The sequence below is a fragment of the Oncorhynchus gorbuscha genome, unplaced genomic scaffold, assembly GCF_021184085.1.
Source record: "Oncorhynchus gorbuscha isolate QuinsamMale2020 ecotype Even-year unplaced genomic scaffold, OgorEven_v1.0 Un_scaffold_2091, whole genome shotgun sequence".
Classification (NCBI taxonomy): Eukaryota; Metazoa; Chordata; class Actinopteri; order Salmoniformes; family Salmonidae; genus Oncorhynchus; species Oncorhynchus gorbuscha.
The window spans coordinates 29,555-93,109 of record NW_025746684.1 but is presented as its reverse complement, the minus strand read 5'-3'; the positions used below and the strand labels follow the sequence as shown (position 1 = coordinate 93,109).

Here is a 63,555-nt window from a genome sequence, read left to right as displayed (position 1 = left end):
CTGTTCCTATGTCCCTATTTCTCCCCTTGTTTTCCGTTTCTGCCCTGTCGGATCCTTGTCTATTGTTCACCGTGCTGTCTGTGTATCGCCCTGTCGTGTCGTGTTTCCCTCAGATGCTGCGTGGTGAGCAGGTGTCTGAGTCTGCTACGTTCAAGTGCCTTCCCGAGGCAACCTGCAGTTCATGATCGAGTCTCCAGTCTGTTCTCGTCATTACGAGTGGAATTGTGCTTTATGATTGTATATTTACTTTACTGGATTAAAGACTCTGTTTTCGCCAAGTCGCTTTTGGGTCCTCATTCACCTGCATAACAGAAGGATCCGACCAAAGGAATGGACCCAGCGACTACAGACGCTCGTAACACTGCCGTCGAGATCCAAGGAGCCATGCTCGGCAGACACGAGCAGGAATTGTCTGCTGCTCGCCATGCCGTGGAGAACCTGGCCGCTCAGGTTTCCGACCTCTCTGGACAGTTCCAGAGTCTTCGTCTCGTGCCACCTGTTACTTCCTGGCCTGCCGAGCCTCCGGAACCTAGGGTTAATAACCCACCTTGCTACTCCGGGCAGCCCACGGAGTGCCGCTCCTTTCTCACCAAGTGTGATATTGTGTTCTCTCTCCAACCCAACACATACTCTAGAGAGAGAGCTCGGGTTGCTTACGTCATTTCACTCCTTACTGGCCGGGCTCGAGAGTGGGGCACAGCTATCTGGGAGGCAAGGGCTGATTGCTCTAACAATTACCAGAACTTTAAAGAGGAGATGATTCGGGTTTTTGACCGTTCAGTTTTTGGTAGGGAGGCTTCTAGGGCCCTGGCTTCCCTATGCCAAGGTGATCGATCCATAACGGATTACTCTATTGAGTTTCGCACTCTTGCTGCCTCTAGTGAGTGGAACGAGCCGGCGCTGCTCGCTCGTTTTCTGGAGGGACTCCACGCAGTGGTTAAAGATGAGATTCTCTCCCGGGAGGTTCCTTCAAGTGTGGACTCTTTGATTGCTCTCGCCATCCGCATAGAACGACGGGTAGATCTTCGTCACCAGGCTCGTGGTAGAGAGCTCGCGTCAACGGTGTTTCCCTGCTCCGCATCGCAACCATCTCCCTCCTTTGGCTCAGAGACTGAGCCCATGCAGCTGGGAGGTATTCGCATCTCGACTAAGGAGAGGGAACGGAGGATCACCAACCGCCTGTGCCTCTATTGCAGATTTGATGGACATTTTGTCAATTCATGTCCAGTAAAAGCCAGAGCTCATCAGTAAGCGGAGGGCTACTGGTGAGCGCTACTACTCAGGTCTCTCCATCTAGATCCTGTACTACTTTGTCGGTCCATCTACGCTGGACCGGTTCGGTGCTACATGCAGTGCCTTGATAGACTCTGGGGCTGAGGGTTGTTTCATGGACGAAGCATGGGCTCGGAAACATGACATTCCTTTCAGAGAGTTAGACAAGCCTACGCCCATGTTCGCCTTAGATGGTAGTCATCTTCCCAGTATCAGATTTGAGACACTACCTTTAACCCTCACAGTATCTGGTAACCACAGTGAGACTATTTCTTTTTTGATTTTTCGTTCACCTTTTACACCTGTTGTTTTGGGTCATCCCTGGCTAGTATGTCATAATCCTTCTATTAATTGGTCTAGTAATTCTATCCTATCCTGGAACGTTTCTTGTCATGTGAAGTGTTTAATGTCTGCCATCCCTCCCGTTTCTTCTGTCCCCACTTCTCAGGAGGAACCTGGCGATTTGACAGGAGTGCCGGAGGAATATCATGATCTGCGCACGGTCTTCAGTCGGTCCCGAGCCAACTCCCTTCCTCCTCACCGGTCGTATGATTGTAGTATTGATCTCCTTCCGGGGACCACTCCTCCTCGGGGTAGACTATACTCTCTGTCGGCTCCCGAACGTAAGGCTCTCGAGGATTATTTGTCTGTGTCTCTTGACGCCGGTACCATAGTGCCTTCTTCCTCTCCGGCCGGGGCGGGTTTTTTTTTTTGTTAAGAAGAAGGACGGTACTCTGCGCCCCTGCGTGGATTATCGAGGGCTGAATGACATAACGGTTAAGAATCGTTATCCGCTTCCCCTTATGTCATCAGCCTTCGAGATTCTGCAGGGAGCCAGGTGCTTTACTAAGTTGGACCTTCGTAACGCTTACCATCTCGTGCGCATCAGAGAGGGGGACGAGTGGAAAACGGCGTTTAACACTCCGTTAGGGCATTTTGAGTACCGGGTTCTGCCGTTTGGTCTCGCCAATGCGCCAGCTGTTTTTCAGGCATTAGTTAATGATGTTCTGAGAGACATGCTGAACATCTTTGTTTTTGTCTATCTTGACGATATCCTGATTTTTTCACCGCCACTCGAGATTCATGTTCAGCACGTCCGACGTGTTCTACAGCGCCTTTTAGAGAATTGTCTCTACGTGAAGGCTGAGAAGTGCTCTTTTCATGTCTCCTCCGTTACTTTTCTCGGTTCCGTTATTTCCGCTGAAGGCATTCAGATGGATTCCGCTAAGGTCCAAGCTGTCAGTGATTGGCCCGTTCCAAGGTCACGTGTCGAGTTGCAGCGCTTTCTAGGTTTCGCTAATTTCTATCGGCGTTTCATTCGTAATTTCGGTCAAGTTGCTGCCCCTCTCACAGCTCTTACTTCTGTCAAGACGTGTTTTAAGTGGTCCGGTTCCGCCCAGGGAGCTTTTGATCTTCTAAAAGAACGTTTTACGTCCGCCCCTATCCTCGTTACTCCTGACGTCACTAGACAATTCATTGTCGAGGTTGACGCTTCAGAGGTAGGCGTGGGAGCCATTCTATCCCAGCGCTTCCAGTCTGACGATAAGGTTCATCCTTGCGCTTATTTTTCTCATCGCCTGTCGCCATCTGAACGCAACTATGATGTGGGTAACCGCGAACTGCTCACCATCCGCTTAGCCCTAGGCGAATGGCGACAGTGGTTGGAGGGGCGACCGTTCCTTTTGTCGTTTGGACAGACCATAAGAACCTTGAGTACATCCGTTCTGCCAAACGACTTAATGCTCGTCAAGCTCGTTGGGCGTTGTTTTTCGCTCGTTTCGAGTTTGTGATTTCTTACCGTCCGGGTAGCAAGAACACCAAGCCTGATGCCTTATCCCGTCTTTTTAGTTCTTCTGTGGCTTCTACTGATCCCGAGGGGATTCTTCCTTATGGGCGTGTTGTCGGGTTGACAGTCTGGGGAATTGAAAGACAGGTTAAGCAAGCACTCACGCACACTGCGTCGCCGCGCGCTTGTCCTAGTAACCTTCTTTTCATTCCTGTTTCCACTCGTTTGGCTGTTCTTCAGTGGGCTCACTCTGCCAAGTTAGCTGGTCATCCCGGTGTTCGAGGCACTCTTGCGTCTATTCGCCAGCGCTTTTGGTGGCCGACTCAGGAGCGTGACACGCGCCGTTTCGTGGCTGCTTGTTCGGACTGCGCGCAGACTAAGTCAGGTAACTCTCCTCCTGCCGGTCGTCTCAGACCGCTCCCCATTCCTTCTCGACCATGGTCTCACATCGCCCTAGACTTCATTACCGGTCTGCCTTTGTCTGCGGGGAAGACTGTGATTCTTACGGTTGTCGATAGGTTCTCTAAGGCGGCACATTTCATTCCCCTCGCTAAACTTCCTTCCGCTAAGGAGACGGCACAAATCATCATCGAGAATTTGTTCAGAATTCATGGCCTCCCGTTAGACGCCGTTTCAGACAGAGGCCCGCAATTCACGTCACAGTTTTGGAGGGAGTTCTGTCGTTTGATTGGTGCGTCCGTCAGTCTCTCTTCCGGGTTTCATCCCCAGTCTAACGGTCAAGCAGAGAGGGCCAATCAGACGATTGGTCGCATACTACGCAGCCTTTCTTTCAGAAACCCTGCGTCTTGGGCAGAACAGCTCCCCTGGGCAGAATACGCTCACAACTCGCTTCCTTCGTCTGCTACCGGGTTATCTCCGTTTCAGAGTAGTCTGGGTTACCAGCCTCCTCTGTTCTCATCCCAGCTTGCCGAGTCCAGCGTTCCCTCCGCTCAAGCGTTTGTCCAATGTTGTGAGCGCACCTGGAGGAGGGTGAGGTCTGCACTTTGCCGTTACAGGGCACAGACTGTGAGAGCCGCCAATAAACGTAGGATTAAGAGTCCAAGGTATTGTTGCGGCCAGAGAGTGTGGCTTTCCACTCGCAACCTTCCTCTTACGACAGCTTCTCGTAAGTTGACTCCGCGGTTCATTGGTCCGTTCCGTGTCTCCCAGGTCGTCAATCCTGTCGCTGTGCGACTGCTTCTTCCGCGACATCTTCGTCGCGTCCATCCTGTCTTCCATGTCTCCTGTGTCAAGCCCTTTCTTCGCACCCCCGTTCGTCTTCCCTCCCCCCCTCCCGTCCTTGTCGAGAGCGCACCTATTTACAAGGTACGTAGGATCATGGACATGCGTTCTCGGGGATGGGGTCACCAATACTTAGTGGATTGGGAGGGTTGCGGTCCTGAGGAGAGGAGTTGGGTTCCGTCTCGGGACGTGCTGGACCGTTCACTTATTGATGATTTCCTCCGTTGCCGCCAGGATTCCTCCTCGAGTGCGCCAGGAGGCGCTCGGTGAGTGGGGGGGTACTGTCATGTTTTGTCTTATATTGTCTTGTCATTTTGCTTTTCCCTCTGTTCGTTTTCCCCCTGCTGGTCTTTTTAGGTTCGTTCCCCTTTTTCTCTCTCCCTTCTCTCTCTTCTCTCTATCGTTCCGTTCCTGCTCCCAGCTGTTCCTATTCCCCTAATCAATCATTTAGTCTTCCCACACCTGTTCCCTATCTTTTTCCCTGATTAGAGTCCCTATTTCTCCCCTTGTTTTCCGTTTCTGCCCTGTCGGATCCTTGTCTATTGTTCACCGTGCTGTGTCTGTGTATCGCCCTGTCGTGTCGTGTTTCCCTCAGATGCTGCGTGGTGAGCAGGTGTCTGAGTCTGCTACGTTCAAGTGCCTTCCCGAGGCAACCTGCAGTTCATGATCGAGTCTCCAGTCTGTTCTCGTCATTACGAGTGGAATTGTGCTTTATGATTGTATATTTACTTTACTGGATTAAAGACTCTGTTTTCGCCAAGTCGCTTTTGGGTCCTCATTCACCTGCATAACAGCTGTTCCACAGTGTCAGCAGCAGAGACCAAGACTGCGTCTCGAGTACTGCCAGAAGGAATTACAACCTCTCCAAGCACATCTATAGTTGTCACTGCAATAACTTGCGACACACTTTCCATATCACTCTCTTCCCCTCTCTCCATAGCCATCACTCACCTTCTTACATTTACATCTGCCCTTAGGTCTGTCACACCTTCTACACATATCACCAATGTTTGAACATTCCCTGGCATAATGCCCTTGTTCACCACATTTATGACATATAAATTCTGGACATTCTTTAAGTATGTGTCCCGGTTGAATACAAAGTCTACATACCTTAACTTGGTTATCGTGGATCACTCGGAAATATTCAAATCCCTCTACTGTATTGAACTTTGTTGAGTAAGGCAATGATTGCACACTGTCCGTAAACTTCACTTTACAAAATCTCGTCCCATCCACAATGTCCGTTCCTGGCCACATCCTCCTCTTGATTGCTGTTGTCGCATTCACTTTCCATCCATCTAATTTCTCATATATTTCCTCGTCCGTAATATATGCCGGCAAGTTCAAAAAGGACACCACAAGTTCATCGTTCCCCAGTTCTTTCGCCATGACTTGACAGCTCTTTATTTTTAGCCCGTCTATTAGTTTTTCTTTACCCCTCTCATGTGACATGGTTATTTCGTACTTATTTCTGTCTTTCGTTCTACATCCCAAAATCGTTCCGCATACTTCTTTGATTCCTCTCAGCAATTCCATCGTTGTTATTTTTTCTTCACCAATAACTTCCACGTTCACCGTCAGTACTTTCTCATATTTTCTTCTCCTCAACTCTTCATTCGACGCTCTTTTTCTCCGTTGTCCATTCTCGTTGTTGTTGTTATTCTTGATGTCGAAGCCATTGAATCCATCCGGTTATTTTACGTAGAATCCCCCAAACAGCTCACGCCGTTGGGGGATTAAAACGGGCGTACTCAGGCCGGTGTGGTCGTAAGCGAGAAACTATCTCTTGGTGCACTATATAAAGTCAAAGTGAGTGTGATTAACAGCTGTTGCATTTTCACCATGTTGATAAGCATCTTTGTGTCACTCAAAAAGTGGAAGAACTTGCATATAATGTAGCCATAATTTGTAGCACAGATTGTTGGATGAAATACAAACTAACCTTGCTTACTTATTTCAAAGCGACGGCACATATTTCAGCCTTGTGGGAAGAAACGGACAAAGGGTTGACAAAAAGCTTACAGCACCTGGTATTCCCAGGCGGTCTCCCATCCAAGTACTAACCAGGCCCGAACCTGCTTAGCTTCCGAGATCAGACGAGATCAGGCGTACTCAGGCCGGTGTGGTCGTAAGTGAGAAACTATCTCTTGGTGCACTATATAAAGTCAAAGTGGGTGTGATTAACAGCTGTTGCATTTTCACCATGTCGATAAGCATCTTTGTGTCACTCAAAAAGTGGAAGAACTTGCATATAATGTAGCCATAATTTGTAGCACAGATTGTTGGATGAAATACAAACTAACCTTGCTTACTTATTTCAAAGCGACGGCACATATTTCAGCCTTGTGGGAAGAAACGGACAAAGGGTTGACAAAAAGCTTACAGCACCTGGTATTCCCAGGCGGTCTCCCATCCAAGTACTAACCAGGCCCGAACCTGCTTAGCTTCCGAGATCAGACGAGATCAGGCGTACTTTTTTTTTTTTTTTTTATCTTTTATTATGAAAAAAACACATAATATTTCCAACATTCAATCAATTATAAAAAGGATGAACAATTCATCCTTTTACAAAATCAAAAAAGAAAAGAAAAGAAAACCTATTAAAACCCCAATAATCCACCAAAACCAATTAATAATTAAAACCAAGTTTTCCATTCGACTCAATTTCAATAAAAGTGCTCCCCCACACGAACAATTTTTCAAAATTACATCCACCATATTTATATATTACTTCTATATCTTTCTCTAGAATACTTCTAAATAAAACCTCCACACTCACAATTTTCCCTTCATAATGTCCCAAATTCCTTCTTAGTCTTATAGCGTATCTGGCATGACTAAGAACAAAATTCATCAAATGAAAATTAAAAACTTTGCTTTTCCCAGTTAAACCAAAAAGAAACAACCTCCTCCACTCAACCCCAGCAACAATCTCTTCTCCCCAATGTTGTACTAAAATCCCCTTTAAAAACTTATGAAACTCTTCTAATCTACTACATTCAACAAAAAAGTGCATAAAATTTTCCACCCCCGTACCACAAATATCACATTCTCTTTTAACATCTCTATTTATTTGATGTAAAACCACGTTCGTAAAAATCCTATTATGTTTCAATTTAAAATCATTGTCTTCACATTCTATAGAATTATATTTTACATTTACATTCTTCCATATTGATTTCACATCTATATTTACAAACACCCTAGACCACACTTTTTCTGAAGCAGGAGTTTTTATCTCTCTTAAAATACATTTTTCATAAACCTTTTTAACTTTCAAACCTGACAAATCATACTTCTTCCCATTACTTTCATAATATAAAACCGGTAAACCCTTAGCTCTTGTAGCCACCTCTTTATTTATTAAAACACACCACTCCCCAGGAAGACATCCTAATATTCTCTTATACATGTTCTCCACAGTAGTTCTACCTATTTCATCATTTTCTTCATCCACATTATCAAATATTGCCTGACATGGAAGGAACCCCGGAATGACCTCATATAAAATGTCCCCAATCTGTCTCATCCCAGCCCTCATAAAATATTTACAATACAACATTTTATTATTATACTGTATCTTGGGATTTAAAAAAATTGGCTGATTTAAATATTGTCTAAAATGGTACACTCATAATAAATATTTGGTAAAAACTCCCCCCAAGCCTCAAACACTTCTCTATAAAACAAAGGTATATTACTTAACATTTCCTTTTTCATACACATCAATAAGCCATTGTCTCCCATCCTCCCAACCTCCTGCAAATACTCCTTAAAAAATCTTTTCCATCCATAATCTAATTCACCATATAAATATTTACGTACCATTTTGACTCTAATTGCTTTTTTCCTCACATTTAAATCCACCAACTTCAAACCTCCCTCCTCATAACCTGCAATCAAAGTTTTAAAAGAAATTTTCGCACCTTTCCCATCCCATAAAAAATCTACTAAAATCTTATTTATTTCCGATAAAACCCATTCTGGTACGTCTAAAACATTCATGACATGAATAAAAATTGACATCAGCAAGGAATTTACAACTATTACTTTCCCTTTTAATTTTAAAGACCTCCCCCTCCACATATTTACCACCTTTCTAACTTTATTTATCACACCACTCCATGTCAGATCCCTAGCTTCCTGTTCCTTCACCCCTAAAAACACACCTAACACCTTAAAATAATCATTTACCATTTTAAAAGGAAAAGTCCCCTCATTAATCTTCCCAACATTCATTATTACTGACTTCTCCATATTCACTTTTGCTCCTGAGGCTTGCTCATATACTTTAAAACACTCCATCACCCTTATAACACTTCCCTCATCTCTAACTATTACTGTGGTATCGTCTGCATATTGATGAATTAAACTAAAACCTCCTTGCGGAGTCTCTACACAATTTATAAAATTATCTTTTTTAAGGTATGCCGCTAAGGGTTCTACCGATAAAACATACAATAATGCTGATAAAGGGCACCCCTGCCTCACCGATCTCTCAAGAATAAAAGAATCTGTTAAAACCCCATTACATTTTACCCTACTTTTTGCCTTTCTATATAATAACTTTATCCATCCTATTATTCTGTTTCCAAACCCATATTTCTCCAGTACCCTAAACATAAAATCATGTTCCACCCTGTCAAAAGCTTTATTAAAATCTATACTTAAAACAATTCCCCCTCTCTTATCACTATTCATTTTATTTATCACATCTCTAAGTGTAATAATAGTATCAGCTATATCTCTTCCAGGCACACTATAATTTTGTGTAGGTGCTATAATATCATTTAAAACCATCTTCATCCTATTTGCCAATATCTTAGCTAAAATCTTATAATCTGAGTTTAATAAACTAATTGGCCTATAATTCTCCAATTTTAATTTGCTCCCCTTATTTTTATATAAAATCGATATCAGCCCTGTCACCATGGAGTCTGAAACAGTATTATTATCTTCCATATATTGATACACTTCCATTAAAATCGGTGCTAAAAAACTTTCATACATTTTATAAAACTCTGCAATTAGTCCATCTACTCCAGGACTTTTATTTATTTGTAAACCCTTAATTGCATCTTTCACTTCATCCACTGTTATCTTCCTATCACATCTTTGCTTATCCTCAACACCAATTTGTACATCCACACTACCTAAAATCTCCTTTACACACCCCTCATCCACCTCCCCTTTCTTAAATAAATCCTTGTAAAAATTCTGTACGGTTTCTAATATCTCAACATAATCATTTACAACTTCACCCTTTACATTTTCTATCTCACTAATATATGATTTCGTCTGTTTAGTTTTCTCTAAACCAAGAAAAAAGACGTGCATTTCTCCCCTTCCAACACATACTTTGCCCTACTTCTAATAGATGCCCCCTTACACTTATCTATTTCACATTTGCTCAATTGTGCCTTTAAATCTAAAAACCTTTCAATATTATAAATAGGATTAATATCACATTTCCTCATTTCTTCATTCAATTTTTCTCTTAACAAATGTTCTTCTCTTGTCATCCTACTCCTCTTCTTCCTTGCATATCTAATACTAAAACCTTTAATTTTTTTCTTTACATTTTCCCACCACTGGCACTTATCATTCCCTTTTTGCTTATCCTCCATTTCATGTTCTATCAAAGATTTAAGCTGTATTCCATATTCTTCATCACCTAGATACCCTGCATTCATGCACCATATTCCCCCCCCCCTTTCCTTTCTTTATCTAACCCCACCGAAAATGTTAACCCAGCATGATCACTAAAAGTTGTAAAAATATAATTAATATCCTTCATAAAATTCCTTAACCCTTCATTTACTAAAACCAGATCTATCCGTGTCTGTTTCAACTCCCCTAAAACCACCTGCCTTCTAGAAAATCCTCTCTTATTCGGGTTCTCATCTCTCCATATATCAATCAGACTGTTTTCACACATAATCTTCCTTAAAACCCCCCCTCGATACGTCACTTCTAAAAATAGCTCCCCTTGACATATCTAATCTATTCATTTTAACATTAAAATCCCCAACTAAAATACAGTTACCCTTGCACCATTTCCCTAATTCTAAAAATAAATTCCTTCGCTCTATCTCATTATTCGGCGCATAAATATTTATAATCCTAAAAACCCTATTCATATATTCAAAATCCAAAATTAAAATCCTCCCATTATTATCATTATATATCTTCTTCACATTTTCTACTACATCCTTCCTTAATAAAATTGCAACCCCACTTGAATTCCCTCTGCCATTGTTTACATAAATAAAATCCCTCCATATTTTTTTTACTTCTAAAACACAAACATTATCCCAGTGTGTTTCTTGAATACATAAAATATCTGAATTCTTCATTTGGACTATTCTATTTAATTTTCCCATTGTTCTCAAACCATTTGCATTTATTGACATTATATTGACCATTCTAATAAATAATAAAATAATAAAATATAATTTCATTATCCTCTACCTGTTATCCAGTTTCTTTCTTCTTCCACCCTTTCTCTCCCCCTCTTCCCACCGCTTTCCTCTTCCTGTATCCTTCCCTCGTTCTTTCCATCTTTGCCCCATCATCCGTGTCCGATATCTCCTCCAAGTCCATGTTATCCAGCCAACTTCCACTCTTGGCATCCACCTCCGTTGTGCTCCCCGTATTCATCTCCACTTCTGGTATAGTCGTTGTGCTCCCCGTGCTCATCGCCGTCTCTGGTATTGTCATCAACTCCATAACCCCCTCCATTTCTTCACCCCCCCGAGCTACTTGTTAGTGCTGTGCTTTCCCCCAAAACCTGTGAGTCCCCCGTGCTTCCCCCCAGTCCACTCCCCCCCCCTCCTCCTGAAAGCTCCCTCTTCTTATTTCTGAGTCCATACTCCTCCCAATTTCATTTATCTTCTGGTCCTTCTTCCTTCTTCCTTCCTCCGTCTCTCCACCTTCCACCACGTCCTCTCCTCCATCTTCTTCTCCTTCTTGCGACAATACCACTGCTTCCTCGAATATTGTTTGACTCCCCTCTTCAGCCCTATCCTCTCCACAGTTGCACTCCGCCACTCTCTTTCTGCATCCACCACAAAAATTCCTTTCCTTCTCTCCATCACATTCTCTCGCATAGTGTCCATGATTGCCACACTTAAAACACCTAAATTCCGGGCAGTCTTTAACTATGTGCCCGGGTTGAATACACATACGACACACTCTGACCTGTTTGTCATGAATGACCCTGAAATATTCTGCTCCCTCCAACGTCTCAATTCTTGTAGAATAAGGTAATGATGTCACTTTTTCTGTGAACTTGACCTTGCAGAAACGTGTCCCGTCAACCACCTCCGTTCCTGGCCAAACTCTCCTCCTTATCTCCGAGACGGCCTCCACTCCCCAGCTTCTCAGCTTGCCCACTATCACACCATCTTCTACGTATACTGGGAGATTCATAAAAGACACCACCAACTCCTTCACATTAATATCTCTCGCCAGAATCCTTGTGTCCTTTATTCGCAATCCATCCATTAACCGTTCTTTTCCTCTTTCATTTCTCATCGTAATTTCGTACTTCTTTTCTCCTTTCATTCTGCATCCCACCACCTCTCCACACACCTCCTTAATTGCTCTTAGTAGTTCCATTGTCGTCACTTTGTCTTCTCCTTCCAACACAATTGCCACCGTGTATTCTTTTCCATATTTCACTCCTTCGTTATCTTCATTTTTCTTCCGTTGCGCCTTTTCGTTGTCTTTGTCCATTCCGTTTGTCTTTTCCTTGTTGTCCGTCATAGTAAAAAATGAATCCAAAAAAACCTCTCCCCCAAGCAGAAAAACTGCAAGGGGGAAGACTAACCAAACTTTAAACTATTCAACTGAAGAAAATAATAAATTATATTGCAAAAACCAATTAATTAACAAAAATAGCTCTCGAGCAAACACTCTCCAGCAAACACTCACTCACAGCTCAAACACTCACACCTGTCGTCACTTCTCCAATCAGGAATTGCGTACTCAGGCCGGTGTGGTCGTAAGCGAGAAACTATCTCTTGGTGCACTATATAAAGTCAAAGTGGGTGTGATTAACAGCTGTTGCATTTTCACCATGTCGATAAGCATCTTTGTGTCACTCAAAAAGTGCAAGAACTTGCATATAATGTAGCCATAATTTGTAGCACAGATTGTTGGATGAAATACAAACTAACCTTATTATTTCAAAGCGACGGCACATATTTCAGCCTTGTGGGAAGAAACGGACAAAGGGTTGACAAAAAGCTTACAGCACCTGGTATTCCCAGGCGGTCTCCCATCCAAGTACTAACCAGGCCCGAACCTGCTTAGCTTCCGAGATCAGACGAGATCAGGCGTACTCAGGCCGGTGTGGTCGTAAGCGAGAAACTATCTCTTGGTGCACTATATAAAGTCAAAGTGGGTGTGATTAACAGCTGTTGCATTTTCACCATGTCGATAAGCATCTTTGTGTCACTCAAAAAGTGCAAGAACTTGCATATAATGTAGCCATAATTTGTAGCACAGATTGTTGGATGAAATACAAACTAACCTTGCTTACTTATTTCAAAGCGACGGCACATATTTCAGCCTTGTGGGAAGAAACGGACAAAGGGTTGACAAAATCTTACAGCACCTGGTATTCCCAGGCGGTCTCCCATCCAAGTACTAACCAGGCCTTAACCTGCTTAGCTTCCGAGATCAGATGAGATCAGGCGTAACATCCTTCCTTACCAAACCATCAAACACCTTCCACACTGTCACCCTCTTTCCCTCAAACCTTGCCAAGTTCCTCCTTATATATACTGCAAAGCTTGCATGTGACAGCAAAAAATTCAATACAATATTCACCCCCTTCACATGCTGACCCACTCCAAACAATACCAAACACCTCCAATCAACCCCGCCTATTAATCCTTCTCCCCAGTACGTTTCTAACATATCCCTCAACCTCACATAGAACCCAGCTACATCAGCAACTCTCGCTTCAAGAGAGCGAGAGTTACACCCCTTCTGAAAAAACCTACACTCGATCCCTCCGATGTCAACAATTACAGACCAGTATCCCTTCTTTCTTTTCTCTCCAAAACTCTTGAACGTGCCGTCCTTGGCCAGCTCTCCCGCTATCTCTCTCTGAATGACCTTCTTGATCCAAATCAGTCAGGTTTCAAGACTAGTCATTCAACTGAGACTGCTCTCCTCTGTATCACGGAGGCGCTCCGCACTGCTAAAGCTAACTCTCTCTCCTCTGCTCTCATCCTTCTAGATCTATCGGCTGCCTTCGATACTGTGAACCATCAGATCCTCCTCTCCACCCTCTCCGAGTTGGGCATCTCCGGCGCGGCCCACGCTTGGATTGCGTCCTACCTGACAGGTCGCTCCTACCAGGTGGCGTGGCGAGAATCTGTCTCCTCACCACACGCTCTCACCACTGGTGTCCCCCAGGGCCCTGTTCTTGGCCCTCTCCTATTCTCGCTATACACCAAGTCACTTGGCTCTGTCATAACCTCACATGGTCTCTCTTATCATTGCTATGCAGACGACACACAATTAATCTTCTCCTTTCCCCCTTCTGATGACCAGGTGGCGAATCGCATCTCTGCATGTCTGGCAGACATATCAGTGTGGATGACGGATCACCACCTCAAGCTGAACCTCGGCAAGACGGAGCTGCTCTTCCTCCCGGGGAAGGACTGCCCGTTCCATGATCTCGCCATCACGGTTGACAACTCCATTGTGTCCTCCTCCCAGAGCGCCAAGAACCTTGGCGTGATCCTGGACAACACCCTGTCGTTCTCAACCAACATCAAGGCGGTGGCCCGTTCCTGTAGGTTCATGCTCTACAACATCCGCAGAGTACGACCCTGCCTCACACAGGAAGCGGCGCAGGTCCTAATCCAGGCACTTGTCATCTCCCGTCTGGATTACTGCAACTCGCTGTTGGCTGGGCTCCCTGCCTGTGCCATTAAACCCCTTCAACTCATCCAGAACGCCGCAGCCCGTCTGGTGTTCAACCTTCCCAAGTTCTCTCACGTCACCCCGCTCCTCCGTTCTCTCCACTGGCTTCCAGTTGAAGCTCGCATCCGCTACAAGACCATGGTGCTTGCCTACGGAGCTTTGAGGGGAACGGCACCTCAGTACCTCCAGGCTCTGATTAGGCCCTACACCCAAACAAGGGCACTGCGTTCATCCACCTCTGGCCTGCTCGCCTCCCTACCACTGAGGAAGTACAGCTCCCGCTCAGCCCAGTCAAAACTGTTCGCTGCCCTGGCCCCCAATGGTGGAACAAACTCCCTCACGACGCCAGGACAGCGGAGTCAATCACCACCTTCCGGAGACACCTGAAACCCCACCTCTTTAAGGAATACCTAGGATAGGATAAGTAATCCCTCTCACCCCCCTTAAGTTTTAGATGCACTATTGTTAAGTGACTGTCCCACTGGATGTCATAAGGTGAATGCACCAATTTGTAAGTCGCTCTGGATAAGAGCGTCTGCTAAATGACTTAAATGTAAATGTAACACAGTCAAACATCATGTGCATCAGATTTTCATCTTTATCTGTGCATACATCACACACACGAGACACTGACCTGTCTACCTGATGTAACACCACCTTGGTAAAAACACGGTTGTGCCTCAACATAAAATCTAAATGGGTACATTCAATACTATTGAGCCTCACTACCATGTTTTCCCACAACCTCTCAACTTCCATCCCTGGAAAAACTTGCCTCCACACTTTCTCCGATGCAGGCGCCCTGACCTTCCTGGTAATAAGCGCCCAGTATAAGGCCCTCACCTGGGTAGAGGATAATGCTTGCATATTCTCCCCACATTTCACCTGCATCTCAGGCAAGGTCTCTAAGACTCCATTACTCAGATGATTGTCCAACAGCCTCACCCACTCCCCTGGAACACACTCCTTTATCCTATCATACATTCTCAACACCATCCCTTTCCTGACATCCTCATCTACACCCCAGACAGTATCTAAGATCGCCTGCTCAGGCAGGAACCCTGGCACCACCTCATACCTAAAGTCCCTCAGTCTTATCATACCCGCCTTCATTATTACCTTACTCTCCAGCATATTTCCCTCTGATTTCAGCATTGGGTTCAGAAAAACTGGTATATTCAAAATCACCCCAATAGAGTCACACTCATAACTTACCTGCGGTAGGAACTCCGCCCATGCCCTGAACACCTCCTGATAAAACTCAGGCACCTCTGCATACATGCTGGGCTTGAAACACATTAACAACCCATAATCTCCACAACCTCCACTATTATGCAACCAATGACTGAAAAACTCCTTCCACCCCTGACCCTCCTCCCCATATAAAAACCGTTGTACTCTCTTCACCCTCATGGCTTTTAACTTCACCTCCAGATCTAGTAATCTCAAACCAACCCTATCATAATCTGCTATCATTACATCATGAGCAATCTTCACCCCCTTCCCACCCCACAGGAAATCAGACACTAAATTATTAATTCCCTTCAGAACCCATACAGGCATGTCCATAACCCCTAAGGTATACACACATTTTGAGATTAACAATGCATTCACCACAACCACTTTCCCCCTCAATTTTAATTTCCTTTGTTTCCAGTAATTCAGTCGTCTTTATTTTATTAATCACCCCTGTCCAAGTTAAGTCCCTCGCCTCCCGCTCATCTACCCCAATATTCACACCCAAAATTCTCACGTGCCCCTTAACAGTCTTAAAAGGAATGTTACATGTAGACATAACAGTATCATCAGTACATAACATTTGAGACTTTTCAACATTCACCTTAGCCCCAGAAGCTCTTCCATACACATCAAAACACTTCATCAGACAATTCACACTCTCCATCCCGCAAAGTACAGGTGGTGTCGTCAGCATAATGATGCAGTACACTGACGCCTCCCCCCGGGAGGTCCACTCCATTCACTCCTCCATTCCGCTTTACAAACGCCGCTAAAGGCTCTACTGAGATGCTGTATAGCAGTGCAGACAATGGACAACCCTGCCTAACAGACCTGCCCAGGGGAAAAGGATCAGTTAGCACACCATTACATTTCACGACACTGCATGCTGACCCATACAATAGCTTCACCCATCCTTTAAGACGAGGCCCGAACCCAAATCTTGCCAAGGCCTCTAACAGGAACCGATGCTCCACCCGATCAAAGGCTTTATTCAGATCTAGGCAGAGCACCGCCCCACCCACCTCCCCCATCTGCTTCACCACATCCCGGATAGTGCAGAGGGTGTCCACTACATCCCGCCCCGGAACTCCATAGGCCTGAGTAGGTGCTATGATGCTTCCCATCACCTTATTCAACCTATTAGCCATTATCTTAGCAAGCAACTTATTGTCGGCGTTCAAAAGGGTTATTGGTCTGTAGTTCTCTAATTTCAGTCTGCTCCCCTTCCCTTTGTATAACACAGTCAACACACCCATAGCTAAAGATTCAGGGACTACCCTCTTCTCCTCCATACACACATACACACGCAGCATTAGTGGGGCCAGTATGTCACTAAACTCACGGTAAAACTCTGCAGTAAGACCATCTGAACCCGGGCTCTTATTCAAGTTCAGTCCCAATATGGCTGCTTTAACCTCTGCCAATGTAAAATCAGCCTCACACATCTCTACATCCTCAGTCGACACCCTAGCCTCCACTGCTTCTAGCACTCTTCTCATACACACTTCATCTACCCCACCCGACGTAAATAATCCCTTATAAAAAGAATGCACTGTATTCAAAATTCCTTCCAGATCTGTCACCCTCTCCTCCCTCTCATTTAACAGCTCAGTTAGAAAATTATTTTCCTGCTTCCTCCTTTCTAACCCCAGGAAAAAAGCAGTATTTCTCTCCCCCTCCACCACATACTGTGCTCTACTCCTCACCACTGCCCCCATACACCTGTGCCTCTCTACGACCCTCAACTCCTCCCTCACCCTCAGGTACTCTGTCACATCATAGCCTGGGCAGTTTTCTACCTTTTCTAACTCCAATAACAGGCGAGATTTAAGAATCCCCTCCTCCCTCCTCCTTATCACATTTGCCCGTCTTGCACTAGATATTGCCAGCCGCTTAAACTCCCCTTTTAATCCTTCCCACCACACACTCACATCAGACTCAAATAGAGGATCTGACACGGCGTCATTCACACACCCTTTCACTGCAGCCCTAAACCCCTCATCCTTCAACATACTGGCATAAAGACACCACAAACCACCCCCCCTCCCCTCCCCTGATGCACCCAGCCTGAAAAGCAGAGCATCATGGTCACTAAAAAATGTTTGTGAATACAACCAAGTGCTCAATCTCTCTATTAGCGAGACACAAATCTATACGTGACTGCTTTAGCTCACCCCTCACCACTTGTCTTCGAGAGAACACCCGCTTATCTGGATTCCTCTCCCTCCATATATCCACCCAATCCTCATCCTGCATTAGCCTTAATAGCGCTCCCCGAGATGAGTCAGAGCTAAAATGTGCGCTACTTGAGGCATCTAGCCTATCCATCCATACATTAAAATCCCCAACAAGCAAACAGTTCTTCCCACATAATCCTCCCATAGACAAAAACATAACCCTCCTCTCAATTTCATTATTAGGAGCATAGACATTGTACAACGAGTACTCCACATCTTGATAAGTGAAACCCACTCCCACCATTCGACCCACAGTGTCAGCACATAACAAATTTAAATTAGACACAACATCATGTTTTACCAAAATAGCTACCCCACATGCCCGCACAGCACCATTACTCACGTACATTAGTCCATTCCATCTCTGCCTTACATTCTCCATATACGGCTCAGTCCAATGGGTCTCCTGAAGACATAATATATCCGCAGAGAAGGCTTCCAACACCAGCTCTAGCTTTTCTTTGCTACGAAGTCCATTGGTGTTAATAGATACAACTCTCAACATTATGACTATAAAGAGGGGATGAATCGAATCCATCAGGATTGATCTTTTATCTTCTTTTTCCTCCTGGTTATCATGTTCTTTTTACTATCCCTCCGCAGAGATTGTATGTTCTCCCTCTCTTCCTCCATCAGCTCTTCTTCAGACTCTTTACGTTTGCGAGCGTCATCTCTTGCAGTATCCACCTCCCTAGAGGAGCCCCCCTCTCCACGAGGATCTTCAATAGGCTTAACATTCTGAATAGTCCCGTCAGGTTGTACTTCCTCCATTATAGGCTCTGTGCATGGGTCCTGTCATGTTTTGTCTTATATTGTCTAGTCATTTTGCTTTTCCTTCTGTTCGTTTTCCCCCTGCTGGTCTTTTTAGGTTCGTTCCCCTTTTTCTCTCTCCCTCCCTCTCTCTCTTCTCTCTGTCGTTCCGTTCCTGCTCCCAGCTGTTCCTATTCCCCTAATCAATCATTTAGTCTTCCCACACCTGTTCCCTATCTTTTCCCCTGATTAGAGTCCCTATTTCTCCCCTTGTTTTCCGTTTCTGCCCTGTCGGATCCTTGTATATTGTTCACCGTGCTGTGTCTTTGTATCGCCCTGTCGTGTCGTGTTTCCCTCAGATGCTGCGTGGTGAGCAGGTGTCTGAGTCTGCTACGGTCAAGTGCCTTCCCGAGGCAACCTGCAGTTTATTATCGAGTCTCCAGTCAGTTCTCGTGATTACGAGTGAAATTGTTTTTATGCTTTATTTACCGCTCCGATTTGTCTAGGAGTATTGCTATTTCCTTAAACTGGATTAAAGACTCTGTTTTCGCCAAGTCGCTTTTGGGTCCTCATTCACCTGCATAACAGGTCCTTGCCACACTCAGCTTTCTGTAAATCCATCTGAGCTCTTCCACACCTCGCATCTTCTCCCACCACACCCTCTGATGAATTTAACCATTCTACCGCACTGTCCATACTTGATCCCAGCTCCGTCACCCCCATCTCTGCAGACTTGCTACGATTTCTCACCCCTTCATCTATCCCACTGATCCCCTCCATATCATTCTCCTCTCCCAGCTCACTTTCCTCCACACTCTCTTCCTCATCTACTGAGCTTCTCTCATTCATTATCTCAAACTCTTCACCCACCCTTTCACCACATATACAGTTAAATGATTCACATTCCTCACATCTCCTTCTTCTCTCAGGACACTCCCGTGCATAATGCCCCTGCTCCATACATTTGTAACACCTAAATTCAGGGCAATCACGTACTACATGACCAGGCTGAATACAAAGCCTACACACTTTCACCTGCCTGTCATGTATAACCCTGAAATATTCAGCCCCCTCCAGAGTCTCAAACGTCGTCGAATATGGCAACGATTGGACATTGTTTGTAAATCGTACCTTACAGAAACGCGTACCGTCTGCAATTTCCGTTCCAGGCCACATTCTCCTCTTGATTGTAGACACTGCTGTGACTCCCCATCCAGCCAATTTATTTATTATATCCTCATCTGAGATATATGTCGGTAAATTCAGAAAGGACACCACCAGTTCATCATGTGACAAATCCTTCGCCATTACACATGAGTCTTTAATTTTAAATCCATCCATAAGTCTCTCCTTCCCTTTGGCATGACTCATTGTTATCTCATATTTATTCTTCGTTTTAAAACGACACCCCACCACCAAACCGCGTACCTCCTTGATCCCCCGTAGAAGCTCCATCATCGTTATCTTGTCCTCCCCAATGATCTCCACCGCCACTGTTAACCTTCTTTCAAACACCCGGGGAACAGCCCGCTCCCCAGCCATCTTTTCTCCTGCAGCACCTCTGTCAGTCTTCATTTCCCCTTTCGAATTCTTCCCAGTAGTCAAAGCCATATCGTCCACTCTTCGGTCCGAATCAGAAACCACCTCCACTGTTAAACTTCTTTCAAACACCCGGGGAACAGCCCGTTGCTCAGCCATCTTTTCTCCTGCAGCACCTCTGTCAGTCTTCATTTCCCCTTTTGAATTCTTCCCAGTAGTCGAAGCCATATCGTCCACTTTTCGGTCCAAATCAGAAACCAATCTCCTACTCACATTCATGCTTCTTTACAAGTCGGTTTGGTCTTTCAAACTTCCTTTAAGGAAATGAAAAAAACCTTTCCCCTAACAGCGCAAGCTGCTAGGGGAAAATTCTTCAATAAGAATTGTTTAACAAAAATCACCAACCAAAAAATAAAAGATTTACTTCAAAACAGCAAACAATGTATTTCTCCAACTCAACAACCAACTCCCTCCAAACACTTCCTCAATCCCAAAAAATGGGCGTGGTCAGGCCGGTGTGGTCGTAAGCGAGAAACTATCGCTTGGTGCACTATATAAAGTCAAAGTGCAGCCTTGTCTTACGACAACCTACTGTCATGTAACAATGACAAGAAACTCTCATGTAACACTGATGTCACAATGTCAGATGAAAAAGAAAGACATTACTTACTTTCAGAGAGCAGCGTATCACACACTCTAACCAACTGAGCTAACCGGCCGCTGGCTACAGAGCACAATTGTTGAGATGCACCGAGCCTCTGCAAGTGCTGGAGCGCAAACTAACGAGTCCACCAACAGCATAGCCTGACAAGACTGGACACTCTTGGTTGCTCCTTTTGGCAATTCCAAACAGCTGGGGAATTTGATCAATTGGTATTGTGTTTGCTTAGCATGCTATAGGTAGTGGGATCGATGCCCGCATTCCCCAAAAACACATTTTTTTTGTAGATCCAAGAAAGCTGCAGTTCACACTTCATGCAGCCTTGTCTTACGACAACCTACTGTCATGTAGCAATGACAAGCAACTTTAATGTAACACTGATGTCAAAATGTCAGATGAAAAAGCAAGACATTACTTACTTTCAGAGGAGCAGCGTAGCACACACCATTGAGGCCCACAAACAAAGCTGTGGAACATTTCTATGAAGCCAGATCATAAAGAAAGAACAAATACAGATGCCGAAACCCAGGATCAAACAAGGACCTTTAGATCTTTCGTCTAACGCTCTCCCAACTGAGCTATTCCGGCAATTCAATCAACATAATTCTGTGGCACCCTTGAAAATTCACATGCATGTGACTCATAATTTTGACACTGAAAATGTACATAATAGCCAGTATGGGGATCAAACAGATGACCTTGGGGTTATTAGCACCACACTCTAACCAACTGAGCTAACCGGCCATTTGCTATTTTGCTCAATTGTTGAAATGCACCAAGCCTCTGCAAGTGCTGGCACATCAACACACAAGTCCACCAACAGCATATCCTGACCAGAATGGACCCTCTTGGTTGCTTCTTGCGGAAATTCCAAACGGCTGGGGAATTAGCTCAAATGCTTTGCACGCGTGAGGTAGTGGGATCGATGCCCACATTCTCCAAAAGCACATTGTTTTATGGATCCAAGAAAACTCCAGTTCACACTTCATGCAGCCTTGTCTTACGACAACCTACTGTCATGTAAACAATGACAAGAAACTGTCATGTAACAATGACAAGAAACTCTCATGTAACACTGATATCACAATGTCAGAGGAAAAAGAAAGACATTACTTACTTTCAGAGAGCAGCGTATCACACACTCTAACCAACTGAGCTAACCGGCCGCTGGCTACAGAGCACAATTGTTGAGATGCACCGAGCCTCTGCAAGTGCTGGAGCGCAAACTAACAAGTCCACCAACAGCATAGAATGACAAGACTGGACACTCTTGGTTGCTCCTTGTGGCAATTCCAAACAGCTGGGGAATTTGATCAATTGGTATTGTGTTTGCTTAGCATGCTATAGGTAGTGGGATCGATGCCCGCATTCCCCAAAAACACATTTTTTTTGTGGATCCAAGAAAGCTGCAGTTCACACTTCATGCAGCCTTGTCTTACGACAACCTACTGTCATGTAGCAATGACAAGCAACTTTAATGTAACACTGATGTCAAAATTTCAGATGAAAAAGCAAGACATTACTTACTTTCAGAGGAGCAGCGTAGCACACACCATTGAGGCCCACAAACAAAGCTGTGGAACATTTCTATGAAGCCAGATCATAAAGAAAGAACAAATACAGATGCCGAAACCCAGGATCAAACAAGGACCTTTAGATCTTTCGTCTAACGCTCTCCCAACTGAGCTATTCCGGCAATTCAATCAACATAATTCTGTGGCACCCTTGAAAATTCACATGCATGTGACTCATAATTTTGACACTGAAAATGTACATAATAGCCAGTATGGGGATCAAACAGATGACCTTGGGGTTATTAGCACCACACTCTAACCAACTGAGCTAACCGGCCATTTGCTATTTTGCTCAATTGTTGAAATGCACCAAGCCTCTGCAAGTGCTGGCACATCAACACACAAGTCCACCAACAGCATATCCTGACCAGAATGGACCCTCTTGGTTGCTTCTTGCGGAAATTCCAAACGGCTGGGGAATTAGCTCAAATGCTTTGCACGCGTGAGGTAGTGGGATCGATGCCCACATTCTCCAAAAGCACATTGTTTTATGGATCCAAGAAAACTCCAGTTCACACTTCATGCAGCCTTGTCTTACGACAACCTACTGTCATGTAAACAATGACAAGAAACTGTCATGTAACAATGACAAGAAACTCTCATGTAACACTGATGTCACAATGTCAGATGAAAAAGAAAGACATTACTTACTTTCAGAGAGCAGCGTATCACACACTCTAACCAACTGAGCTAACCGGCCGCTGGCTACAGAGCACAATTGTTGAGATGCACCGAGCCTCTGCAAGTGCTGGAGCGCAAACTAACAAGTCCACCAACAGCATAGAATGACAAGACTGGACACTCTTGGTTGCTCCTTGTGGCAATTCCAAACAGCTGGGGAATTTGATCAATTGGTATTGTGTTTGCTTAGCATGCTATAGGTAGTGGGATCGATGCCCGCATTCCCCAAAAACACATTTTTTTGTGGATCCAAGAAAGCTGCAGTTCACACTTCATGCAGCCTTGTCTTACGACAACCTACTGTCATGTAGCAATGACAAGCAACTTTAATGTAACACTGATGTCAAAATTTCAGATGAAAAAGCAAGACATTACTTACTTTCAGAGGAGCAGCGTAGCACACACCATTGAGGCCCACAAACAAAGCTGTGGAAAGTTTCCTTGAAGCCAGAGCATAAAGATGTCATGCAGGTGAAAGAGGACCCAAACGCGACTTAACAGAAACAGAGTTTATTAATGTTCAAAACGGAATAACAGAAATCCTCTAGATTGTAGAGGGGAAAAACAACTGGAGAAGCGGCCACAGACTGCAGGTCGCTTCGGGTAGGCGCAGGCCGTAGTCGACTGAGACACCTGCTCACACGCAGCGTCTGATGAAGGCACAAAACACGACAGGACAGGGTGATACACAATCACGGCAAAAACACGACAGGACAGGGCGAAACGCAATCACAGCATGGTGAATACAATACGAGGAACCGACGGCACAGGAACGGATCACAAAGGAATAAATAGGGACTCTAATCAGGGGAAAGGATCGGGAACAGGTGTGGGAAGACTAAATGATGATTAGGGGAATAGGAACAGCTGGGAGCAGGAACGGAACGATAGAGAGAAGAGAGAGCGAGAGAGTGAGAGAGGGAGGGGGAGAGAGAGGGATAGGAGGGAAAGAACCAAATAAGACCAGCAGAGGGAAACGAATAGCATGGGGAGCACAGGGACAAGACATGATAATAAATGACAAACATGACAAAAGAAAGAACAAATACAGATGCCGAAACCCGAGATCGAGCCAGGGATCTTTATATCTTCAGTCTAACACTCTCCCAACTGAGGTATTCCGGCAATGCACTCAACCTAATTCCGTGGCACCTTTGACTGTCATGTTTTGTCTTAGATTGTCTTGTCATTTTGCTTTTCCCTCTGTTCGTTTTCCCCCTGCTGGTCTTTTTAGGTTCGTTCCCCTTTTTCTCTCTCTCTTCCTCTCTCTCTTCTTTCTATCGTTCCGTTCCTGCTCCCAGCTGTTCCTATTCCCCTAATCAATCATTTAGTCTTCCCACACCTGTTCCCTATCTTTCCCCCTGATTAGAGTCCCTATTTCTCCCCTTGTTTTCCGTTTCTGCCCTGTCGGATCCTTGTCTATTGTTCACCGTGCTGTGTCTGTGTATCGCCCTGTCGTGTCGTGTTTCCCTCGGATGCTGCGTGGTGAGCAGGTGTCTGAGTCTGCTACGTTCAAGTGCCTTCCCGAGGCAACCTGCAGTTCTTGATCGAGTCTCCAGTCTGTTCTCGTCATTACGAGTGGAATTATGTTTTATGATTGTAGATTTACTTTACTGGATTAAAGACTCTGTTTTCGCCAAGTCGCTTTTGGGTCCTCATTCACCTGCATGACAGAAGGATCCGACCAAAGAATGGACCCAGCGACTACAGACGCTCGTAACACTGCCGTCGAGATCCAAGGAGCCATGCTCGGCAGACACGAGCAGGAATTGTCTGCTGCTCGCCATGCCGTGGAGAACCTGGCCGCTCAGGTTTCCGACCTCTCTGGACAGTTCCAGAGTCTTCGTCTCGTGCCACCTGTTACTTCCTGGCCTGCCGAGCCTCCGGAACCTAGGGTTAATAACCCACCTTGCTACTCCGGGCAGCCCACGGAGTGCCGCTCCTTTCTCACCCAGTGTGATATTGTGTTCTCTCTCCAACCCAACACATACTCTAGAGAGAGAGCTCGGGTTGCTTACGTCATTTCACTCCTTACTGGCCGGGCTCGAGAGTGGGGCACAGCTATCTGGGAGGCAAGATCTGATTGTTCAAACAATTACCAGAACTTTAAAGAGGAGATGATTCGGGTTTTTGACCGTTCAGTTTTTGGTAGGGAGGCTTCTAGGGCCCTGGCTTCCCTATGCCAAGGTGATCGATCCATAACGGATTACTCTATAGAGTTTCGCACTCTTGCTGCCTCTAGTGACTGGAACGAGCCGGCGCTGCTCGCTCGTTTTCTGGAGGGACTCCACGCAGTGGTCAAAGATGAGATTCTCTCTCGGGAGGTTCCTTCCAGTGTGGACTCTTTGATTGCTCTCGCCATCCGCATAGAACGACGGGTAGATCTTCGTCACCAAGCTCGTGGAAGAGAGCTCGCGTCAACGGTGTTTCCCTGCTCCGCATCGCAACCATCTCCCTCCTCTGGCTCAGAGACTGAGCCCATGCAGCTGGGAGGTATTCGCATCTCGACTAAGGAGAGGGAACGGAGGATCACCAACCGCCTGTGCCTCTATTGCGGATTTGATGGACATTTTGTCAATTCATGTCCAGTAAAGGCCAGAGCTCATCAGTAAGCGGAGGGCTACTGGTGAGCGCTACTACTCAGGTCTCTTCATCTAGATCCTGTACTACTATGTCGGTCCATCTACGCTGTACCGGTTCGGGTGCTACATGCAGTGCCTTGATTGACTCTGGGGCTGAGGGTTGTTTCATGGACGAAGCATGGGCTCGGAAACATGACATTCCTTTCAGACAGTTAGACAAGCCTACGCCCATGTTTGCCTTAGATGGTAGTCATCTTCCCAGTATCAGATTTGAGACACTACCTTTAACTCTCACAGTATCTGGTAACCACAGTGAGACTATTTCTTTTTTGATTTTTCGTTCACCTTTTACACCTGTTGTTTTGGGTCATCCCTGGCTAGTATGTCATAATCCTTCTATTAATTGGTCTAGTAATTCTATCCTATCCTGGAACGTTTCTTGTCATGTGAAGTGTTTAATGTCTGCCATCCCTCCCATTTCTTCTGTCCCCACTTCTCAGGAGGAACCTGGCGATTTGACAGGAGTGCCGGAGGAATATCATGATCTGCGCACGGTCTTCAGTCGGTCCCGAGCCAACTCCCTTCCTCCTCACCGGTCGTATGATTGTAGTATTGATCTCCTTCCGGGGACCACTCCTCCTCGGGGTAGACTATACTCTCTGTCGGCTCCCGAACGTAAGGCTCTCGAGGATTATTTATCTGTGTCTCTTGACGCCGGTACCATAGTGCCTTCTTCCTCTCCGGCCGGGGCGGGGTTCTTTTTGTTAAGAAAAAGGACGGTACTCTGCGCCCCTGCGTGGATTATCGAGGGCTGAATGACATAACGGTTAAGAATCGTTATCCGCTTCCCCTTATGTCATCAGCCTTCGAGATTCTGCAGGGAGCCAGGTGCTTTACTAAGTTGGACCTTCGTAACGCTTACCATCTCGTGCGCATCAGAGAGGGGGACGAGTGGAAAACGGCGTTTAACACTCCGTTAGGGCATTTTGAGTACCGGGTTCTGCCGTTTGGTCTCGCCAATGCGCCAGCTGTTTTTCAGGCATTAGTTAATGATGTTCTGAGAGACATGCTGAACATCTTTGTTTTTGTCTATCTTGACGATATCCTGATTTTTTCACCGTCACTCGAGATTCATGTTCAGCACGTTCGACGTGTTCTACAGCGCCTTTTAGAGAATTGTCTCTACGTGAAGGCTGAGAAGTGCTCTTTTCATGTCTCCTCCGTTACTTTTCTCGGTTCCGTTATTTCCGCTGAAGGCATTCAGATGGATTCCGCTAAGGTCCAAGCTGTCAGTGATTGGCCCGTTCCAAGGTCACGTGTCGAGTTGCAGCGCTTTCTAGGTTTCGCTAATTTCTATCGGCGTTTCATTCGTAATTTCGGTCAAGTTGCTGCCCCTCTCACAGCTCTTACTTCTGTCAAGACGTGTTTTAAGTGGTCCGGTTCCGCCCAGGGAGCTTTTGATCTTCTAAAAGAACGTTTTACGTCCGCTCCTATCCTCGTTACTCCTGACGTCACTAGACAATTCATTGTCGAGGTTGACGCTTCAGAGGTAGGCGTGGGAGCCATTCTATCCCAGCGCTTCCAGTCTGACGATAAGGTTCATCCTTGCGCTTATTTTTCTCATCGCCTGTCGCCATCTGAACGCAACTATGATGTGGGTAACCGCGAACTGCTCGCCATCCGCTTAGCCCTAGGCGAATGGCGACAGTGGTTGGAGGGGGCGACCGTTCCTTTTGTCGTTTGGACAGACCATAAGAACCTTGAGTACATCCGTTCTGCCAAACGACTTAATGTCCGTCAAGCTCGTTGGGCGTTGTTTTTCGCTCGTTTCGAGTTTGTGATTTCTTACCGTCCGGGTAGCAAGAACACCAAGCCTGATGCCTTATCCCGTCTGTTTAGTTCTTCTGTGGCTTCTACTGATCCCGAGGGGATTCTTCCTTATGGGCGTGTTGTCGGGTTGACAGTCTGGGGAATTGAAAGACAGGTTAAGCAAGCACTCACGCACACTGCGTCGCCGCGCTTGTCCTAGTAACCTCCTTTTCGTTCCTGTTTCCACTCGTCTGGCTGTTCTTCAGTGGGCTCACTCTGCCAAGTTAGCTGGTCATCCCGGTGTTCGAGGCACTCTTGCGTCTATTCGCCAGCGCTTTTGGTGGCCGACTCAGGAGCGTGACACGCGCCGTTTCGTGGCTGCTTGTTCGGACTGCGCGCAGACTAAGTCGGGTAACTCTCCTCCTGCCGGTCGTCTCAGACCGCTCCCCATTCCTTCTCGACCATGGTCTCACATCGCCCTAGACTTCATTACCGGTCTGCCTTTGTCTGCGGGGAAGACTGTGATTCTTACGGTTGTCGATAGGTTCTCTAAGGCGGCACATTTCATTCCCCTCGCTAAACTTCCTTCCGCTAAGGAGACGGCACAAATCATCATCGAGAATGTGTTCAGAATTCATGGCCTCCCGTTAGACGCCGTTTCAGACAGAGGCCCGCAATTCACGTCACAGTTTTGGAGGGAGTTCTGTCGTTTGATTGGTGCGTCCGTCAGTCTCTCTTCCGGGTTTCATCCCCAGTCTAACGGTCAAGCAGAGAGGGCCAATCAGACGATTGGTCGCATACTACGCAGCCTTTCTTTCAGAAACCCTGCGTCTTGGGCAGAACAGCTCCCCTGGGCAGAATACGCTCACAACTCGCTTCCTTCGTCTGCTACCGGGTTATCTCCGTTTCAGAGTAGTCTGGGTTACCAGCCTCCTCTGTTCTCATCCCAGCTTGCCGAGTCCAGCGTTCCCTCCGCTCAAGCGTTTGTCCAACGTTGTGAGCGCACCTGGAGGAGGGTGAGGTCTGCACTTTGCCGTTACAGGGCACAGACTGTGAGAGCCGCCAATAAACGTAGGATTAAGAGTCCAAGGTATTGTTGCGGCCAGAGAGTGTGGTTTTCCACTCGCAACCTTCCTCTTACGACAGCTTCTCGTAAGTTGACTCCGCGGTTCATTGGTCCGTTCCATGTCTCCCAGGTCGTCAATCCTGTCGCTGTGCGACTGCTTCTTCCGCGACATCTTCGTCGCGTCCATCCTGTCTTCCATGTCTCCTGTGTCAAGCCCTTTCTTCGCACCCCGTTCGTCTTCCCTCCCCCCTCCCGTCCTTGTCGAGAGCACACCTATTTACAAGGTACGTAGGATCATGGACATGCGTTCTCGGGGACGGGGTCACCAATACTTAGTGGATTGGGAGGGTTACGGTCCTGAGGAGAAGAGTTGGGTTCCGTCTCGGGACGTGCTGGACCGTTCACTTATTGATGATTTCCTCCGTTGCCGCCAGGATTCCTCCTCGAGTGCGCCAGGAGGCGCTCGGTGAGTGGGGGGGTACTGTCATGTTTTGTCTTAGATTGTCTTATCATTTTGCTTTTCCCTCTGTTCGTTTTCCCCCTGCTGGTCTTTTTAGGGTCGTTCCCCTTTTTCTCTCTCTCTTCCTCTCTCTCTTCTCTCTATCGTTCCGTTCCTGCTCCCAGCTGTTCCTATTCCCCTAATCAATCATTTAGTCTTCCCACACCTGTTCCCTATCTTTCCCCCTGATTAGAGTCCCTATTTCTCCCCTTGTTTTCCGTTTCTGCCCTGTCGGATCCTTGTCTATTGTTCACCGTGCTGTGTCTGTGTATCGCCCTGTCGTGTCGTGTTTCCCTCAGATGCTGCGTGGTGAGCAGGTGTCTGAGTCTGCTACGTTCAAGTGCCTTCCCGAGGCAACCTGCAGTTCTTGATCGAGTCTCCAGTCTGTTCTCGTCATTACGAGTGGAATTATGTCTTATGATTGTAGATTTACTTTACTGGATTAAAGACTCTGTTTTCGCCAAGTCGCTTTTGGGTCCTCATTCACCTGCATGACATTGACAATTCACATGCATGTGACTCATAATTTTGACACTCAAAATGTACATAATAGCCAGTATGGTGATAGAAACCATGACCTTGGCATTATTAGCACCACACTCTAACCAACTGAGCTAACCGGCCATTTGCTATTTTACTCAATTGTTGGAATGCACCGAGCCTCTGCAAGTGCTGGCACTTCAACAAACAAGTCCAACAACAGCATAGCCTGACAAGACTGGACCCTCTTGGTTGCTTCTTGCGGAAATTCCAAATGGCTGGGGAATTAGCTCAAATGTTTGCACGCGTGAGGTAGTGGGATCGATGCCCACATTCTCCAAAAGCACATTGTTTTATGGATGCAAGAAAACTCCAGTTCACACTTCATGCAGCCTTGTCTTACGACAACCTACTGTCATGTAGCAATTACATTTACATTTAAGTCATTTAGCAGACGCTCTTATCCAGAGCGACTTACAAATTGGTGCATTCACCTTATGACATCCAGTGGAACAGTCACTTTACAATAGTGCATCTAAATCTTAAAGGGGGGGGGGGAAGAGGGAATACTTATCCTATCCTAGGTATTCCTTAAAGAGGTGGGGTTTCAAGTGTCTCCGGAAGGTGGTGATTGACTCCGCTGTCCTGGCGTCGTGAGGGAGTTTGTTCCACCATTGGGGGGCCAGAGCAGCGAACAGTTTTGACTGGGCTGAGCGGGAGCTGTACTTCCTCAGTGGTAGGGAGGCGAGCAGGCCAGAGGTGGATGAACGCAGTGCCCTTGTTTGGGTGTAGGGCCTGATCAGAGCCTGGAGGTACTGAGGTGCCGTTCCCCTCACAGCTCCGTAGGCAAGCACCATGGTCTTGTAGCGGATGCGGGCTTCAACTGGAAGCCAGTGGAGAGAACGGAGGAGCGGGGTGACATGAGAGAACTTGGGAAGGTTGAACACCAGACGGGCTGCGGCGTTCTGGATGAGTTGAAGGGGTTTAATGGCACAGGCAGGGAGCCCAGCCAACAGCGAGTTGCAGTAATCCAGACGGGAGATGACAAGTGCCTGGATTAGGACCTGCGCCGCTTCCTGTGTGAGGCAGGGTCGTACTCTGCGGATGTTGTAGAGCATGAACCTACAGGAACGGGCAAACCGCCTTGATGTTGGTTGAGAACGACAGGGTGTTGTCCAGGATCACACCAAGGTTCTTAGCGCTCTGGGAGGAGGACACAATGGAGTTGTCAACCGTGATGGCGAGATCATGGAACGGGCAGTCCTTCCCCGGGAGGAAGAGCAGCTCCGTCTTGCCGAGGTTCAGCTTGAGGTGGTGATCCGTCATCCACACTGATATGTCTGCCAGACATGCAGAGATGCGATTCGCCACCTGGTCGTCAGAAGGGGGAAAGGAGAAGATTAGTTGTGTGTCGTCTGCATAGCAATGATAGGAGAGACCATGTGAGGTTATGACAGAGCCAAGTGACTTGGTGTATAGCGAGAATAGGAGAGGGCCTAGAACAGAGCCCTGGGGGACACCAGTGGTGAGAGCGCGTGGTGAGGAGACAGATTCTCGCCACGCCACCTGGTAGGAGCGACCTGTCAGGTAGGACGCAATCCAAGCGTGAGCCGCGCCGGAGATGCCCAACTCGGAGAGGGTGGAGAGGAGGATCTGATGGTTCACAGTATCGAAGGCAGCCGATAGATCTAGAAGGATGAGAGCAGAGGAGAGAGAGTTAGCTTTAGCAGTGCGGAGCGCCTCCGTGATACAGAGGAGAGCAGTCTCAGTTGAATGACTAGTCTTGAAACCTGACTGATTTGGATCAAGAAGGTCATTCAGAGAGAGATAGCGGGAGAGCTGGCCAAGGACGGCACGTTCAAGAGTTTTGGAGAGAAAAGAAAGAAGGGATACTGGTCTGTAATTGTTGACATCGGAGGGATCGAGTGTAGGTTTTTTCAGAAGGGGTGCAACTCTCGCTCTCTTGAAGACGGAAGGGACGTAGCCAGCGGTCAGTGATGAGTTGATGAGCGAGGTGAGGTAAGGGAGGAGGTCTCCGGAAATGGTCTGGAGAAGAGGGGAGGGGATAGGGTCAAGCGGGCAGGTTGTTGGGCGGCCGGCTGTCACAAGACGCGAGATTTCATCTGGAGAGAGAGGGGAGAAAGAGGTCAGAGCACAGGGTAGGGCAGTGTGAGCAGAACCAGCGGTGTCGTTTGACTTAGCAAACGAGGATCGGATGTCGTCGACCTTCTTTTCAAAATGCTTGACGAAGTCGTCTGCAGAGAGGGAGGAGGGGGGGGGGGGAGGATTCAGGAGGGAGGAGAAGGTGGCAAAGAGCTTCCTAGGGTTAGAGGCAGATGCTTGGAATTTAGCATGGTAGAAAGTGGCTTTAGCAGCAGAGACAGAGGAGGAAAATGTAGAGAGGAGGGAGTGAAAGGATGCCAGGTCCGCAGGGAGGCGAGTTTTCCTCCATTTCCGCTCGGCTGCCCGGAGCCCTGTTCTGTGAGCTCGCAATGAGTCATCGAGCCACGGAGCGGGAGGGGAGGACCGAGCCGGCCTGGAGGATAGGGGACATAGAGAGTCAAAGGATGCAGAGAGGGAGGAGAGGAGGGTTGAGGAGGCAGAATCAGGAGATAGGTTGGAGAAGGTTTGAGCGGAGGGAAGAGATGATAGGATGGAAGAGGAGAGAGTAGCGGGGGAGAGAGAGCGAAGGTTGGGACGGCGCGATACCATCCGAGTAGGGGCAGTGTGGGAGGTGTTGGATGAGAGCGAGAGGGAAAAGGATACAAGGTAGTGGTCGGAGACTTGGAGGGGAGTTGCAATGAGGTTAGTGGAAGAACAGCATCTAGTAAAGATGAGGTCGAGCGTATTGCCTGCCTTGTGAGTAGGGGTGGAGGGTGAGAGGGTGAGGTCAAAAGAGGAGAGGAGTGGAAAGAAGGAGGCAGAGAGGAATGAGTCAAAGGTAGACGTGGGGAGGTTAAAGTCGCCCAGAACTGTGAGAGGTGAGCCGTCCTCAGGAAAGGAGCTTATCAAGGCATCAAGCTCATTGATGAACTCTCCGAGGGAACCTGGAGGGCGATAAATGATAAGGATGTTAAGCTTGAAAGGGCTGGTAACTGTGACAGCATGGAATTCAAAGGAGGCGATAGACAGATGGGTAAGGGGAGAAAGAGAGAATGACCACTTGGGAGAGATGAGGATCCCGGTGCCACCACCCCGCTGACCAGAAGCTCTCGGGGTGTGCGAGAACACGTGGGCGGTCGAAGAGAGAGCAGTAGGAGTAGCAGTGTTGTCTGTGGTGATCCATGTTTCCGTTAGTGCCAAGAAGTCGAGGGACTGGAGGGAGGCATAGGCTGAGATGAACTCTGCCTTGTTGACCGCAGATCGGCAATTCCAGAGGCTACCGGAGACCTGGAACTCCACGTGGGTCGTGCGCGCTGGGACCACCAGATTAGGGTGGCCGCGGCCACGCGGTGTGGAGCGTTTATATGGTCTGTGCAGAGAGGAGAGAACAGGGATAAACAGACACATAGTTAACAGGCTACAGAAGAGGCTACGCTAATGCAAAGGAGATTGGAATGACAAGTGGACTACACGTCTCGAATGTTCAGAAAGTTAAGCTACGTAGCAAGAATCTTAGCAATGACAAGCAACTTTAATGTAACACTGATGTCAAAATGTCAGATGAAAAAGCAAGACATTACTTACTTTCAGAGGAGCAGCGTAGCACACACCATTGAGGCCCACAAACAAAGCTGTGGAAAGTTTCCTTGAAGCAAGAGCATAAAGAAAGAACAAATACCGCAACCCGGGATCGAACCAGAGACCTTTAGAACTTCAGTCTAACGCTCTCCCAACTGAGCTATTCCGGCAAATCACCCAACCTAATTCCGTGGCTCCCTTGACAATTCACATGCATGTGACTCATAATTTTGACACTCAAAATGTACATAATAGCCAGCATGGTGATAGAACCCATGACCTTGGCGTTATTAGCACCACACTCTAACCAACTGAGCTAACCGGCCATTTGCTATTTTACTCAATTGTTGAAATGCACCAAGCCTCTGCAAGTGCTTGCACTTCAACAAACAAGTCCAACAACAGCATAGCCTGACAAGACTAGACCCTCTTGGTTGCATCTTGCGGAAATTCCAAACGGCTGGGGAATTAGCTCAAATGCTTTGCACGCGTGAGGTAGTGGGATCGATGCCCACATTCTCCAAAAGCACATTGTTTTATGGATGCAAGAAAACTCCAGTTCACACTTCATGCAGCCTTGTCTTACGACAACCTACTGTCATGTAGCAATGACAAGCAACTTTAATGTAACACTGATGTCAAAATGTCAGATGAAAAAGCAAGACATTACTTACTTTCAGAGGAGCAGCGTAGCACACACCATTGAGGCCCACAAACAAAGCTGTGGAAAGTTTCCTTGAAGCCAGAGCATAAAGAAAGAAAAAATACAGATGCCGAAACCTGGGATCGAACCAGGGACCTTTATATCTTCAGTCTAACACTCTCCCAACTGTGCTATTCCGGCAATTCACTCAACATAATTCTGTGGCACCCTTGACAATTCACATGTATGTGACTCATAATTTTGACACTCAAAATGTACATAATAGCCAGTATGGGGATCGAACCCATGACCTTGGCGTTATTAGCACCACACTCTAACCAACTGAGCTAACCGGCTATTTGTTATTTTGCTCAATTGTTGAAATGCACCGAGCCTATGCAAGTGCTGGCACGTCAACAAACAAGTCCACCAACAGCATAGCCTGACAAGACTGGACCCTCTTGGTTGCTTCTTGCGGAAATTCCAAACGGCTGGGGAATTAGCTCAAATGCTTTGCACGCGTGAGGTAGTGGGATCGATGCCCACATTCTCCAAAAGCACAATGTTATATGGATCCAAGAAAACTCCAGTTCACACTTCATGCAGCCTTGTCTTACGACAACCTACTGTCATGTAAACAATGACAAGAAACTGTCATGTAACAATGACAAGAAACTCTCATGTAACACTGATGTCACAATGTCAGATGAAAAAGAAAGACATTACTTACTTTCAGAGAGCAGCGTATCACACACTCTAACCAACTGAGCTAACCGTCCGCTGGCTACAGAGCACAATTGTTGAGATGCACCGAGCCTCTGCAAGTGCTGGAGCGCAAACTAACAAGTCCACCAACAGCATAGCCTGACAAGACTGGACACTCTTGGTTGCTCCTTGTGGCAATTCCAAACAGCTGGGGAATTTGATCAATTGGTATTGTGTTTGCTTAGCATGCTACAGGTAGTGGGATCGATGCCCGCATTCCCCAAAAGCACATTTTTTGGTGGATCCAAGAAAGCTGCAGTTCACACTTCATGCAGCCTTGTCTTACGACAACCTACTGTCATGTAACAATGACAAGCAACTTTAATGTAACACTGATGTCAAAATGTCAGATGAAAAAGCAAGAGATTACTTACTTTCAGAGAAGCAGCGCAGCACACACCATTGAGGCCCACAAACATAGCTGTGGATAGTTTCCTTGAAGCCAGAGCATAAAGAAAGAACAGTTACAAATGCTAAAAGCTGGGATCGAACCAGGTACCTTTAGATCTTCAGTCTAGCGCTCACCCAACTGAGCTATTTCGGAAAATAACTCAACTTCTTCTGTGGCACCCTTGACAATTCACATGCATGTGACTCACAATTTTGACACTCAAAATGTACATAATAGCCAGTACGGGGATCGAACCCATGACCTTGGCGTTATTAGCACCACACGCTAACCAGTTGAGCTAACCGGCCATTTTCTATTTTACTCAATTGTTAAAATGCACCGAGCCTCTACAAGTGCTGGCACGTCAACAAACAAGTCCACCAACAGCATAGCCTGACAAGACTGGACCCTCTTGTTGGTTCTTGCGGAAATTCCAAACGGCTGGGGAATTAGCTCAAATACTTTGCATGCGTGAGGTAGTGGGATCGATGCCCACATTCTCCAAAAGCACATTGTTTTACGGATCCAAGAAAACTCCAGTTCACACTTCATGCAGCCTTGTCTTACGACAACCTACCCTCATGTAAACAATGTCAAGAAACTGTCATGTAACAATGACAAGAAACTCTCATGTAACACTGATGTCAAAATGTCAGATGAAAAAGAAAGACATTACAGAGAGCAGCGTATCACACACTCTAACCAACTGAGCTAACCGGCCGCTGGCTACAGAGCACAATTGTTGAGATGCACCGAGCCTCTGCAAGTGCTGGAGCACAAACTAACAAGTCCACCAACAGCATAGCTTGACAAGACTGGACACTCTTGGTTGCTCCTTGTGGCAATTCCAAACAGCTGGGGAATTTGATCAATTGGTATTGTGTTTGCTTAGCATGCTATAGGTAGTGGGATCGATGCCCGCATTCTCCAAAAGCACATTGTTTTATGGATCGAAGAAAGCTGCAGTTCACACTTCATGCAGCCTTGTCTTACGACAACCTACTGTCATGTAAACAATGACAAGAAACTGTCATGTAACAATGACAAGAAAATCTCATGTAACACTGTTGTCACAATGACAGATGAAAAAGAAAGACATTACTTACTTTCAGAGAGCAGCGTATCACACACTCTAACCAACTGAGCTAACCGGCCGCTGGCTACAGAGCACAATTGTTGAGATGCACCGAGCCTCTGCAAGTGCTGGAGTGCAAACTAACAAGTCCACCAACAGCATAGCCTGACAAGACTGGACACTCTTGGTTGCTCCTTGTGGCAATTCCAAACAGCTGGGGAATTTGATCAATTGGTATTGTGTTTGCTTAGCATGCTATAGGTAGTGGGATCGATGCCCACATTCTCCAAAAGCACATTGTTTTATGGATCCAAGAAAGCTGCAGTTCACACTTCATGCAGCCTTGTCTTAAAACCTACTGTCATGTAGCAATGACAAGCAACTTTAATGTAACACTGATGTCAAAATGTCAGATGAAAAAGCAAGACATTACTTACTTTCAGAGGAGCAGCGTAGCACACACCATTGAGGACCACAAACAAAGCTGTGGAAAGTTTCCTTGAAGCCAGAGCATAAAGAAAGAAAAAACACAGATGCCGAAACCCGGGATCGAACCAGGGACCTTAAAATCTTCAGTCTAGCGCTCGCCCAACTGAGCTATTCCGGCCATTCACTCAACATAATTCTGTGGCACCCTTGACAATTCACATGCATGTGACTCATAATTTTGACACTCAAAATGTACATGATAGCCAGTATGGGGATCTAACCCATGACCTTGGCGTTATTAGCAACACACTCTAACCAACTGAGCTAACCGGCCACTTGCTATTTTGCTCAATTGTTGAAATGCACCGAGCATCTGCAAGTGCTGGCACGTCAACAAACAAGTCCACCAACAGCATAGCCTGACAAGACTGGACACGCTTGGTTGCTCCTTGTGGCAATTCCAAACAGCTGGGGAATTTGATCAATTGGTATTGTGTTTGCTTAGCATGCTATAGCTAGTGGGATCGATGCCCGCATTCCCCAAAAGCACATTTTTTTGTGGATCCAAGAAAGCTGCAGTTCACACTTCATGCAGCCTTGTCTTACGACAACCTACTGTCATGTAGCAACGACAAGCAACTTTAATGTAACACTGATGTCAAAATGTCAGATGAAAAAGCAAGACATTACTTACTTTCAGAGAGCAGCGTATCACACACTCTAACCAACTGAGCTAACCGGCCGCTGGCTACAGAGCACAATTGTTGAGATGCACCGAGCCTCTGCAGGTGCTGGAGCGCAAACTAACATGTAATGTATTCCTATGGGGAGAGAAGTCAATGCAAACTCTTTGAAGTAAACACCTTCTTTTAACTATTAAGGGTTAATGCCACACGGACAACGTTAGGCTTGCACGGATCGGAAGGACCTTAGGAACACACCTGAGGTCCAATTGTGCTTCTCACCCTAACGGTTCTCTCACTGTCACCCTAAAGCAAATGACGTTGTGGGGCAGGCTTCATTTTGGGCCTACTTTTCTAATGGTCGCTGCGCTCAGACCGAGCGAGCTACGGTCAAGCGGGATATCTCGTTGAACTCGGCACGGCCTAGAGATTATGTTTATGCCATTGCCTGCTCTCTGTGTCTTTGAGAACCACACTTTTTCACTCCATCCTTGCTGTGTGTGCGTGTGAGAGCTTTTCTTTGACATCTGCTGGGAGAAATGACTGATTTACAGTTTAGGAGGGTTACCTGGTCACACATATGAAGTTTTGGAGAGATGTGACTTTTCTAACCCTTCAAAACAGACAGTGTGACCCAATTAAAGGCACTTCCGGTTGGCACAGGAAGCTATAAGTAAACACATGTCTTGATTGACATAAACACCTACAGAATCCTGAGTTTTAAGTCTTTAAGTTAAGAATTGACTGATCTATGATCTACACAGTGTTGAATGCAGTCATTTTCACCTTTGAAGGTTATGTACATCAAAACTCCTTTTGGGTCAATCTAACCACTTCCGGTTGCTCCAGGAAGCTTAGAATCGACACAGGTAGGCCTCATAGTGGTCTGATGGACTGTCATAGAAGACAGGTTCATAAGGCATTCATAACCCACATAGGCTTCAGGTTGAATTTAGAGGTGCAGGCAATGTATTCCTATGGGGAGAGAAGTCATGCAAACTCTTTGATGTAAACACCTTCTTTTAACTGTTAAGGGTTAATGCCACACGGTCAAGGTTAGGCTTGCACGGATCGGGAGGACCTTAGGAACGTACCCGAGGTCGAATTGTGCTTCTCACCCTAACGGTTCTCTCACTGTCACCCAAAAGCAAATGACATTGAGGGCCAGGCTTCATTTTGGTTCTGCTTTTTTCAAGGTCACTGCACTCAGAGCGAGCTACGGTCAAGCGGGGCGTCTCGTTGAACTCGGCACAGTCTGGAGACTATGGTGATGCCATTTTTTGTGTTGATTTCAGAATGCCATTTTGGTGATGGTCCCTCTCCGTTTAAACATATTGCAAATGTACAAAAGTCAACTAGCAAGTCAGTGTCCATCAGTCAATTAGATGTCATTTTGACACCAAACTGATACCAATTGACACCAAACCCACTTTTTCCAACTCATTTAGAAGCCAACTATCATATATGTCAGAGCAGGCCCATAATTCACAGCGCCTTTAGTTTAAAACATAATAAAAACGTAAAACACATAGTTACGTTCTAGCTGCGGGTCCAGGTCGGACATTATGTGAAGGCCTATGTGAGGCGACCCCGAATCCCGAGTTTCGGCTCGATAGGTCCTTCGGTGCCCGAGTAAAACCCTAATTGGTGCTGAAAATCCACTTTTTTCCATGCCTTGCTATGGGGTCCTTGAATGAGCTATCGGACCGAAACGTTGGGGTCCGTCTCTATGGGCCGAGCCGGTTTCAATGCACCTAGTCTTGTGTCTCTGAGACTTTTCTAAATGTCGCCATTTTCGTAATGGTCAAAATGAATTGAAGTCATTGCAAATGTACGAGGCTATTTCTCGGTCCGAGAACCTTCTAGAGCCACCTAACTCACCACGCACTATCGACCCGAGGTCTAGAACAGGTTTCTAAAGTTTCGGAACTCTAGGTCTGACGGTTCTTTTTTAGCTCGAACAAAGCTAACTATTGGAGGCACTGTCTGTCTCTACAAACCCCAATACGTCCCTCCTTCCAAGTTGTGTGTCTGTGTGATTTAGTTTTCCTTTGAAATTTTATGGGAAAAATGACTGATTTACAGTTCATGGGGGTTGCCTAATCACACATATGAAGTTTTGGACAGATCTGACTTTTTTAACCCCTCGAAACAGCCCCTGAGACACCAATTAAGGCACTTCCGGTTGGCACAGGAAGCTATAAGTCAACACATATCCTCACTGGGCTATGCTTTTACAGAATCCTGAGTTTTAAGTCCTTACGTTAAGAATTGACTGATTTACACAGGGTTGAATGCACTATGTCTATCAAACTGCAGGCAGGTAATGGAAAAACACTTTTAGGGTGATTTTAACCACTTCCGGTTGGTCCAGGAAGCTTAGAATCAACACAGGTAGACCTCATACTGGCCTGATGGACTGTTACCAAAGACAGGTTCATACGGCATTCATAACCCATATAGACTTCAGGTTGAATTTAGGGGTGCAGGCAATGTATTCCTATGGGGAGAGAAGTCAATGCAAACTCTTTGAAGTAAACACCTTCTTTTAACTATTAAGGGTTAATGCCACACGGACAACGTTAGGCTTGCACGGATCGGAAGGACCTTAGGAACATACCTGAGGTCCAATTGTGCTTCTCACCCTAACGGTTCTCTCACTGTCACCCTAAAGCAAATGACGTTGTGGGGCAGGCTTCATTTTGGGCCTACTTTTCTAATGGTCGCTGCGCTCAGACCGAGCGAGCTACGGTCAAGCGGGATATCTCGTTGAACTCGGCACGGCCTAGAGATTATGTTTATGCCATTGCCTGCTCTCTGTGTCTTTGAGAACCACACTTTTTCACTCCATCCTTGCTGTGTGTGCGTGTGAGAGCTTTTCTTTGACATCTGCTGGGAGAAATGACTGATTTACAGTTTAGGAGGGTTACCTGGTCACACATATGAAGTTTTGGAGAGATGTGACTTTTCTAACCCTTCAAAACAGACAGTGTGACCCAATTAAAGGCACTTCCGGTTGGCACAGGAAGCTATAAGTAAACACATGTCTTGATTGACATAAACACCTACAGAATCCTGAGTTTTAAGTCTTTAAGTTAAGAATTGACTGATCTATGATCTACACAGTGTTGAATGCAGTCATTTTCACCTTTGAAGGTTATGTACATCAAAACTCCTTTTGGGTCAATCTAACCACTTCCGGTTGCTCCAGGAAGCTTAGAATCGACACAGGTAGGCCTCATAGTGGTCTGATGGACTGTCATAGAAGACAGGTTCATAAGGCATTCATAACCCACATAGGCTTCAGGTTGAATTTAGAGGTGCAGGCAATGTATTCCTATGGGGAGAGAAGTCAATGCAAACTCTTTGATGTAAACACCTTCTTTTAACTGTTAAGGGTTAATGCCACACGGTCAAGGTTAGGCTTGCACGGATCGGGAGGACCTTAGGAACGTACCCGAGGTCGAATTGTGCTTCTCACCCTAACGGTTCTCTCACTGTCACCCAAAAGCAAATGACATTGAGGGCCAGGCTTCATTTTGTTTCTGCTTTTTTTCTTTTTTCAAGGTCACTGCACTCAGAGCGAGCTACGGTCAAGCGGGGCGTCTCGTTGAACTCGGCACAGTCTGGAGACTATGGTGATGCCATTTTTTGTGTTGATTTCAGAATGCCATTTTGGTGATGGTCCCTCTCCGTTTAAACATATTGCAAATGTACAAAAGTCAACTAGCAAGTCAGTGTCCATCAGTCAATTAGATGTCATTTTGACACCAAACTGATACCAATTGACACCAAACCCACTTTTTCCAACTCATTTAGAAGCCAACTATCATATATGTCAGAGCAGGCCCATAATTCACAGCGCCTTTAGTTTAAAACATAATAAAAACGTAAAACACATAGTTACGTTCTAGCTGCGGGTCCAGGTCGGACATTATGTGAAGGCCTATGTGAGGCGACCCCGAATCCCGAGTTTCGGCTCGATAGGTCCTTCGGTGCCCGAGTAAAACCCTAATTGGTGCTGAAAATCCACTTTTTTCCATGCCTTGCTATGGGGTCCTTGAATGAGCTATCGGACCGAAACGTTGGGGTCCGTCTCTATGGGCCGAGCCGGTTTCAATGCACCTAGTCTTGTGTCTCTGAGACTTTTCTAAATGTCGCCATTTTCGTAATGGTCAAAATGAATTGAAGTCATTGCAAATGTACGAGGCTATTTCTCGGTCCGAGAACCTTCTAGAGCCACCTAACTCACCACGCACTATCGACCCGAGGTCTAGAACAGGTTTCTAAAGTTTCGGAACTCTAGGTCTGACGGTTCTTTTTTAGCTCGAACAAAGCTAACTATTGGAGGCACTGTCTGTCTCTACAAACCCCAATACGTCCCTCCTTCCAAGTTGTGTGTCTGTGTGATTTAGTTTTCCTTTGAAATTTTATGGGAAAAATGACTGATTTACAGTTCATGGGGGTTGCCTAATCACACATATGAAGTTTTGGACAGATCTGACTTTTTTAACCCCTCGAAACAGCCCCTGAGACACCAATTAAGGCACTTCCGGTTGGCACAGGAAGCTATAAGTCAACACATATCCTCACTGGGCTATGCTTTTACAGAATCCTGAGTTTTAAGTCCTTACGTTAAGAATTGACTGATTTACACAGGGTTGAATGCACTATGTCTATCAAACTGCAGGCAGGTAATGGAAAAACACTTTTAGGGTGATTTTAACCACTTCCGGTTGGTCCAGGAAGCTTAGAATCAACACAGGTAGACCTCATACTGGCCTGATGGACTGTTACCAAAGACAGGTTCATACGGCATTCATAACCCATATAGACTTCAGGTTGAATTTAGGGGTGCAGGCAATGTATTCCTATGGGGAGAGAAGTCAATGCAAACTCTTTGAAGTAAACACCTTCTTTTAACTATTAAGGGTTAATGCCACACGGACAACGTTAGGCTTGCACGGATCGGAAGGACCTTAGGAACATACCTGAGGTCCAATTGTGCTTCTCACCCTAACGGTTCTCTCACTGTCACCCTAAAGCAAATGACGTTGTGGGGCAGGCTTCATTTTGGGCCTACTTTTCTAATGGTCGCTGCGCTCAGACCGAGCGAGCTACGGTCAAGCGGGATATCTCGTTGAACTCGGCACGGCCTAGAGATTATGTTTATGCCATTGCCTGCTCTCTGTGTCTTTGAGAACCACACTTTTTCACTCCATCCTTGCTGTGTGTGCGTGTGAGAGCTTTTCTTTGACATCTGCTGGGAGAAATGACTGATTTACAGTTTAGGAGGGTTACCTGGTCACACATATGAAGTTTTGGAGAGATGTGACTTTTCTAACCCTTCAAAACAGACAGTGTGACCCAATTAAAGGCACTTCCGGTTGGCACAGGAAGCTATAAGTAAACACATGTCTTGATTGACATAAACACCTACAGAATCCTGAGTTTTAAGTCTTTAAGTTAAGAATTGACTGATCTATGATCTACACAGTGTTAATGCAGTCATTTTCACCTTTGAAGGTTATGTACATCAAAACTCCTTTTGGGTCAATCTAACCACTTCCGGTTGCTCCAGGAAGCTTAGAATCGACACAGGTAGGCCTCATAGTGGTCTGATGGACTGTCATAGAAGACAGGTTCATAAGGCATTCATAACCCACATAGGCTTCAGGTTGAATTTAGAGGTGCAGGCAATGTATTCCTATGGGGAGAGAAGTCAATGCAAACTCTTTGATGTAAACACCTTCTTTTAACTGTTAAGGGTTAATGCCACACGGTCAAGGTTAGGCTTGCACGGATCGGGAGGACCTTAGGAACGTACCCGAGGTCGAATTGTGCTTCTCACCCTAACGGTTCTCTCACTGTCACCCAAAAGCAAATGACATTGAGGGCCAGGCTTCATTTTGGTTCTGCTTTTTTTCAAGGTCACTGCACTCAGAGCGAGCTACGGTCAAGCGGGGCGTCTCGTTGAACTCGGCACAGTCTGGAGACTATGGTGATGCCATTTTTTGTGTTGATTTCAGAATGCCATTTTGGTGATGGTCCCTCTCCGTTTAAACATATTGCAAATGTACAAAAGTCAACTAGCAAGTCAGTGTCCATCAGTCAATTAGATGTCATTTTGACACCAAACTGATACCAATTGACACCAAACCCACTTTTTCCAACTCATTTAGAAGCCAACTATCATATATGTCAGAGCAGGCCCATAATTCACAGCGCCTTTAGTTTAAAACATAATAAAAACGTAAAACACATAGTTACGTTCTAGCTGCGGGTCCAGGTCGGACATTATGTGAAGGCCTATGTGAGGCGACCCCGAATCCCGAGTTTCGGCTCGATAGGTCCTTCGGTGCCCGAGTAAAACCCTAATTGGTGCTGAAAATCCACTTTTTTCCATGCCTTGCTATGGGGTCCTTGAATGAGCTATCGGACCGAAACGTTGGGGTCCGTCTCTATGGGCCGAGCCGGTTTCAATGCACCTAGTCTTGTGTCTCTGAGACTTTTCTAAATGTCGCCATTTTCGTAATGGTCAAAATGAATTGAAGTCATTGCAAATGTACGAGGCTATTTCTCGGTCCGAGAACCTTCTAGAGCCACCTAACTCACCACGCACTATCGACCCGAGGTCTAGAACAGGTTTCTAAAGTTTCGGAACTCTAGGTCTGACGGTTCTTTTTTAGCTCGAACAAAGCTAACTATTGGAGGCACTGTCTGTCTCTACAAACCCCAATACGTCCCTCCTTCCAAGTTGTGTGTCTGTGTGATTTAGTTTTCCTTTGAAATTTTATGGGAAAAATGACTGATTTACAGTTCATGGGGGTTGCCTAATCACACATATGAAGTTTTGGACAGATCTGACTTTTTTAACCCCTCGAAACAGCCCCTGAGACACCAATTAAGGCACTTCCGGTTGGCACAGGAAGCTATAAGTCAACACATATCCTCACTGGGCTATGCTTTTACAGAATCCTGAGTTTTAAGTCCTTACGTTAAGAATTGACTGATTTACACAGGGTTGAATGCACTATGTCTATCAAACTGCAGGCAGGTAATGGAAAAACACTTTTAGGGTGATTTTAACCACTTCCGGTTGGTCCAGGAAGCTTAGAATCAACACAGGTAGACCTCATACTGGCCTGATGGACTGTTACCAAAGACAGGTTCATACGGCATTCATAACCCATATAGACTTCAGGTTGAATTTAGGGGTGCAGGCAATGTATTCCTATGGGGAGAGAAGTCAATGCAAACTCTTTGAAGTAAACACCTTCTTTTAACTATTAAGGGTTAATGCCACACGGACAACGTTAGGCTTGCACGGATCGGAAGGACCTTAGGAACATACCTGAGGTCCAATTGTGCTTCTCACCCTAACGGTTCTCTCACTGTCACCCTAAAGCAAATGACGTTGTGGGGCAGGCTTCATTTTGGGCCTACTTTTCTAATGGTCGCTGCGCTCAGACCGAGCGAGCTACGGTCAAGCGGGATATCTCGTTGAACTCGGCACGGCCTAGAGATTATGTTTATGCCATTGCCTGCTCTCTGTGTCTTTGAGAACCACACTTTTTCACTCCATCCTTGCTGTGTGTGCGTGTGAGAGCTTTTCTTTGACATCTGCTGGGAGAAATGACTGATTTACAGTTTAGGAGGGTTACCTGGTCACACATATGAAGTTTTGGAGAGATGTGACTTTTCTAACCCTTCAAAACAGACAGTGTGACCCAATTAAAGGCACTTCCGGTTGGCACAGGAAGCTATAAGTAAACACATGTCTTGATTGACATAAACACCTACAGAATCCTGAGTTTTAAGTCTTTAAGTTAAGAATTGACTGATCTATGATCTACACAGTGTTGAATGCAGTCATTTTCACCTTTGAAGGTTATGTACATCAAAACTCCTTTTGGGTCAATCTAACCACTTCCGGTTGCTCCAGGAAGCTTAGAATCGACACAGGTAGGCCTCATAGTGGTCTGATGGACTGTCATAGAATAGAGACAGGTTCATAAGGCATTCATAACCCACATAGGCTTCAGGTTGAATTTAGAGGTGCAGGCAATGTATTCCTATGGGGAGAGAAGTCAATGCAAACTCTTTGATGTAAACACCTTCTTTTAACTGTTAAGGGTTAATGCCACACGGTCAAGGTTAGGCTTGCACGGATCGGGAGGACCTTAGGAACGTACCCGAGGTCGAATTGTGCTTCTCACCCTAACGGTTCTCTCACTGTCACCCAAAAGCAAATGACATTGAGGGCCAGGCTTCATTTTGGTTCTGCTTTTTTTCAAGGTCACTGCACTCAGAGCGAGCTACGGTCAAGCGGGGCGTCTCGTTGAACTCGGCACAGTCTGGAGACTATGGTGATGCCATTTTTTGTGTTGATTTCAGAATGCCATTTTGGTGATGGTCCCTCTCCGTTTAAACATATTGCAAATGTACAAAAGTCAACTAGCAAGTCAGTGTCCATCAGTCAATTAGATGTCATTTTGACACCAAACTGATACCAATTGACACCAAACCCACTTTTTCCAACTCATTTAGAAGCCAACTATCATATATGTCAGAGCAGGCCCATAATTCACAGCGCCTTTAGTTTAAAACATAATAAAAACGTAAAACACATAGTTACGTTCTAGCTGCGGGTCCAGGTCGGACATTATGTGAAGGCCTATGTGAGGCGACCCCGAATCCCGAGTTTCGGCTCGATAGGTCCTTCGGTGCCCGAGTAAAACCCTAATTGGTGCTGAAAATCCACTTTTTTCCATGCCTTGCTATGGGGTCCTTGAATGAGCTATCGGACCGAAACGTTGGGGTCCGTCTCTATGGGCCGAGCCGGTTTCAATGCACCTAGTCTTGTGTCTCTGAGACTTTTCTAAATGTCGCCATTTTCGTAATGGTCAAAATGAATTGAAGTCATTGCAAATGTACGAGGCTATTTCTCGGTCCGAGAACCTTCTAGAGCCACCTAACTCACCACGCACTATCGACCCGAGGTCTAGAACAGGTTTCTAAAGTTTCGGAACTCTAGGTCTGACGGTTCTTTTTTAGCTCGAACAAAGCTAACTATTGGAGGCACTGTCTGTCTCTACAAACCCCAATACGTCCCTCCTTCCAAGTTGTGTGTCTGTGTGATTTAGTTTTCCTTTGAAATTTTATGGGAAAAATGACTGATTTACAGTTCATGGGGGTTGCCTAATCACACATATGAAGTTTTGGACAGATCTGACTTTTTTAACCCCTCGAAACAGCCCCTGAGACACCAATTAAGGCACTTCCGGTTGGCACAGGAAGCTATAAGTCAACACATATCCTCACTGGGCTATGCTTTTACAGAATCCTGAGTTTTAAGTCCTTACGTTAAGAATTGACTGATTTACACAGGGTTGAATGCACTATGTCTATCAAACTGCAGGCAGGTAATGGAAAAACACTTTTAGGGTGATTTTAACCACTTCCGGTTGGTCCAGGAAGCTTAGAATCAACACAGGTAGACCTCATACTGGCCTGATGGACTGTTACCAAAGACAGGTTCATACGGCATTCATAACCCATATAGACTTCAGGTTGAATTTAGGGGTGCAGGCAATGTATTCCTATGGGGAGAGAAGTCAATGCAAACTCTTTGAAGTAAACACCTTCTTTTAACTATTAAGGGTTAATGCCACACGGACAACGTTAGGCTTGCACGGATCGGAAGGACCTTAGGAACATACCTGAGGTCCAATTGTGCTTCTCACCCTAACGGTTCTCTCACTGTCACCCTAAAGCAAATGACGTTGTGGGGCAGGCTTCATTTTGGGCCTACTTTTCTAATGGTCGCTGCGCTCAGACCGAGCGAGCTACGGTCAAGCGGGATATCTCGTTGAACTCGGCACGGCCTAGAGATTATGTTTATGCCATTGCCTGCTCTCTGTGTCTTTGAGAACCACACTTTTTCACTCCATCCTTGCTGTGTGTGCGTGTGAGAGCTTTTCTTTGACATCTGCTGGGAGAAATGACTGATTTACAGTTTAGGAGGGTTACCTGGTCACACATATGAAGTTTTGGAGAGATGTGACTTTTCTAACCCTTCAAAACAGACAGTGTGACCCAATTAAAGGCACTTCCGGTTGGCACAGGAAGCTATAAGTAAACACATGTCTTGATTGACATAAACACCTACAGAATCCTGAGTTTTAAGTCTTTAAGTTAAGAATTGACTGATCTATGATCTACACAGTGTTGAATGCAGTCATTTTCACCTTTGAAGGTTATGTACATCAAAACTCCTTTTGGGTCAATCTAACCACTTCCGGTTGCTCCAGGAAGCTTAGAATCGACACAGGTAGGCCTCATAGTGGTCTGATGGACTGTCATAGAAGACAGGTTCATAAGGCATTCATAACCCACATAGGCTTCAGGTTGAATTTAGAGGTGCAGGCAATGTATTCCTATGGGGAGAGAAGTCAATGCAAACTCTTTGATGTAAACACCTTCTTTTAACTGTTAAGGGTTAATGCCACACGGTCAAGGTTAGGCTTGCACGGATCGGGAGGACCTTAGGAACGTACCCGAGGTCGAATTGTGCTTCTCACCCTAACGGTTCTCTCACTGTCACCCAAAAGCAAATGACATTGAGGGCCAGGCTTCATTTTGGTTCTGCTTTTTTTCAAGGTCACTGCACTCAGAGCGAGCTACGGTCAAGCGGGGCGTCTCGTTGAACTCGGCACAGTCTGGAGACTATGGTGATGCCATTTTTTGTGTTGATTTCAGAATGCCATTTTGGTGATGGTCCCTCTCCGTTTAAACATATTGCAAATGTACAAAAGTCAACTAGCAAGTCAGTGTCCATCAGTCAATTAGATGTCATTTTGACACCAAACTGATACCAATTGACACCAAACCCACTTTTTCCAACTCATTTAGAAGCCAACTATCATATATGTCAGAGCAGGCCCATAATTCACAGCGCCTTTAGTTTAAAACATAATAAAAACGTAAAACACATAGTTACGTTCTAGCTGCGGGTCCAGGTCGGACATTATGTGAAGGCCTATGTGAGGCGACCCCGAATCCCGAGTTTCGGCTCGATAGGTCCTTCGGTGCCCGAGTAAAACCCTAATTGGTGCTGAAAATCCACTTTTTTCCATGCCTTGCTATGGGGTCCTTGAATGAGCTATCGGACCGAAACGTTGGGGTCCGTCTCTATGGGCCGAGCCGGTTTCAATGCACCTAGTCTTGTGTCTCTGAGACTTTTCTAAATGTCGCCATTTTCGTAATGGTCAAAATGAATTGAAGTCATTGCAAATGTACGAGGCTATTTCTCGGTCCGAGAACCTTCTAGAGCCACCTAACTCACCACGCACTATCGACCCGAGGTCTAGAACAGGTTTCTAAAGTTTCGGAACTCTAGGTCTGACGGTTCTTTTTTAGCTCGAACAAAGCTAACTATTGGAGGCACTGTCTGTCTCTACAAACCCCAATACGTCCCTCCTTCCAAGTTGTGTGTCTGTGTGATTTAGTTTTCCTTTGAAATTTTATGGGAAAAATGACTGATTTACAGTTCATGGGGGTTGCCTAATCACACATATGAAGTTTTGGACAGATCTGACTTTTTTAACCCCTCGAAACAGCCCCTGAGACACCAATTAAGGCACTTCCGGTTGGCACAGGAAGCTATAAGTCAACACATATCCTCACTGGGCTATGCTTTTACAGAATCCTGAGTTTTAAGTCCTTACGTTAAGAATTGACTGATTTACACAGGGTTGAATGCACTATGTCTATCAAACTGCAGGCAGGTAATGGAAAAACACTTTTAGGGTGATTTTAACCACTTCCGGTTGGTCCAGGAAGCTTAGAATCAACACAGGTAGACCTCATACTGGCCTGATGGACTGTTACCAAAGACAGGTTCATACGGCATTCATAACCCATATAGACTTCAGGTTGAATTTAGGGGTGCAGGCAATGTATTCCTATGGGGAGAGAAGTCAATGCAAACTCTTTGAAGTAAACACCTTCTTTTAACTATTAAGGGTTAATGCCACACGGACAACGTTAGGCTTGCACGGATCGGAAGGACCTTAGGAACATACCTGAGGTCCAATTGTGCTTCTCACCCTAACGGTTCTCTCACTGTCACCCTAAAGCAAATGACGTTGTGGGGCAGGCTTCATTTTGGGCCTACTTTTCTAATGGTCGCTGCGCTCAGACCGAGCGAGCTACGGTCAAGCGGGATATCTCGTTGAACTCGGCACGGCCTAGAGATTATGTTTATGCCATTGCCTGCTCTCTGTGTCTTTGAGAACCACACTTTTTCACTCCATCCTTGCTGTGTGTGCGTGTGAGAGCTTTTCTTTGACATCTGCTGGGAGAAATGACTGATTTACAGTTTAGGAGGGTTACCTGGTCACACATATGAAGTTTTGGAGAGATGTGACTTTTCTAACCCTTCAAAACAGACAGTGTGACCCAATTAAAGGCACTTCCGGTTGGCACAGGAAGCTATAAGTAAAGTACATGTCTTGATTGACATAAACACCTACAGAATCCTGAGTTTTAAGTCTTTAAGTTAAGAATTGACTGATCTATGATCTACACAGTGTTGAATGCAGTCATTTTCACCTTTGAAGGTTATGTACATCAAAACTCCTTTTGGGTCAATCTAACCACTTCCGGTTGCTCCAGGAAGCTTAGAATCGACACAGGTAGGCCTCATAGTGGTCTGATGGACTGTCATAGAAGACAGGTTCATAAGGCATTCATAACCCACATAGGCTTCAGGTTGAATTTAGAGGTGCAGGCAATGTATTCCTATGGGGAGAGAAGTCAATGCAAACTCTTTGATGTAAACACCTTCTTTTAACTGTTAAGGGTTAATGCCACACGGTCAAGGTTAGGCTTGCACGGATCGGGAGGACCTTAGGAACGTACCCGAGGTCGAATTGTGCTTCTCACCCTAACGGTTCTCTCACTGTCACCCAAAAGCAAATGACATTGAGGGCCAGGCTTCATTTTGGTTCTGCTTTTTTTCAAGGTCACTGCACTCAGAGCGAGCTACGGTCAAGCGGGGCGTCTCGTTGAACTCGGCACAGTCTGGAGACTATGGTGATGCCATTTTTTGTGTTGATTTCAGAATGCCATTTTGGTGATGGTCCCTCTCCGTTTAAACATATTGCAAATGTACAAAAGTCAACTAGCAAGTCAGTGTCCATCAGTCAATTAGATGTCATTTTGACACCAAACTGATACCAATTGACACCAAACCCACTTTTTCCAACTCATTTAGAAGCCAACTATCATATATGTCAGAGCAGGCCCATAATTCACAGCGCCTTTAGTTTAAAACATAATAAAAACGTAAAACACATAGTTACGTTCTAGCTGCGGGTCCAGGTCGGACATTATGTGAAGGCCTATGTGAGGCGACCCCGAATCCCGAGTTTCGGCTCGATAGGTCCTTCGGTGCCCGAGTAAAACCCTAATTGGTGCTGAAAATCCACTTTTTTCCATGCCTTGCTATATGGGTCCTTGAATGAGCTATCGGACCGAAACGTTGGGGTCCGTCTCTATGGGCCGAGCCGGTTTCAATGCACCTAGTCTTGTGTCTCTGAGACTTTTCTAAATGTCGCCATTTTCGTAATGGTCAAAATGAATTGAAGTCATTGCAAATGTACGAGGCTATTTCTCGGTCCGAGAACCTTCTAGAGCCACCTAACTCACCACGCACTATCGACCCGAGGTCTAGAACAGGTTTCTAAAGTTTCGGAACTCTAGGTCTGACGGTTCTTTTTTAGCTCGAACAAAGCTAACTATTGGAGGCACTGTCTGTCTCTACAAACCCCAATACGTCCCTCCTTCCAAGTTGTGTGTCTGTGTGATTTAGTTTTCCTTTGAAATTTTATGGGAAAAATGACTGATTTACAGTTCATGGGGGTTGCCTAATCACACATATGAAGTTTTGGACAGATCTGACTTTTTTAACCCCTCGAAACAGCCCCTGAGACACCAATTAAGGCACTTCCGGTTGGCACAGGAAGCTATAAGTCAACACATATCCTCACTGGGCTATGCTTTTACAGAATCCTGAGTTTTAAGTCCTTACGTTAAGAATTGACTGATTTACACAGGGTTGAATGCACTATGTCTATCAAACTGCAGGCAGGTAATGGAAAAACACTTTTAGGGTGATTTTAACCACTTCCGGTTGGTCCAGGAAGCTTAGAATCAACACAGGTAGACCTCATACTGGCCTGATGGACTGTTACCAAAGACAGGTTCATACGGCATTCATAACCCATATAGACTTCAGGTTGAATTTAGGGGTGCAGGCAATGTATTCCTATGGGGAGAGAAGTCAATGCAAACTCTTTGAAGTAAACACCTTCTTTTAACTATTAAGGGTTAATGCCACACGGACAACGTTAGGCTTGCACGGATCGGAAGGACCTTAGGAACATACCTGAGGTCCAATTGTGCTTCTCACCCTAACGGTTCTCTCACTGTCACCCTAAAGCAAATGACGTTGTGGGGCAGGCTTCATTTTGGGCCTACTTTTCTAATGGTCGCTGCGCTCAGACCGAGCGAGCTACGGTCAAGCGGGATATCTCGTTGAACTCGGCACGGCCTAGAGATTATGTTTATGCCATTGCCTGCTCTCTGTGTCTTTGAGAACCACACTTTTTCACTCCATCCTTGCTGTGTGTGCGTGTGAGAGCTTTTCTTTGACATCTGCTGGGAGAAATGACTGATTTACAGTTTAGGAGGGTTACCTGGTCACACATATGAAGTTTTGGAGAGATGTGACTTTTCTAACCCTTCAAAACAGACAGTGTGACCCAATTAAAGGCACTTCCGGTTGGCACAGGAAGCTATAAGTAAACACATGTCTTGATTGACATAAACACCTACAGAATCCTGAGTTTTAAGTCTTTAAGTTAAGAATTGACTGATCTATGATCTACACAGTGTTGAATGCAGTCATTTTCACCTTTGAAGGTTATGTACATCAAAACTCCTTTTGGGTCAATCTAACCACTTCCGGTTGCTCCAGGAAGCTTAGAATCGACACAGGTAGGCCTCATAGTGGTCTGATGGACTGTCATAGAAGACAGGTTCATAAGGCATTCATAACCCACATAGGCTTCAGGTTGAATTTAGAGGTGCAGGCAATGTATTCCTATGGGGAGAGAAGTCAATGCAAACTCTTTGATGTAAACACCTTCTTTTAACTGTTAAGGGTTAATGCCACACGGTCAAGGTTAGGCTTGCACGGATCGGGAGGACCTTAGGAACGTACCCGAGGTCGAATTGTGCTTCTCACCCTAACGGTTCTCTCACTGTCACCCAAAAGCAAATGACATTGAGGGCCAGGCTTCATTTTGGTTCTGCTTTTTTTCAAGGTCACTGCACTCAGAGCGAGCTACGGTCAAGCGGGGCGTCTCGTTGAACTCGGCACAGTCTGGAGACTATGGTGATGCCATTTTTTGTGTTGATTTCAGAATGCCATTTTGGTGATGGTCCCTCTCCGTTTAAACATATTGCAAATGTACAAAAGTCAACTAGCAAGTCAGTGTCCATCAGTCAATTAGATGTCATTTTGACACCAAACTGATACCAATTGACACCAAACCCACTTTTTCCAACTCATTTAGAAGCCAACTATCATATATGTCAGAGCAGGCCCATAATTCACAGCGCCTTTAGTTTAAAACATAATAAAAACGTAAAACACATAGTTACGTTCTAGCTGCGGGTCCAGGTCGGACATTATGTGAAGGCCTATGTGAGGCGACCCCGAATCCCGAGTTTCGGCTCGATAGGTCCTTCGGTGCCCGAGTAAAACCCTAATTGGTGCTGAAAATCCACTTTTTTCCATGCCTTGCTATGGGGTCCTTGAATGAGCTATCGGACCGAAACGTTGGGGTCCGTCTCTATGGGCCGAGCCGGTTTCAATGCACCTAGTCTTGTGTCTCTGAGACTTTTCTAAATGTCGCCATTTTCGTAATGGTCAAAATGAATTGAAGTCATTGCAAATGTACGAGGCTATTTCTCGGTCCGAGAACCTTCTAGAGCCACCTAACTCACCACGCACTATCGACCCGAGGTCTAGAACAGGTTTCTAAAGTTTCGGAACTCTAGGTCTGACGGTTCTTTTTTAGCTCGAACAAAGCTAACTATTGGAGGCACTGTCTGTCTCTACAAACCCCAATACGTCCCTCCTTCCAAGTTGTGTGTCTGTGTGATTTAGTTTTCCTTTGAAATTTTATGGGAAAAATGACTGATTTACAGTTCATGGGGGTTGCCTAATCACACATATGAAGTTTTGGACAGATCTGACTTTTTTAACCCCTCGAAACAGCCCCTGAGACACCAATTAAGGCACTTCCGGTTGGCACAGGAAGCTATAAGTCAACACATATCCTCACTGGGCTATGCTTTTACAGAATCCTGAGTTTTAAGTCCTTACGTTAAGAATTGACTGATTTACACAGGGTTGAATGCACTATGTCTATCACTGGCAGGTAATGGAAAAACACTTTTAGGGTGATTTTAACCACTTCCGGTTGGTCCAGGAAGCTTAGAATCAACACAGGTAGACCTCATACTGGCCTGATGGACTGTTACCAAAGACAGGTTCATACGGCATTCATAACCCATATAGACTTCAGGTTGAATTTAGGGGTGCAGGCAATGTATTCCTATGGGGAGAGAAGTCAATGCAAACTCTTTGAAGTAAACACCTTCTTTTAACTATTAAGGGTTAATGCCACACGGACAACGTTAGGCTTGCACGGATCGGAAGGACCTTAGGAACATACCTGAGGTCCAATTGTGCTTCTCACCCTAACGGTTCTCTCACTGTCACCCTAAAGCAAATGACGTTGTGGGGCAGGCTTCATTTTGGGCCTACTTTTCTAATGGTCGCTGCGCTCAGACCGAGCGAGCTACGGTCAAGCGGGATATCTCGTTGAACTCGGCACGGCCTAGAGATTATGTTTATGCCATTGCCTGCTCTCTGTGTCTTTGAGAACCACACTTTTTCACTCCATCCTTGCTGTGTGTGCGTGTGAGAGCTTTTCTTTGACATCTGCTGGGAGAAATGACTGATTTACAGTTTAGGAGGGTTACCTGGTCACACATATGAAGTTTTGGAGAGATGTGACTTTTCTAACCCTTCAAAACAGACAGTGTGACCCAATTAAAGGCACTTCCGGTTGGCACAGGAAGCTATAAGTAAACACATGTCTTGATTGACATAAACACCTACAGAATCCTGAGTTTTAAGTCTTTAAGTTAAGAATTGACTGATCTATGATCTACACAGTGTTGAATGCAGTCATTTTCACCTTTGAAGGTTATGTACATCAAAACTCCTTTTGGGTCAATCTAACCACTTCCGGTTGCTCCAGGAAGCTTAGAATCGACACAGGTAGGCCTCATAGTGGTCTGATGGACTGTCATAGAAGACAGGTTCATAAGGCATTCATAACCCACATAGGCTTCAGGTTGAATTTAGAGGTGCAGGCAATGTATTCCTATGGGGAGAGAAGTCAATGCAAACTCTTTGATGTAAACACCTTCTTTTAACTGTTAAGGGTTAATGCCACACGGTCAAGGTTAGGCTTGCACGGATCGGGAGGACCTTAGGAACGTACCCGAGGTCGAATTGTGCTTCTCACCCTAACGGTTCTCTCACTGTCACCCAAAAGCAAATGACATTGAGGGCCAGGCTTCATTTTGGTTCTGCTTTTTTTCAAGGTCACTGCACTCAGAGCGAGCTACGGTCAAGCGGGGCGTCTCGTTGAACTCGGCACAGTCTGGAGACTATGGTGATGCCATTTTTTGTGTTGATTTCAGAATGCCATTTTGGTGATGGTCCCTCTCCGTTTAAACATATTGCAAATGTACAAAAGTCAACTAGCAAGTCAGTGTCCATCAGTCAATTAGATGTCATTTTGACACCAAACTGATACCAATTGACACCAAACCCACTTTTTCCAACTCATTTAGAAGCCAACTATCATATATGTCAGAGCAGGCCCATAATTCACAGCGCCTTTAGTTTAAAACATAATAAAAACGTAAAACACATAGTTACGTTCTAGCTGCGGGTCCAGGTCGGACATTATGTGAAGGCCTATGTGAGGCGACCCCGAATCCCGAGTTTCGGCTCGATAGGTCCTTCGGTGCCCGAGTAAAACCCTAATTGGTGCTGAAAATCCACTTTTTTCCATGCCTTGCTATGGGGTCCTTGAATGAGCTATCGGACCGAAACGTTGGGGTCCGTCTCTATGGGCCGAGCCGGTTTCAATGCACCTAGTCTTGTGTCTCTGAGACTTTTCTAAATGTCGCCATTTTCGTAATGGTCAAAATGAATTGAAGTCATTGCAAATGTACGAGGCTATTTCTCGGTCCGAGAACCTTCTAGAGCCACCTAACTCACCACGCACTATCGACCCGAGGTCTAGAACAGGTTTCTAAAGTTTCGGAACTCTAGGTCTGACGGTTCTTTTTAGCTCGAACAAAGCTAACTATTGGAGGCACTGTCTGTCTCTACAAACCCCAATACGTCCCTCCTTCCAAGTTGTGTGTCTGTGTGATTTAGTTTTCCTTTGAAATTTTATGGGAAAAATGACTGATTTACAGTTCATGGGGGTTGCCTAATCACACATATGAAGTTTTGGACAGATCTGACTTTTTTAACCCCTCGAAACAGCCCCTGAGACACCAATTAAGGCACTTCCGGTTGGCACAGGAAGCTATAAGTCAACACATATCCTCACTGGGCTATGCTTTTACAGAATCCTGAGTTTTAAGTCCTTACGTTAAGAATTGACTGATTTACACAGGGTTGAATGCACTATGTCTATCAAACTGCAGGCAGGTAATGGAAAAACACTTTTAGGGTGATTTTAACCACTTCCGGTTGGTCCAGGAAGCTTAGAATCAACACAGGTAGACCTCATACTGGCCTGATGGACTGTTACCAAAGACAGGTTCATACGGCATTCATAACCCATATAGACTTCAGGTTGAATTTAGGGGTGCAGGCAATGTATTCCTATGGGGAGAGAAGTCAATGCAAACTCTTTGAAGTAAACACCTTCTTTTAACTATTAAGGGTTAATGCCACACGGACAACGTTAGGCTTGCACGGATCGGAAGGACCTTAGGAACATACCTGAGGTCCAATTGTGCTTCTCACCCTAACGGTTCTCTCACTGTCACCCTAAAGCAAATGACGTTGTGGGGCAGGCTTCATTTTGGGCCTACTTTTCTAATGGTCGCTGCGCTCAGACCGAGCGAGCTACGGTCAAGCGGGATATCTCGTTGAACTCGGCACGGCCTAGAGATTATGTTTATGCCATTGCCTGCTCTCTGTGTCTTTGAGAACCACACTTTTTCACTCCATCCTTGCTGTGTGTGCGTGTGAGAGCTTTTCTTTGACATCTGCTGGGAGAAATGACTGATTTACAGTTTAGGAGGGTTACCTGGTCACACATATGAAGTTTTGGAGAGATGTGACTTTTCTAACCCTTCAAAACAGACAGTGTGACCCAATTAAAGGCACTTCCGGTTGGCACAGGAAGCTATAAGTAAACACATGTCTTGATTGACATAAACACCTACAGAATCCTGAGTTTTAAGTCTTTAAGTTAAGAATTGACTGATCTATGATCTACACAGTGTTGAATGCAGTCATTTTCACCTTTGAAGGTTATGTACATCAAAACTCCTTTTGGGTCAATCTAACCACTTCCGGTTGCTCCAGGAAGCTTAGAATCGACACAGGTAGGCCTCATAGTGGTCTGATGGACTGTCATAGAAGACAGGTTCATAAGGCATTCATAACCCACATAGGCTTCAGGTTGAATTTAGAGGTGCAGGCAATGTATTCCTATGGGGAGAGAAGTCAATGCAAACTCTTTGATGTAAACACCTTCTTTTAACTGTTAAGGGTTAATGCCACACGGTCAAGGTTAGGCTTGCACGGATCGGGAGGACCTTTAGGAACGAACGTACCCGAGGTCGAATTGTGCTTCTCACCCTAACGGTTCTCTCACTGTCACCCAAAAGCAAATGACATTGAGGGCCAGGCTTCATTTTGGTTCTGCTTTTTTTCAAGGTCACTGCACTCAGAGCGAGCTACGGTCAAGCGGGGCGTCTCGTTGAACTCGGCACAGTCTGGAGACTATGGTGATGCCATTTTTTGTGTTGATTTCAGAATGCCATTTTGGTGATGGTCCCTCTCCGTTTAAACATATTGCAAATGTACAAAAGTCAACTAGCAAGTCAGTGTCCATCAGTCAATTAGATGTCATTTTGACACCAAACTGATACCAATTGACACCAAACCCACTTTTTCCAACTCATTTAGAAGCCAACTATCATATATGTCAGAGCAGGCCCATAATTCACAGCGCCTTTAGTTTAAAACATAATAAAAACGTAAAACACATAGTTACGTTCTAGCTGCGGGTCCAGGTCGGACATTATGTGAAGGCCTATGTGAGCGACCCCGAATCCCGAGTTTCGGCTCGATAGGTCCTTCGGTGCCCGAGTAAAACCCTAATTGGTGCTGAAAATCCACTTTTTTCCATGCCTTGCTATGGGGTCCTTGAATGAGCTATCGGACCGAAACGTTGGGGTCCGTCTCTATGGGCCGAGCCGGTTTCAATGCACCTAGTCTTGTGTCTCTGAGACTTTTCTAAATGTCGCCATTTTCGTAATGGTCAAAATGAATTGAAGTCATTGCAAATGTACGAGGCTATTTCTCGGTCCGAGAACCTTCTAGAGCCACCTAACTCACCACGCACTATCGACCCGAGGTCTAGAACAGGTTTCTAAAGTTTCGGAACTCTAGGTCTGACGGTTCTTTTTTAGCTCGAACAAAGCTAACTATTGGAGGCACTGTCTGTCTCTACAAACCCCAATACGTCCCTCCTTCCAAGTTGTGTGTCTGTGTGATTTAGTTTTCCTTTGAAATTTTATGGGAAAAATGACTGATTTACAGTTCATGGGGGTTGCCTAATCACACATATGAAGTTTTGGACAGATCTGACTTTTTTAACCCCTCGAAACAGCCCCTGAGACACCAATTAAGGCACTTCCGGTTGGCACAGGAAGCTATAAGTCAACACATATCCTCACTGGGCTATGCTTTTACAGAATCCTGAGTTTTAAGTCCTTACGTTAAGAATTGACTGATTTACACAGGGTTGAATGCACTATGTCTATCAAACTGCAGGCAGGTAATGGAAAAACACTTTTAGGGTGATTTTAACCACTTCCGGTTGGTCCAGGAAGCTTAGAATCAACACAGGTAGACCTCATACTGGCCTGATGGACTGTTACCAAAGACAGGTTCATACGGCATTCATAACCCATATAGACTTCAGGTTGAATTTAGGGGTGCAGGCAATGTATTCCTATGGGGAGAGAAGTCAATGCAAACTCTTTGAAGTAAACACCTTCTTTTAACTATTAAGGGTTAATGCCACACGGACAACGTTAGGCTTGCACGGATCGGAAGGACCTTAGGAACATACCTGAGGTCCAATTGTGCTTCTCACCCTAACGGTTCTCTCACTGTCACCCTAAAGCAAATGACGTTGTGGGGCAGGCTTCATTTTGGGCCTACTTTTCTAATGGTCGCTGCGCTCAGACCGAGCGAGCTACGGTCAAGCGGGATATCTCGTTGAACTCGGCACGGCCTAGAGATTATGTTTATGCCATTGCCTGCTCTCTGTGTCTTTGAGAACCACACTTTTTCACTCCATCCTTGCTGTGTGTGCGTGTGAGAGCTTTTCTTTGACATCTGCTGGGAGAAATGACTGATTTACAGTTTAGGAGGGTTACCTGGTCACACATATGAAGTTTTGGAGAGATGTGACTTTTCTAACCCTTCAAAACAGACAGTGTGACCCAATTAAAGGCACTTCCGGTTGGCACAGGAAGCTATAAGTAAACACATGTCTTGATTGACATAAACACCTACAGAATCCTGAGTTTTAAGTCTTTAAGTTAAGAATTGACTGATCTATGATCTACACAGTGTTGAATGCAGTCATTTTCACCTTTGAAGGTTATGTACATCAAAACTCCTTTTGGGTCAATCTAACCACTTCCGGTTGCTCCAGGAAGCTTAGAATCGACACAGGTAGGCCTCATAGTGGTCTGATGGACTGTCATAGAAGACAGGTTCATAAGGCATTCATAACCCACATAGGCTTCAGGTTGAATTTAGAGGTGCAGGCAATGTATTCCTATGGGGAGAGAAGTCAATGCAAACTCTTTGATGTAAACACCTTCTTTTAACTGTTAAGGGTTAATGCCACACGGTCAAGGTTAGGCTTGCACGGATCGGGAGGACCTTAGGAACGTACCCGAGGTCGAATTGTGCTTCTCACCCTAACGGTTCTCTCACTGTCACCCAAAAGCAAATGACATTGAGGGCCAGGCTTCATTTTGGTTCTGCTTTTTTTCAAGGTCACTGCACTCAGAGCGAGCTACGGTCAAGCGGGGCGTCTCGTTGAACTCGGCACAGTCTGGAGACTATGGTGATGCCATTTTTTGTGTTGATTTCAGAATGCCATTTTGGTGATGGTCCCTCTCCGTTTAAACATATTGCAAATGTACAAAAGTCAACTAGCAAGTCAGTGTCCATCAGTCAATTAGATGTCATTTTGACACCAAACTGATACCAATTGACACCAAACCCACTTTTTCCAACTCATTTAGAAGCCAACTATCATATATGTCAGAGCAGGCCCATAATTCACAGCGCCTTTAGTTTAAAACATAATAAAAACGTAAAACACATAGTTACGTTCTAGCTGCGGGTCCAGGTCGGACATTATGTGAAGGCCTATGTGAGGCGACCCCGAATCCCGAGTTTCGGCTCGATAGGTCCTTCGGTGCCCGAGTAAAACCCTAATTGGTGCTGAAAATCCACTTTTTTCCATGCCTTGCTATGGGGTCCTTGAATGAGCTATCGGACCGAAACGTTGGGGTCCGTCTCTATGGGCCGAGCCGGTTTCAATGCACCTAGTCTTGTGTCTCTGAGACTTTTCTAAATGTCGCCATTTTCGTAATGGTCAAAATGAATTGAAGTCATTGCAAATGTACGAGGCTATTTCTCGGTCCGAGAACCTTCTAGAGCCACCTAACTCACCACGCACTATCGACCCGAGGTCTAGAACAGGTTTCTAAAGTTTCGGAACTCTAGGTCTGACGGTTCTTTTTTAGCTCGAACAAAGCTAACTATTGGAGGCACTGTCTGTCTCTACAAACCCCAATACGTCCCTCCTTCCAAGTTGTGTGTCTGTGTGATTTAGTTTTCCTTTGAAATTTTATGGGAAAAATGACTGATTTACAGTTCATGGGGGTTGCCTAATCACACATATGAAGTTTTGGACAGATCTGACTTTTTTAACCCCTCGAAACAGCCCCTGAGACACCAATTAAGGCACTTCCGGTTGGCACAGGAAGCTATAAGTCAACACATATCCTCACTGGGCTATGCTTTTACAGAATCCTGAGTTTTAAGTCCTTACGTTAAGAATTGACTGATTTACACAGGGTTGAATGCACTATGTCTATCAAACTGCAGGCAGGTAATGGAAAAACACTTTTAGGGTGATTTTAACCACTTCCGGTTGGTCCAGGAAGCTTAGAATCAACACAGGTAGACCTCATACTGGCCTGATGGACTGTTACCAAAGACAGGTTCATACGGCATTCATAACCCATATAGACTTCAGGTTGAATTTAGGGGTGCAGGCAATGTATTCCTATGGGGAGAGAAGTCAATGCAAACTCTTTGAAGTAAACACCTTCTTTTAACTATTAAGGGTTAATGCCACACGGACAACGTTAGGCTTGCACGGATCGGAAGGACCTTAGGAACATACCTGAGGTCGAATTGTGCTTCTCACCCTAACGGTTCTCTCACTGTCACCCTAAAGCAAATGACGTTGTGGGGCAGGCTTCATTTTGGGCCTACTTTTCTAATGGTCGCTGCGCTCAGACCGAGCGAGCTACGGTCAAGCGGGATATCTCGTTGAACTCGGCACGGCCTAGAGATTATGTTTATGCCATTGCCTGCTCTCTGTGTCTTTGAGAACCACACTTTTTCACTCCATCCTTGCTGTGTGTGCGTGTGAGAGCTTTTCTTTGACATCTGCTGGGAGAAATGACTGATTTACAGTTTAGGAGGGTTACCTGGTCACACATATGAAGTTTTGGAGAGATGTGACTTTTCTAACCCTTCAAAACAGACAGTGTGACCCAATTAAAGGCACTTCCGGTTGGCACAGGAAGCTATAAGTAAACACATGTCTTGATTGACATAAACACCTACAGAATCCTGAGTTTTAAGTCTTTAAGTTAAGAATTGACTGATCTATGATCTACACAGTGTTGAATGCAGTCATTTTCACCTTTGAAGGTTATGTACATCAAAACTCCTTTTGGGTCAATCTAACCACTTCCGGTTGCTCCAGGAAGCTTAGAATCGACACAGGTAGGCCTCATAGTGGTCTGATGGACTGTCATAGAAGACAGGTTCATAAGGCATTCATAACCCACATAGGCTTCAGGTTGAATTTAGAGGTGCAGGCAATGTATTCCTATGGGGAGAGAAGTCAATGCAAACTCTTTGATGTAAACACCTTCTTTTAACTGTTAAGGGTTAATGCCACACGGTCAAGGTTAGGCTTGCACGGATCGGGAGGACCTTAGGAACGTACCCGAGGTCGAATTGTGCTTCTCACCCTAACGGTTCTCTCACTGTCACCCAAAAGCAAATGACATTGAGGGCCAGGCTTCATTTTGGTTCTGCTTTTTTTCAAGGTCACTGCACTCAGAGCGAGCTACGGTCAAGCGGGGCGTCTCGTTGAACTCGGCACAGTCTGGAGACTATGGTGATGCCATTTTTTGTGTTGATTTCAGAATGCCATTTTGGTGATGGTCCCTCTCCGTTTAAACATATTGCAAATGTACAAAAGTCAACTGCAAGTCAGTGTCCATCAGTCAATTAGATGTCATTTTGACACCAAACTGATACCAATTGACACCAAACCCACTTTTTCCAACTCATTTAGAAGCCAACTATCATATATGTCAGAGCAGGCCCATAATTCACAGCGCCTTTAGTTTAAAACATAATAAAAACGTAAAACACATAGTTACGTTCTAGCTGCGGGTCCAGGTCGGACATTATGTGAAGGCCTATGTGAGGCGACCCCGAATCCCGAGTTTCGGCTCGATAGGTCCTTCGGTGCCCGAGTAAAACCCTAATTGGTGCTGAAAATCCACTTTTTTCCATGCCTTGCTATGGGGTCCTTGAATGAGCTATCGGACCGAAACGTTGGGGTCCGTCTCTATGGGCCGAGCCGGTTTCAATGCACCTAGTCTTGTGTCTCTGAGACTTTTCTAAATGTCGCCATTTTCGTAATGGTCAAAATGAATTGAAGTCATTGCAAATGTACGAGGCTATTTCTCGGTCCGAGAACCTTCTAGAGCCACCTAACTCACCACGCACTATCGACCCGAGGTCTAGAACAGGTTTCTAAAGTTTCGGAACTCTAGGTCTGACGGTTCTTTTTTAGCTCGAACAAAGCTAACTATTGGAGGCACTGTCTGTCTCTACAAACCCCAATACGTCCCTCCTTCCAAGTTGTGTGTCTGTGTGATTTAGTTTTCCTTTGAAATTTTATGGGAAAAATGACTGATTTACAGTTCATGGGGGTTGCCTAATCACACATATGAAGTTTTGGACAGATCTGACTTTTTTAACCCCTCGAAACAGCCCCTGAGACACCAATTAAGGCACTTCCGGTTGGCACAGGAAGCTATAAGTCAACACATATCCTCACTGGGCTATGCTTTTACAGAATCCTGAGTTTTAAGTCCTTACGTTAAGAATTGACTGATTTACACAGGGTTGAATGCACTATGTCTATCAAACTGCAGGCAGGTAATGGAAAAACACTTTTAGGGTGATTTTAACCACTTCCGGTTGGTCCAGGAAGCTTAGAATCAACACAGGTAGACCTCATACTGGCCTGATGGACTGTTACCAAAGACAGGTTCATACGGCATTCATAACCCATATAGACTTCAGGTTGAATTTAGGGGTGCAGGCAATGTATTCCTATGGGGAGAGAAGTCAATGCAAACTCTTTGAAGTAAACACCTTCTTTTAACTATTAAGGGTTAATGCCACACGGACAACGTTAGGCTTGCACGGATCGGAAGGACCTTAGGAACATACCTGAGGTCCAATTGTGCTTCTCACCCTAACGGTTCTCTCACTGTCACCCTAAAGCAAATGACGTTGTGGGGCAGGCTTCATTTTGGGCCTACTTTTCTAATGGTCGCTGCGCTCAGACCGAGCGAGCTACGGTCAAGCGGGATATCTCGTTGAACTCGGCACGGCCTAGAGATTATGTTTATGCCATTGCCTGCTCTCTGTGTCTTTGAGAACCACACTTTTTCACTCCATCCTTGCTGTGTGTGCGTGTGAGCTTT

The 63,555-nt window shown here is 45.6% G+C and overlaps 12 non-coding genes across 12 annotated transcripts; all 12 read right to left on the bottom strand.

The window, feature by feature from the left end:
• Window positions 1-6,318: 6,318 nt before the first annotated feature.
• Window positions 6,319-6,437, bottom strand: LOC124024935. The gene has a single exon (XR_006837111.1). It is a non-coding gene; the product is annotated as a 5S ribosomal RNA (ribosomal RNA).
• A 6,114-nt stretch (window positions 6,438-12,551) lies between these two features.
• Window positions 12,552-12,670, bottom strand: LOC124024934. Its single transcript, XR_006837110.1, has one exon. It is a non-coding gene; the product is annotated as a 5S ribosomal RNA (ribosomal RNA).
• An 8,517-nt stretch (window positions 12,671-21,187) lies between these two features.
• trnaf-aaa lies at window positions 21,188-21,259 on the bottom strand. The gene has a single exon. It is a non-coding gene; the product is annotated as a tRNA-Phe (tRNA).
• Window positions 21,260-22,295: 1,036 nt separating this feature from the next.
• trnaf-aaa lies at window positions 22,296-22,367 on the bottom strand. Its single transcript has one exon. It is a non-coding gene; the product is annotated as a tRNA-Phe (tRNA).
• Window positions 22,368-29,432: 7,065 nt separating this feature from the next.
• On the bottom strand, window positions 29,433-29,506 carry trnai-aau. The gene has a single exon. It is a non-coding gene; the product is annotated as a tRNA-Ile (tRNA).
• A 3,634-nt stretch (window positions 29,507-33,140) lies between these two features.
• trnaf-gaa lies at window positions 33,141-33,213 on the bottom strand. The gene has a single exon. It is a non-coding gene; the product is annotated as a tRNA-Phe (tRNA).
• An 82-nt stretch (window positions 33,214-33,295) lies between these two features.
• On the bottom strand, window positions 33,296-33,369 carry trnai-aau. The gene has a single exon. It is a non-coding gene; the product is annotated as a tRNA-Ile (tRNA).
• A 445-nt stretch (window positions 33,370-33,814) lies between these two features.
• On the bottom strand, window positions 33,815-33,887 carry trnaf-gaa. The gene has a single exon. It is a non-coding gene; the product is annotated as a tRNA-Phe (tRNA).
• An 82-nt stretch (window positions 33,888-33,969) lies between these two features.
• trnai-aau lies at window positions 33,970-34,043 on the bottom strand. The gene has a single exon. It is a non-coding gene; the product is annotated as a tRNA-Ile (tRNA).
• A 1,033-nt stretch (window positions 34,044-35,076) lies between these two features.
• On the bottom strand, window positions 35,077-35,150 carry trnai-aau. The gene has a single exon. It is a non-coding gene; the product is annotated as a tRNA-Ile (tRNA).
• Window positions 35,151-36,451: 1,301 nt separating this feature from the next.
• Window positions 36,452-36,524, bottom strand: trnaf-gaa. The gene has a single exon. It is a non-coding gene; the product is annotated as a tRNA-Phe (tRNA).
• An 82-nt stretch (window positions 36,525-36,606) lies between these two features.
• trnai-aau lies at window positions 36,607-36,680 on the bottom strand. The gene has a single exon. It is a non-coding gene; the product is annotated as a tRNA-Ile (tRNA).
• Window positions 36,681-63,555: the final 26,875 nt, after the last annotated feature.